Here is a 72,089-nt window from a genome sequence, read left to right on the forward strand (position 1 = left end):
GATGGACAGGGAGGCCTGGCATGCTGTGATTCATGGGGTTGCAAAGAGTCAGACACGACTGAGCAACTGAACTGAACTGAACTGAACTGACATGTAAACATATTACGTATTGCAATTGTTGCAATATATAACAATTTAGGTGAGCAATATTATAATTAGATACTTGTATATGTTGCAAAATGTTTGTCACAAAGTCTGATTAGCACCTGTCATCATACATCGTTGCAATTTTTTTCTGTAATGAAAACTTATAAGATCTACTGTCTTGCTGTTTTGGGGGTGAAATTCTAATGGTGTAAGATTGCCCTTCATTGTGATTTAGATATGCATTTCATTAATGATTAGTGATGCTGAGCTTCCTTTTATGTGTGTATTGGCCATTTGAGTGTCTCCTTTAGAGAACTATCTATTCAAGTCCTTTGAAGATATTATTTATATATTCTAGATATTGCCTGCTTATCAGATATATGATTTGCAGATCTTCTCCCAGGTTATGGGTTGCATTTTCAGTCTGTTGACTGTGTACTTTGATGTATAGAAGTTTAAATTTTCCTCTTTTTCTTTTTTATTGAAGCATGGTTGATTTATAATGTGATAATAGTTTCAGGTGTATAACATATTGATTCACTATTTTATAGACTATAATCTAAAGTTGTTATATTTATTGGCTGCATTCCCTGTGCTGTACATTACATATTTATATAAATTGTATTATACATAGCAGTTTGTACCTCTTGAATTCCTTTGCCTATTTTGTCCCTCCCCCTCCCCTTCTCCCAGGGCTTCCCTGATAGCTCAATTGGTAAAGAATCCACCTGCAATGCAGGAGACCCGGGTTAGATTCCTGGGTCGAGAAGATCTCCTGGAGAAGGGATAGGCTACCCACTCCAGTATTGTTGGGCTTCCCTTGTGGCTCAGCTGGTAAAGAATCTGCCTGCAATGTGGGAAACCTGGGTTCAATCCCTGGGCTGGGAAGATCCCCTGAAGAAGGGAAAGGCTACCCACTCCAGTATTCTGGCCTGGAGAATTCCATGGGCTGTATAGTCCATGGGATCGCAAAGAGTCGGACACGACTGAGTGACTTTCACTTTCACCTCCCCTTCTCCCTACTGGTAATCACTAGACTGTGCTTTGTATCTGTGAATGTGTTTTTGTTTTGTTATATTCCTTAGCTGGCTTCATTTTTAGATTACACAGCTAAGTGAAAACATAGAGTGCTCAGCTTTCACTGTCTAACTTATTCACTAAGAATAGTACACTCCAGGTCCATTGATGTTGTTGCAAATGGGAAATTTTCATTTTTATGGCTGAATAATATTACACTGTGTGTGTGTGTGTGTGTGTGTGTGTGTGTGTGTGTATCACATCTTCTTATCAATATATATTCCTTATCAAGTTTTCTGTTCATGGGACCTTAAGTTGCTTCCATATACTGGCAATTCTAAATAATGCTGCTGTTGTTCAGTTGCTAAGTTGTTTCCAGTTCTTTGCCATTCCATGGGCTGCAGCATGCCAGGCTTCCCTATTCTTCACTATTTCCCAGAGTTTTCTCAAACTCATGTCCATTGAGTTGGTGACGCCATCCAATCATGTCATTCTCTGGTGCCCCCTTCTCCTCCTGCCATTAATCTTTCCCAGCATCATGGCCTTTTCCAATGAATCAGCTCTTCGCATTAGGTGGCCAAAGTATTGGAGCTTCTGCACCAGGCCTTCCAATGTGAATATTGGGGTGCATGTATCTTTTCAGGTTATGGTTTTCATGTTCTGTAGATATATCCCCAGGAATGAAATTGCTGGAGCATGTGGTAGTTCTATTTTTATGTTTTTGAGGAATCTCTATCTGGTTTTCCATAGTGGCTGCACCAATTTACATTCCCATCGACAGTGTACTAAGGTTCCCTTTTGTCCACATCTTAATCAGTATGTGTTATTTATCGTCTTTTTTACAATACCCATTCTTACAGTTGTGAAATGATATCTCTTCATGGTTTTGCAGTTCTTTGATGATTAGTAATGTTGAGCACCTTTACACATTATGTCCCTTTTGGAAATCTGTATGTGTTCTTTGGAAAAATGTCTATTCAGATCTTCTGCTCATTTTTAAATACCAGGTTGTTTGCTTCTTTGATATTGAATTTTATGATCTCTTTATAACTTTTGGATATTAATCCTTTATCAGTTGTATCATTTACAGATATCCTCTCCCATTCACTAGGCTGTCTTTTTTTGTTGATGATTTCCTTTTCTGTGCAAAAGTTTTAAAGTTTAATTTAGCCATTTTGTTTATTTTTGTTTTTCTTTCCCTTTCCTAAGGAGGCAGATTCAAAAAGAAAAATTAAGACTTATGTCAAAGAGTGTATAGCCTGTGCTTTATTTTACAAGTTTTATAGTTCCCAGTGTGGCATTTAGACCTTTAAATCATTGGGGTTTGTTTTCATACATAGCCTGAGAAAATGTTCTAATTCATTCCTTGACGCGTAGCTGTCCAGTTTTCCCAAGACAAGTTGTTTAAGAGATTATCTTTATCCTATTTTATATATTTACCTGCTTTATCATAGATTAATTGACCATATGTGCATGGGTTAGTTTCTGGTATATCTATTCTCTTCCATTGATCTATATGTCTGTTTTTGTACCACTACCATAATGTTTTGATTACTGTAATTGGTAGTATAGTCTGAAGATGTGGACTGTGGTATCTCCAGGTCTGTTCTTTTCTTCTCAAGATTGCCTTGGCTATTTGGAATCTTTTGTGATTCCATAAAAATGTTAGGATAGCTTGTTCAAGTTCTGTGAAAAATGCTCTAAGTATTTTAGTAGGGATTGTACTAAATCTGAGATTTCTTTGGGTAATATGGACATTTTAACAGTAATCCAGTCCATGAACATGTTATCATTCAATTTACTTGTATCATCTTTAGTTTCCTTCATCTGTATCTTCTAATTTTCAGCATACAGTTCTATCACCTCCTTGGTTTAGTTTATTCCCAAGTATTTTATTCTTTTGCATGTGATTGTAAATGTAATCATTTGCTTGATCTTTCTATCTTATATTCACTAGTTTATTATTAGTGTATAGAAAAGCAACTGATTTCTGTATATTAGTCTTGCATCTTGCAAAATTTCTGAATTCATTTAGTAGTTCTTATGTTTTTTGGCAGAGACTTTAGGGTTCTCTATATATAGTGTCATGTCATCTGCAAATAGTGACACTTTTACTACTTCTTTTCCAATTTGGAAGCTTTTTCTTTCTTTTTCTTATAGGATTGCTGTGGCTAGGACTTCTAATACTGTTAAATAGAAAGGAGAGAATGGACATCCTTGTGTAGTTCCTGACTTGAGGAAAATCTTCCAGTTTTTCACCACTGAGTATGATGCTAGTTGTGGATTTGTCATATATTGTCTTTATTATGCTGAGATATGTTCCCTCTACACCAAAATTCTTCTGAGATTCTTTTCAAGAGTAGATGCTTAGTTGTGTCAAATTCTTTTTCTGTATCTATTGAGATGATCATGTGATATTTATTAGTTTTGTTAATGTAGTTCCTCACATTGATTAATTTGTGGATATTGAGCAATCCTTGCATCCCTAGAACAAATCTCACTTGATTATAGCACATGATCTTTCCTATATATTGGTGAATTTTGTTTGCTCATATTTTGTTGAGGATTCTTCGTCTAAATTCATCAGAGATGTTGGATTATAGTTTTCTTTTTTGTAGTGTCTCTGTCTGGTTTTGGTATTAGTGAGAGTAGCCACTGAATGAATTTGGGAATGTTCACCCCTCGTTAGCATAGAAACTTGTTAAGGAGGCTTCCATTATGTTAGTCTTTATTATTTTAGCCCATTCAGCCATAATTTCACATATATTTCTTATTTAATCACATTTGAAAAATGATTGCTTTCTAATTAGAGTGCCGGAGCCTGCCGGCAAATGAACTGGTCGAGAACGCAATTACCAGAGTACCTAGGAAAATAAGACTCAGAAAGATGGGGTTGAGAGGGACGGAGTCCGCTTGCGTCTGACTCCGACAACTTTATTGAAGAATACCACGCCTATATATATGCTAACAGGAGTTACTAAGAATAGATCGGGGGTTTGCATACGTGCAGAGCTACAGATGTTTTAAATTCCCACACTTAAGATCAGTAAAGCATTAATTACCCTAGCGCCCAACATGATTAAGATCAATAGAACTAGATGGAAAACAGGCTTCATCAATAGAACATTAACTAGATAGAAAACAGGTTCAGGCATGACGAGTTTATCAGCACCAGGAAAACAGGCAAAAGGTCACCGGGGTGTTTTTTCCCTGAAGGAGACAAATGCCAGTCTATACTTTAACAAGAAGGGGTGGCAGGACAAAGAGAGACCTTTTGTTCTCTCTTAGGGCTGTAAGGGGCCTGTACATTCAGGCTGGCTCCCTGCATTAGAGTTTTACTATGCACTTGGTGTTTGCTTCTCAGAGGAAACACTCCCTAATACTTCCTTCCTCTGTGAGTATACTTCATCCAGAAATGACACAGTGTGATAACCTCAAGGGTGACTAGAAACCTCCCAGGACTGCCTGACGTCAACTTTGACAACTTTGAAATTTTCCTGGAGGAAAGAAGAATGCAAGCTTGCCCTAATCTTTATCTGTGGCACTTCCTTCCACTCTTTAACTATAAAGTCCCTTCCTATTTTTCTCCCAAAGGAGGGCACAGTCTTTGAGGGTGGTAGTCCACTGTGGGATTCTTTGCCTGGCAAACCAATAAAGGCTGTTATTTTCTACCTCACCCAAAAATTGTCTCCATTCTTCTATTCTGCACCAGTGAACAGAGGTCAAGTTTTGCCAATACTCTTCAGTGGTTTTCAATAATGTATTAAGGATAGGTTTTAAATATTCTTTATATGTTTGGTAGAATTAATTTGTGAAGTTCAGTTCTGAACTATTCTTAAAAATTTTTGGCTAATGATATCATTTTAACACTTGTAATAATTTTATATAGATGATCTATTTCTTCTTGATTCAGTATGGGAAGATTATATGTTAATAATAATTTATCCATTTCTTATAGTTTTCCAGTTTGTTGACATGTAACTATTTGTAGTATGCTTTTGTGATTGTATTTCTATTATATGGACCATAATCTCTTCTGTTTTATTACCTAATTTGTTTATTTGAGTCTCTGTTCTTTATTAATGAGCTTCATTAAAATAAATTTTGCTTATATTAAAAAAATTTCTCGTGGTTTTATTGACCTTTTCTATTGTTTTCTGTGAGAAGTTTCTTTATCTCTTATTTATTTCTGTTCTGATCTTATTATTCCAGTCCTTCTGCTGACTTTGAGCTTGTTTGTTCTTTTTCTAATTCTATTAAATGGTTGACTAGGCTGTTTTTTGATATTTTTTTTCTTGCTTCTTGAGGTAGGCTTGTGATGCTATAAACTTCCTTCTTCGATCTGGTTTGCTGCATCTTAAAAAAAATTTGGAAAATTTATGTTTTAATTTTCATTTGTCTCAAGTTATTTCCTGATTTTTCTTTTGATTTCTTGTATGACCTCTTGGTTTTTCAGTAGCATGTTGTTTTGTCTCCTGTCTTTGTTTTTCCCTTTTTTCATTCTGTAACTGATACTGTTTTGTACACTTCTGGTTGAAAAAAAAAATGTTTGATATAATTTCTATCCTCATAAACTTGATGTGGCTTATTTTGAGGTCTAATAAGTGATCAATTCTGCAGATTGTTCCTTGTGTACTTTAAGAAAAAGTATATTCTACTGGGTTTGAATTGGATGTTTTGTAGATATCTAATAAGTCATCTGTTCTAATGTGTCATTTGAGGCCACTGAGTCCTCATTTATTTTCAGCCTGAATAATTTGTCCATTGATCTAAGGAGAGGTGTTAAAATCCCTATTATGATTTTATTATTGTCAATGTCTATTTTTGTCTTGATATTGGCTTTATATATTTAGGTACCCTATTTTAGGTGTATACATGTTTACAAATATATGCCCTTCTTGAATTGCTTCCTTTATAATTATGTAATGGCCTTCTTTGTCTTTTTTTAATGCTCTTTGTTTTAAAATCTCCATTGTTTGCTATGAGTATTGCTGCTTAAGCTTTATTTTCTTTTAAATATACAATCACTGTCTGTGTGTCTTTAGCTCTGAAGTGAGTCTCTCATAGGCAGCATGTAGATGGGTCTTTTATTTTAATCCAATAAGGTAACATGTCTATTGATTAGAGCATTAGTCTTCTTGTTGTTGCCCAGCCACTAACTTGCGTCTGCCTCTTTGTGACCTCGTGGACTTCAGCCTGCTAGGCTCCTCTGTTCTCCATTATCTCCAAGAGTTTGCTCAAATTCATGTCTATTGAGTCAGTGATGCTATCTAACCATCTCTTCCTCTGCCTCCCCCTTCTACTTTTGCTTTCAATCTTTCCCAGTATTGGAGTCTTTTCCAATGAGTTGGCTCTTCCCATCAGGTGGCCAAAGTATTGGAGCTTCAACTTCAGCATCAGTCCTTCCAATGAATACTCAGGGTTGATTTCCTTTAGGATTCACTGGTTTGATCTCCTTACAGTATAAGGGACTCTCAAGAGTCTTCTCCAACACCACGGTTCAAAAGCATCAATTCTTCAGCATTCAGCTTTCTTTATGATCCAACTCTCACATCTGTACATGAATAGTGGAAAAACCATAGCTTTGACTATATGGACCATTGTCAGCAAAGTAATTTGTCTGCTTTTTAATAATTAGTCTTTGGCATTTAAAGTATTTATGGTTATATACTTAATACCATTTTGTTACTTGTTTTCCAGTTGTTTTTGTAGTTCTCCTCTGTTCTTTTTTTCTTCGTCTCTTCCCCTGTAGTTTGATGATCATGTTTCAGTTCCTTTCTCTGAAGTTTTTGTGTATTTGTTAGGAGTTTTGATTTATGGTTACCATGGAGCTCATATATTCAAACCTATCTCTAATATCTATCTGTTTTAAACTGAAAGTCATTTAGATTCAAACACATTTTGAACACTACATTTTTACCCATCACACACAGGTTTTGTGTTGCTAATGTCATACTTTTGATCTTCTTATCTACCCCTTGACTGCTTATAGCTATACTTGATTTTATAATTTATGTCTTTAACCATCCTACTAGCTTATTTAAGTGGTTGACCCACAGTCATTACTATATATTTCCTGTTAGTATTGGTGTGTTTTCCTTTGTGTAATTTGTTTATTTCTTTTTTGTAGCCACTTTTTCACTTAAACAGGCCTCCCAGTTGGCGCTAGTGGTAAATAATCTGGCTGCCAATGCAGGAGACACAGGAAATGTGGGTTCAATCTCTGGGTCAGGAAGATCCCCTGGAGTAGGAAATGGCATCCCACTCCAGTATTCTTTCCTTGAAAATTCTGTGAGCAGTGGAGCCAGCAGGCTATAGTCCATGGGGCCGCAAAGAGTCAGAGAAAACTGAGTGACTGAGCACACATACACATAAACCCTTTAATACTTCTTATAAAATCAGTTTAGTATTGATAAACTCTCTTAGTTTTTGTGTGTCTGATAAAAATCTTTCTTTCTTCTTCAATTCTGAGTGACAACTTTGCTGGGTATAGTATCCTAGGTTGTAGGTTTTTTTTTTTTTTCTTTTAGTACTTTAAATATGTTATGACACTACCTTCTTGCCTGCAAAATTTGCGCTGAAAAGTCAACTGATGGCCTTATGGGGGTTCACTTGAATGTGACTGTTTTTCTCTTGCTGCTTTACAATATTCTCTTTATCATTATCTTTTCCCATTTTATTTATATGTCAGTGTAACTCTCTTGAGTTCATCTTGTTTGAGACCCTGTGCTTTCTTTCCCTGAGTATCTGTTTCCTTCTTAATTTTGGTAGGGTTCAGTCAAAATTTCATCCAATACATTTCTGACCCACTTTTCTTTCTCTTCTCCTTCTAGGACCCATATATTGTGAATGTTAGTATGATTGGTGTCCCAGAGGCCCATTAAACTATACTGGTTTTTTAAAATAATTTGTTGGTGTTTTTGTGTTTTGCTTTTGTTTGGGTTTTTTGTAGTTCTGTTTGGGTGATATCCATAATTCTATCTTCTAGCTTGCTTATGGATAAGAAAAGGTACAGAAGATTAAATTAATTAATCTGCTATTTATTCCCTTTAGTGCATTTTTCATTTCAGTTATTGTATACTTCACTTCTGATTGGTTCCTTTTACATTTTCTGGGTCCTTGTTAAAATTCTTACTGTGTTCTCTTCTTATTACATTTTCAGTAAACTTTCTTATTAATATTGATTTGAATTCTTTATCAAGAAAGTTATTTATCTGTTTCATTGGAGTTTTTCTCCCCACAGGTTTTTTTGTTGTTGTTATTCCATTAGAAATATATTCTCCTCCCTTTTCCTTTTACTTAACTGTCTGTCTCTATGAAATTAGGTGAAACAGTTACCTATCCTGGTCTTACATGTGTCCATCTGTTGGAACATCCCTAAACAGTTTGTATGTGTTCAGTGGCTTTGATAGAATAGCTTGAATATGATGTGAACAAGGGCTAAATCTTCCCCCAGGGTGTGTTGGTAGCCAGTGCCTTGGTGGGAGCTAGTGTTGGAGTTGAACGGGCTAGAGAAAAGGTCAGGTGCAAGCTGGTGCTCCTGCTCTGTTAATAGTTATCACTGCCCTACTGGGGTAGAGGGAAGGTCCTGAGGGGCTGCATCAGGAGTTCTGAGGGACTTGGGTTTCTCCCAGACTTGATAGCAGTCTCTGCTTTGGTTGGGGACATACCTGGAGCTTGAGAGCTTGTGACTTCACTTCTGTGGTGATTTCACACTCCTTCATCCCCACCCTTACATGGTGTGCATGTCTTGGTTAGAGGCTGGGTTTGGGGGTTGAGGGATTGTTGCCAGAAGTTTTTAATTTTAATTAAGTTAAATCTATCATTTTTTAAAGTGTTGCTGTGATTTTGTATCATATTCATTAAGTCATGTCTGCCAAATGCAATGTCTAAAGCTTCTCCCCTATGTTTTCTTCTAAGAGTTATACTTTTCCCTTTTGCATTAAGGTCTTTGATCCATTGTGAATTAAATTCTGTATATCATGTAAGACAGGGGTCCAAATTCACTGTTTTGCATTTAAATATTCAGTTTTCACAACAATATTTTTTGAAATTTATTTAATTGGAGGCTAATTACTTTACAATGTTGTAGTGGTTTTTGCCATACATTGACATGTGTCAGCCATGGATTTACATGTGTTCCCCATCCTGAACCCACCTCCCACCTCCCTCCCCATCCCATCCCTCAGGATCATCCCAGTGCACCAGCCCTGAGCACCGTGTCTCATGCATCAAACCTTGACTGGCGATCTGTTTCACATATGATAATATTTTTTTAAAAAACTGTCCTCTTCTTTTATGAAAATCATTTCACCATATAGTTCAGGGTTTATCTCTCACCTCCATATTCCATTCTATTCCATTGGTATATACTTATGCTTTTATATGACAGTACTACACTGTTTTGATTACTCTAGCTTGATAAGCAGTTTTGAAATCAGGAAGCATGAAAGCACCAACTTTTTTTCTTTTCAACTTTGTTTTGGCTATTCAGAATTCCTTGTCATTCCATATGAATTTAAGGATGGGTATTTCTGTTTTGGTAAAAAAAAATGCTATCAGGATTTTGATAGGGATTACACGAAATCTGTATATTGCTTTGTATTTTATTGATATCTTTACAACATTACATCTTCCAATTCATGAGCATGAGATTTTTTTTCATTTATTTATGCTTTCTTTACTTTCTATCAGCAATGTTTTGTTTTCAGTTTGCCACTTTCACTTTCTTTGTTAAATTTATTCCTAAATAGTTTTTACATTATTGTAAATAGAATTGCTTTCTGAATTTCCTTTTTGGATTAATCATTGTTAGTGTATAGAAATATGACTTAAATTTTTTATGCATTAACTTAGTATTAGGAGAAGGCAATGGCAGCCCAAGCAGCAGTACTCTTGCCTGGAAAATCCCATGGACCGAGAAGCCTGGTAGGCTGCAGTCCATGGGGTTGCGAAGAGTGGGACACGACTGAGCAACTTCACTTTCACTTTTCACGTTCATGCCTTGGAGAAGGAAATGGCAATCCACTCCAGTGTTCTTGCCTGGAGAATCCCGGGGACGGGGGACCGTGGAGGGCTGCCATCTATGGGGTCACACAGAGTTGGACACGACTGAGACGACTTAGTAGCAGCAGCAGCAGCAGCAACTTAGTATTAATTTTTGCAACTCTGCTGAATTTTTTTCAGTGTGTGAGCATGTGTGTGTGTGTAATCTCTAAGGCTTTCTACATATATGTTTTTGTCAGTGAACAGAGATACTTTTACTTCTTCCTTTCCAATTTGGATGCTTTTTTTTTTTCTTGGATGCTTTTTTTTCCTCTTTTTCTTTGGATGCTTTTTTTCTTTTTTTTTCTCTTTTTCTTTTTCTCTTTCTAGGACTTCCATTGCAATGTTAAATAAAAGTGGCAAGATGAGGGATCTTTGTCATATTTTTGATCTTAGGGGAAATATTTTCAGCCTTTCACAATTGCATGCAATGCTATGTATAGGCTTTGTGACATGGACTTTTGAATGTTGATGTAATATCCCTTTATTCTTAGTATGTTAATTGTGTTTTTCATGAAAATTTGTAGAATTTTATCAAGTATTCTTCTACATCAATTAAAATGATCATGGGGATTTTTTTCTTTTGTTCTGTTCATGTGCTGTAGTTTTGATTGATTTTCCTATGTTGAACCATCTTTGCATTGCAGGAATTAATACCACTTGGTCATGGTGTACAATCAAAATATGCTCTTCCAATCTGTTTGCTACTATTTTGTTGAAGAGTTTTGCATTGGCATTAACAAAGGATATTTTTCTGTAGTATCTTTGGTTTGCATATCAGGGAAATGCTGGGCTCAAAGAATAAGTTCAGATTGGCTACTTCCTGTTTGGAAAGAGGTTATTTTGGAAGAGTTTGTGAAGGATTCATGTGAATTTTTCTTTGAATGTTTGTCAGAATTCACAAATTAAGTAATTTAATTATGGGTTTTCCCTTTATGGGAGGTTTTCAATTGCTGATTCAGGCTATTTATGATCAATCTTAGTAAGTTATGTGTTTCTAAGAATTTATTCATCTCATCAAGGTTATACAATTTGTTAGCAGACAGATGTTCATGCTACTCTTTGCTGAGCAAAAAATGTACAATGTAAGAATTGTGAGTTAATCTTTATTGGGGGCAAAATGAGGACTGTAGCTCAGTAAGCATATTTATTTACTATAGCAAGTAAATAATTGGAATATCTAAGCTAGAAACTTGATGGGAAAGAGAGCAAAATGTTGGTTAAAGGGAAAACTGAAGACTTCAGGCCAAAACGTGGTTCTGGGACTCTGGATGCTATTGGATGGCAGGCATGATTCTGGGTTGAATGGAAGTCACTGGGTTCTTATTTGTCTGCAACTCAGAAGTCACCTCCACTGGAAGCCTTCTTTAGACCCAGCCAAGGGCATCACTATTTTTTCTATATCATCTTGTTCCTTTGTGTATTTTCACCATTACACATTTTGCAGTGAATTGTTGTTTCTCTATTTATATGCCGAATCTCCTGCATTGCAGGCAGATTTCTTACCATCTGAGCCACCAGAGAAGCCCAGTAATCTTGCATGGAGAATTTCATGGACAAAGGACCCTGGGGGGTTGCAGTTCATGGGGTCAAAAAGAGTTGTACATGACTGAATGACTATGGACAGCACAGCACATGCACTCCAATGTTTACAACAGCATTGTTTTAATAGCCATGATATAGAATCAACCTAAGTATCCATCAACAGATGAATGGATCAAGAAAGTATAGCATATATTCATAAACTAATCATAAATACTAATTGGCCATGAAAAGAAACAAAAATTTGCCATTGGTAAAGCATGGATGGAACTGGAGAGTAGTGTGCTTAATGAAAAAAGTAAGACAAAGACAAGTAGTTATGTTTTCATCTATGAAAGTGAAAGTGAAAGTTGCTCAGTTGTGTCCGACTCTTTGCAACCCGTATGGAATTCTCCAGGCCAGAATACTGGAGTGGGTAGCATTTACCTTATTCAGGGGATCTTCCTAACCCAGGGATCGAACCCAGGTCTCCTGCATTGCAGGTGGATTCTTTACCAACTGAGCCACAAGGGAAGCCCATTTTCATCTGTATGTGGAATCTAAAAATTAAAACATCAGATTAATATACCAAAACAGAAACAGACTCACAGATACAGAGTACAAAGCAGTGATTACCAATGAAGAGAGGGAAGATGGGAAGGAGCAATATACCGGTAAGGGATCAAAAGGTATGAACCACTATATATAAAATATATAAGCTACAAGTGTATATTGTACAAAACAGGGAATATAGCCAATGTTTCAAAATAACATTAAATGGAATATACTCTATAAAAAGTTTGGATTAAAAAAATCTTTAAAAGTGCTACACTAATCAAGACATTGTAGTTTTAGAATCAAAATATGTAGATCCATGAAACAAAAGAGAGGGGTAAAAAAATAAACCTCCACATATATATAAACTGATTTTTAACAAAGGTGCAAAGGAAGTTAAGTGCAAAAAGTGTAGACTTTTCAACAAATGGTCATAGAATAATTAGATATCTTTTTTGCAAAGAAAGAAGAAAAGAAAAAGAGTATTAATTTGCATTGTATAAAAGGATAATTCAAAGTGGATCTTACAAACCTGAGGATAGAATGCAAAATTCTAAATCTTATAAAAGAAAACATACAAGAAAAGGTTCCTGTTTTTTATTACTAATAGCATGAATTGAAAAGTTTCTATTTAAATGACCTAAAATTACAATGATTTTTTAAACTATATTATTGATTTTTTTCTTGCCTTCACGAATGAGATAGAGAGTCTTATATGTTTTATATAACTCTGCCTGACAGAATACATTTTAGTGAACTAAAACATTATAAGACCAACTCATTTATATGATTATTTCATATGACACATTATTTTAATAATTTTAGATAGCAGTTAAATTTCCTATTATGGTCCTTTTCACTTGATTTGACATTCCTTATTGACCCAACTAGTTTGTTCACTAGTCTTGTCAATAAATTGACAAGTGATATCTACATTTTGAATAAAATAAAATCACTAAAAATAAACAGATAAAATTAAAGTCAAGAATAGGAAAGGTTTAGTGTTCCCTTACCTGTTGGAATGGGAGGTGCAGATGATTTAAGATGAAATTCATACAGAGATAAACAAACATAAATTGGCACTTCTAAAGCAAAATCAAACAGGTATTTTTGAAACTGATTCATTGTTGTAGATAAGTTCTCAATAAACTGGTTCCTTGTACCACATCAATAAATCAAGAGAGGATTGGTCCTCTCTTTGGCAAAATTTCTTGAAAATTTACTCCGTCATCTCATCTGGGAGTGGGAGTTGGCTACCAGAATAAGCCTCTAGTGAAGAAAATGCAGAAACTGACAAGACTGCCACAGCATGGATTTTCCCTCTTTGGCTCTGTGAGGAACACCATCTCTAGAATTGGAAGTGCCTATATGCAGGTCAGGAAGCAACAGTTAGAACTGAACATAGAACAACAGACTGGTTCCAAATAGGAAAAGAAGTACGTCAAGGCTGTACATTGTCACCTTGCTTATTTAACTAATATGCAGAGTACATCATGAGAAATGCTGGGCTGGATGAAGCACAAGCTGAAATCAAGATTGCCAGGAGAAATATCAATAACCTCAGATATGCAGATGACACCACCCTTATGGCAGAAAGTGAAGAAGAACTAAAGAGCCTCTTGATGAAAGTGAAAGAGGAGAGTGAAAAAGTTGGCTTAAAGATCAACATTCAGAAAACTAAGATCATGGCATCTGGTCCCATCACTTCATGGGAAATAGATGGGGAAACAGTGGAATCAGTGGCTGACTTCTTTTGGGGGGGGGTGCTCCAAAATCACTGCAGATGGTGATTGCAGCCAAGAAATTAAGAGACGCTTACTCCTTGGAAGGAAAGTTATGACCAACCTAGACAGCATATTAAAAAGCAGAGACATTACTTTACCTAACAAAGGCCCATCTAGCCAAAACTATGTTTTTTCCAGTAGTCATGTATGGATGTGAGAGTTGGACTAAAAGAAAGCTGAGCACTGAAGAACTGATGCTTTTGAACTGTGGTGTTGGAGAAGACTCTTGAGAGTCCCTTGGACTGCAAGGAGATCCAAAGAGTCCATCCTAAAGGAAATCAGTCCTGGGCATTCATTGGAAAGGCTGATGTTGAAGCTGAAACTCCAATATTTTGGCCACCTGATACGAAGAGCTGACTCTTTTGAAAAGACCCTGATGTTGGGAAAGACTGAAGGCAGGAGGAGAAGGGGATGACAGAGGATGAGATTGTTAGATGCCATCACCCACTCAATGGACGTGAGTTTGGGTAAACTCTGGGAGTTGGTGATGGACAGGGAGGCCTGGTATGTTGTGGTTCATGGGTCTCAAAGAGTCAGACACGACTGAGTGACTGAACTGATACTGATAGGTGAAAGAAATCTCTTTAGTCTAGGCTTCCCAAAGGCTGTTTCCCGTCATATCCTTCTGCCACTCAATATCTTACTCTTCAGCTGGTTCCTACCAGCTAGCCTAAGCTCCAGGTACAGCACTGAAACACACAAAGTGGCCTTACCACCCTCTTTGGAGGCCTTACTGTGCTCAAGACCTGATAGTTCTCATCTGCCTTTGAGATCTTCTTCAAAGGAAAGTCTTTAAAGTGGAGGGAAGGAACTCCTTGCTGGGCAAACAAGTTACCTTATTTTAGCCTTGAGTGAGAAAGTAGAAGGAGGAGCCAATTCAGCTTTTTTCTCCAAAGTCACAGTGGACATAGGATTGGATCTGATGCCCTGTCCTCACTTTCCTACTGATTATCTTCCTCTAGCCTCACTCAGAAGACTCTGCCTCTGCCTCAGTGGGCAAGGACTCTTTAGCTGTAGGCCACCAGGGGGCAACAACCTAATGGATGATACTACCGTTGGCTTTTAGTTTCTCCTTGGCATATGGCTTAGCACTTATCCCAAAGTATTACCATGAACACCCCAAAATTCCATTATCTTAATCCTTTGCCTTGGAAGGCAAGGGCAGTCACAGTGCTGGATCTGTGGCAATGCCTCATTTCACAGCAGTCTTAGGCACCTAGGATCTTGGTGCTGGACTATTCAACAACAAAACTGAATAGATCATGAAGGGGTGTAGTAAAGAGCCTTAATTTGGTGGAAACACTGGACAACTACAACTAACAACAGCTACACCACTAGCAGAAACACTAAACCCAGTAATATGGGAGTGATGTGGGATGTGAGGTGAAAGATGAAATAGTCAAAAAGAAAAAAGAAGCAGCCTGGTGAGCAGAAACAAAGGTGGAACAATGAGACATGCTGAAAAAAAGGTGCAAGTAGGGTGAAAGTGAAAGCTTTAGTCACTCGATCATGGCCAACTCTTTGCAATCCCATGGACTATGGCCCTCAGGCTCCTCTGTCCATGGAATTCTCTAGGCAAGAATACTGGAGTAGGTTGCCATTTCCTTCTCCAGGGGATCTTTCCAGCCCAGGGATTGAACTCAGGTCTCCTGCATTGGAGGGAGATTCTTTACAATCTGAGCCTCCAGGAAAGCCCAAGTGGGGTAAAATGAACTAATGAGCCAAGGAGGGTAAAATTAACTAATAAAATAACAATAGATCTATAAGTGCATTTTGCATGTGAGCTGAAAATTTTTGTTGCTAGTAAGATGCTGTAACTGAGAGTTGAATAAATCTTTCCACTATTCTATAAGGCCAACTGCTTCTTAATGAGAATATATGGTAAAATCAGATTATTATCTCAAGGCAAGATGTATGGTAAAATTTTTAATAAGAAATAATAATTTCCAACATAATGTTACATATAATAGATTAGTAATCTAGAATAGTAATAGACTAATGATTCAAGGAATTAGAGGAGGTAGACAGAGTTCCTGAGGACCTATGGACAGAGGTTTGTAACACTGTTCAGGAGGCAGTGACCAAAACCATCCCAAAGAAAAAGAAATGCAAGAAGGCAAAGTAGTTGTCTGAGGTAGCTTTACAAATAGGTAAGGAAAAAGCGCAAGCAAAAGGCAAGGGAGAAGGTGAAAGATATACCCAACAGAATGCAGAGATCCAGAAAATAGCAAGGAGAGATAAGGCCTTCTTAAATGAACAATGCAAAGAAATAGAAGAAAACTAGACAATGTAAAAGACTAGAGATCTCTTCAAGAAAGTTGGAGATATCAAGGGAAACTTCCATGCAAGGACGGGCTTGATAAAGGATAGAAATGGTAAGGACCTAACAGAAGTGGAAGAGAATAACAAGAGGTGGCACGGATCCACAGAAAAATTAAAAAAGAAATGTCTTAATGCCCCCAGAAGCTTTCCTGGTAGCTTAGAAGGTGAAAAATTTTCCTGCAATGCAGGAGACCCAGATTTGATTTCTGGGTCAGGAAGAGCCCCCGAAGAAGGGAAAGGCAACCCACTTCAGTATTCTTGGCTGGAGAATTCCATGGATAGAGGAGCCTGGCAGGTTACAGTCTGTGGGATCACAAAGAGTTGGACCTGACTGAGTGACTTGCCCACACAATGACCCAGATAATCACGATGGTGTCACTCATCTACAGCCAGACATCTTGAAGTGTGAAGACAAGTGGACCTCAGGAAATGTTACTATTAACAAAGCTAGTGAAAGTGATGGAATAGCAGCTGTGCTATTTCAAATCCTAAAAGATGATGCTGTTCAAGTGCTGCACTCAATTTGGAAAACTTTGCAGTGGCCACAGGACTGGAAAAGGTCAGTTTTCATTCCAATCCCAAAGAAGAGCAATGCAAAAGAGTGTTCAAACTACCATACAATTGCTCTCAATTCAAATGCCAGCAAGGTTATGCTCAAAATCCCTCAAGATAGGCTTCAGCAGTACATGAACTGAGAACTTCCAGATGTAAAAGTGGGGTTTGAAGAAGCAGAGGTATGACAGATCAAATCGCCAACATCTTTTGGATAATGGAGAAAGTAAGGGAATTCCAGGAAAGCATCTACTTCTGCTTCATTGTCTACACTAAAGTTTTGATTGTAGACAGAGTTACCACATTACCTGTCTCTTGCAAAACCTGTATGCAGGTCAAGAAAGAAGAGTTAGAACAGGACATTGAACAATGCACTGGTTCAAAATTGAGAAAGGAATACTACAAGGCTGTATGTTGTCACCCTGCTTATTTAACTTACATGCAGAAGCACCATGTGAAATGCCAGCTGGATGAATCACAAGCTGGAATCAAGATTTCTGGGAGAAATATCAAAAACCTCACATATGCAGATGATGCCACTCTAATGTCAGAAAGTGGAGAGGAACGAAAAAGCCTCTTGATGGTGGTGAAAGAAGAAAGTTAAAAAGCTCAGTATTCAGTATTCAAAAAGCTCAGTAATACTCAGTATTCAAAAAAAATGAAGACCATGGGATCCAGTCCTATTCAGTTCAGTTCAGTTGTTCAGTCGTGTCTGACTCTTTGCAACCCCATGGACTGCAGCATGCCAGGCCTTGCTGTCCATCACCAACACTCAGAGTTGACTCAAACTCATGTCCATTGAGTCAGTGATGCCATCCAACCACCTCATCCTCTGTTGTTCCCTTCTCCTCCTGCCCTCAATCTTTCCCAGCATCAGGGTCTTTTCAAATGAGTCAGCTCTTCGCATCAGGTGGCCAAAGTATTGGAGTTTCAGCTTCAACATCAGTCCTTCCAATGAATGCCCAGGACTGATCTCCTTTAGGATGGACTGGCTGGATCTCCTTGCAGTCCAAGGGACTCTCAAGAGTCTTCTCCAACACCACAGTTCAAAGCATCAATTCTTCGGTGCTCAGCTTTCTTTATAGTCCAACTCTCATAGCAATACATGACTACTGGGAAAACCATAGCCTTGACTAGATGGACCTTTGTTGGTAATGTGATGTCTCTGCTTTTTAATATGCCGTCTAGGTTGGTCATAACTTTCCCTCCAAGGAGCGTCTTTTAATTTCATGGCTGCAATCACCATCTGCAGTGATTTTGGAGCCCCCCCCCCCCAAAAAAAAAGTTAGCCACTGTTTCCACTGTTTCCCCATCTATTTCCCATGAAGTGATGGGACCAGATGCCATGATCTTAGTTTTCTGAATGTTGATCTTTAAGCCAACTTTTTCACTCTCCTCTTTCACTTTCATCAAGAGGCTCTTTAGTTCTTCTTCACTTTCTGCCATAAGGGTGGTGTCATCTGCATATCTGAGGTTATTGATATTTCTCCTGGCAATCTTGATTTCAGCTTGTGCTTCATCCAGCCCAGCATTTCTCATGATGTACTCTGCATATTAGTTAAATAAGCAAGGTGACAATGTACAGCCTTGACGTACTTCTTTTCCTATTTGGAACCAGTCTGTTGTTCTATGTTCAGTTCTAACTGTTGCTTCCTGACCTGCATCTAGATTTCTCAGGAAGCAGGTCAGGTGGTCTGGTATTCCCATATCTTTCAGAATTTTCTACAGTTTATTTTGATCCACACAGTCTAAGGCTTTGGCATAGTCAGTAAAGCAGAAATAGATGTTTTTCTGGAATTCTCTTGCTTTTTTGATGATCCAGCGGATGTTGGCAATTTGATCTCTGGTTCCTCTGCCTTTTCTAAACCCAGCTTGAACATCTGGAAGTTCTTGGTTCACGTATTGCTGAAGCCTGGCTTGGAGAATTTTGAGCATTATTTTACTAGTGTGTGAGATGAGTGCAATTGTGCAGTAGTTTGAGCATTCTTTGGCATTTCATTTCTTTGGGATTGGGAATTACTTCATGGTAAATAGAAGGAGAAAAAGTGGAAGCAGAGACAGGTTTTATTTTCTTGGACTCCAAAATCACTGAGGATGGTGACTGCAGCTGTGAAACTAGAAGATGCTTGCTCTTTAGAAGGAGAGCTATGACAAACCTAGACAGTGTATTAAAAAACAGAGACATCATTTTGCTGACTATGGTCTGTAGTCAAAGCTATGGTTTTTCCAGTTGTCATGTACTGATGTGAGAGTTGGACCATGAAGAAGACTGAGCAGTGAAGAATTGATGCTTTCAAATTGTTGAGCTGGAGAAGACTATTGAGAGTCCCCTGAACTGCTATAAGATCAAACCAGTCTATCCTAAGGGAAATCAACCCTGAATATTTTTTGGAAGGACTGATGCTGAAGCTGAAGCGCCAATACTTTGCCACCTGATGTAGAGCCAACTCACTGTAAAAGACCCTGATGCTGGGAAAGATTGAAGGCAAAATTAGAAGAGGGTAGTGGAGGAAGAGATGTTTAGGTAGCATCACTGATTCAATAGACATGAATTTGAGCAAACTCTGTAAGTCAGTGCAGGACAGTGGAGCTTTGCATGCTCTTATTCAAGGGGTCATAAAGAGTCAGACAGTACTTAGCAACTGGACAACATCAACAAAAGAAAAGGGTAAATTGTTCCAAATGGTCTGTTCCTTCACGAGAAAAAAAGAGGAATAATGCTAATGGGGCCTTCTAATTTTAGAAGCAACATTTTTTTTCTTTGGGGCATTTTCTGAACCCATTTACCAAGTGACCCCAAAAGTTGCTTGCTTTGAGTGGCACTCAGAAAAATAGAGACTCTCCAAATGCAATTAGTGTATATATTCATATGTATATGAATATAATCATATGTATTCATATATGTGTACATGTGTGCTAAGTCACTTCAGTCATGTCAGACTCTGCGACCTTACAGACTATAACCCATCAGGCTCCTCTGTCCTTGGGATTCTCCAGGACAATCCCATGGAGTGGATTGCCATGCCCTCCTCCATGGGATCTTCCTGACCTGAGGATCAAACCTATGTCTCCCACAGCTCCTGCACTGAAGGCAGACCATTTACTGCTGAGCCACAGGGGAAGTCCATGTATTCATATGTATATGTATGTCTATTTAGAGAGGGATTAGATATAGAATATATATTTTTAATATAGAGAGGTATAGATATAGATATAAACATCAGATGATAGATAAATCATAGATAGATATTTGGTGTTTTTGTCTGGTTACTGTTTGCCCAGTTTTAAGAATCAACATGTGTCTAGAGTCACAAACATGGTGTATTTGTGTTCAGTAGGTGACCATAGATGAGAACAAAGTCAGTAACAGGGGACAGGGCACATAGTGTGACAGAAGTCAGTTTTCTGCCGAGTGAGTCAGGAATTAGTGTGTATCAGGGTTAGAGTTTAGAATGTGATGAAGGTCAGAGTTCAGTGCCTGACAAGACTGGGCTAAGCATGCAACTGTGACCAGGGATAGTGTTCAGAAGACAACTGGGAACATGATTCAGTGTGATCTTGATCAGTTTTCATAGTGTTACTGAGGTTGGTGCTCAGTGTGTGACCATAGACAGAAATTGACAGAGTTCAATGCTCAGCGTCTGAATGTTTTCAAGGCTCATAGGTTACCTAGTGCCAGTGTGCAGGATATGACCAGGTTCAGTATTTAAAGAGTGAGAAGTATCTGTGTATAACCAGGGTCAAGGCCCAGAAAATGAGTGGGATCAGGCCTCAGCAGGTCAGTGGGGCAAGACTCAGAGTTTCAGGGTCAGTGCATGGCCATACAAGAGAACAGGAACTGTCCAGTTTAGGGTCAGGAACCAATCTGTGACCAAAATCAGTGGTCCCTATGACCACCATTGGTGTGCAACCAGTATTAGAGTTCAGCATGTCAGTAGGGTAAGGGATCAGCATGAGAGCTGGAGTAGTAGTCAGCTTGTGACCAGAGTTTGTGTTCAGCATGTGTTTAGGGTTTGATCTTAGTTTATCACCCAGATTGCAGCGCAGTGTGTGATCAAGATCTGGCCTCACAGTTATACTATGATCATGCCTTAGCATGCGTATGGATTCTGGGGTCACAATGTTTTTGTGATTTGAGTTCAGCATGTGGCAAGGATCAGGGCTCAGAGCATGACCGAGATCAGACCTAACAGTGTGATTAAGATAAGGGCTCAATGTTTGGACTGAATCAGCCCAGTGTGTTTCTGGGCTCACTAGGCAACAAGGGTCAGGGCACAAGGAATGATTGAGTCCAAATTCTGTGTGATACCAGCATCAGGACTCATTGTATAAACAGGGTAATGCTCAACATGTAACCACATTCAGGACTTACTATGTTACCAGGATCACAGCTCTGTAAATGATCTGCATCAAATTTCAGAAATTTATTAAGGTCAGAATCATTATAACAGTGTCAGGGATTGTTGGATGATTGGGTTTTGTAATCAGAGTGTGAGCAGGGATAGGCTGAGTATGTACTAAGTTCAGTTCTGAACATCTAACTAGAGTAATGGCTCAGTGTGTGACAAGGTTCATGGATCAGCTTGTGACCAGTTCAGGGCTCACAGTATAGTCAGGGTTGAGTTTACTGTGTGACCAGTATCTTTGATCAGAGTAACCAGGCTAAGGGCTCATCTTGTGATCTGAGTCAAGACTCAGTGGGAGACCAGAGTAAGGGCATATTCTGTGACCAGGAGTAGAGCTTAGTATATGAACAGTCAGGCATCAGCATCAAACTAGAGTCAGTGCTCAGAGTGTGACCAGTGACAGGGCTCTGTGTGTTTATAGGATTAGCTCTCAGTTGGTGAGAGGGTCAGAGTTTAGCATGTGATTAGAGTCAGGGCTTAACAGACTATTAGGATCAGATATCACAGTGTGACAAGGATCTGTGGTCAGCAGGTGACCAGAAACAAGGTGCATCATAAGGTCAGAATCAGAGTTGAATGACTGATGGAGCTAGGGCTGAGTGACAAGATTCATTGCTCAACATTTGACTAGGATCAGGGCTCTAACCATGATCAGAGCACAGCAGTAGGTGACAGAAGTCAGGGCTCAGCATGTGATTGGGTCAGAGCTCAGCAGCTGACTAGGGTCCTGGATCGGTTGCAACCAGGGTTCCAGTTCATTAGTCAGTAAATGGCTGAAAATTTGACTAACAATTAGGGTTCAGAGTATGACCAGTTTTGGGGTTCATCAACTATCAAAGGTCAATGCTCAGCTTGAGAGCAAAGCCAGGGCTGAGCATATGACCTGGGTTAGGGCTTAAATTAGGACCAGGGTCAGAATCAATTGTGTGATTAGGATAAAACTCAATGTGTGATTGCTGTCATGGTTCTTTATGTGATATGCATAAGGCTAAAGGACTTATCATTGTATGGGTTCAGTGTATGGATAGGCTAAGGGCTCAGGATGTGCCTGGGGTGACTTCTGTCAAGTTGTTATCAAGCAAAGAATCAGTATGATAAAAGAGTCAGGTTTTGTTATGTAACTTGAGTCACTGCTCAATGTGTGACAGAGTCAGGGCTCAACACGTAACAAGAGTGAAGGCTCATCACCTGATCAGGATCAGGGCTAACAGGGAGATCAGGGTCATAACTCAGTGTGTGACCAGATTCAGGACTCATGATGTTATTAGGCTTATGGCTCATCAGCTGACCACTATAAGGACACATCCAGTGACTCAGCTCAATATCCACTGTGTGACCTGTCAAATCTCCACTGCAACCTGAGTCAAGACTATTACCAAGTTAAAGGCTTGGCATGTAATCTGGGCCCCTGATAGGAGTGTGATCAGGGTCAGTGCACAAGTGTAATAACTGGGTCAAGGCTTAGTGTGTTAACATAGTCAGGACTCAGTATGGAACTGGGGTCGTAGCTCAATGTGTGGCAAAATTTAAGGCTCAGTATATGACCAGGTTCACGGCTTGTATGTGACCAAATCAGGGCCCAGAGAGTTTATGGGGTCAGGGCTAAGAATGTGTGTGACTGGCATTGGGAGTAATGTGGGACCCAAGTCAGGCATCAGCATGTGATTAGGGTCAGGGCTCAATGCATGTCTAGGGTCAGGACTCAGCATGTGACCAGTAGTAGTCTCAAGGTGTGAGGTTTTACCAGGCTTAGGCTCTGACCAAATAGGGCTCAGTGTGTGACATGACTCAGGACTTGATGGGTGACCAGAGTAAAGATCACTGTATGAATATAGCCATCATGCAGTGTGTTACCAGGATCAGAACTTAGTGTATTTCAAGCTCAGAGCTTGGTATGTGATCAAGATCAAGTTAATGGTTGACCAAGGTCAGAGCTTATTATTTGACAAGAGTCAGGGATCAGATACAACCAATTCAGAATCTGAGTGGGTGACTAGGGTTCAGTGTGTATGTTTACAGTTGTTTTATTTCCTTAGTTATACTGTAATAGAGTGGGAATTCATAGGTCACTCTAGAGAATGTTGGAAATAATGTTTCACAGTCACAAATTCTAAGTGAAACCATCCAACTATGTTTTAAGTTTGGCTGAGTATTTCTCAGCTTCTTGCATACAAATAGGAAGATAAACTACAGTTTATCAAGGTGTTGCCACATGAGCAAAATGGCATAAGACAAGAGAAACAGCCTTTAAAGTCTAGGAGGTGGCTTCAAATAACAGGTAAATGAGATAAGAAGGGAAAAAGAACATGAAGTCCCAATAAATAGTGACAAACATGTGTGGTTAGTAGATTAGAGGCCTTCATGAGGTTGACAGCTGTCAGCACAGGGACATTAGAGGAAGGGATCTAGAACTGGATAGTGTTGATGGTGATGAGAGAGGGGGATGTATAGGATGGCATTCAATGGCTATGTTTTATTCCTGATGATAAGGGCATGACTGTGGCCATGAGACAATCAGGTGAAATGGAACATAATATTCCTGAGGAGACAGGCTCCAGGTTGGCCAAGTCAGCCTGTGAATGTTTGGGCTTTCATGAAGGATAATAGGAGTAAGGGAGCAGTGAAAGTCAGTGAGTATAGCGTGTGACAATTATGTTCAGTGGGTGGGTCAAGATAAATTAGATTGATAGACAGCAGCGATATGGGTGGTAGGAATGGCTGTGTCATTCTCAAGGTACAAAACAGACATTACCAAACTAGTCCCTTACCAAACTACACACAAAACTGCCAAAACAGTAAAGTCAAAGTGAAATCTATAAGTTCTTCGGTTGTAAAGTTTCTAAATTTTCTGGCATTCTGTATGCAGAATGACATTGTCACACCCAAAATATAAGAAAGGAAGTGACTGTGGCCTTGGCTTGACTTACCAGTTTGATCAGTGTCCAAAGATGCAGTGAGAAATTGGTCTGACATAATTGTGAATTTGTTCACACTAAATCCCTGTGAGTCTGGATCCTTTGCCTACTAATATTATATTTATGTGATCTTTATCCCTCCTCTGCACTTAGGGTCACCTCACTCTCCATATGGTACAGGGCTTCTTTGATGTCTGTTTTGGGGATTTCATTGAGCTTTGTTTATCCTGTAACTCCTGAAACCAACCAAATTCTCAGTTCCAACTTATCACAGGATGAATGAGGTCCTTCTATATCCTGCTTTCAGATGTTAAATTTCACCTCAGCATATAATCAAAATGACAAGAAATAACAAGTGTTGGCCTAAAGTGGAGAAAAGAGAACACTTGTGCCCTGTTGGTGGGAATGTAAATTGGTACAGCCACTATGGGAAATAGTATGGAGATTCCTTAAAAAATGAATAATAGAAACAATAATAGAAACACCATATGATTCAGCAGTCTACTTCTGTGTATTTATCCAAAGATAATAAAAATAGTAAGTTGAAAAGAAATATGCACTCCAATGTTCATTGCATCATTATTTACAATAGCTAAGGTGTGGAAACAATGTATGCATTCATTGATGGATGAATGAATAAAGAAATTGTAAGGCCCACTGATATCCCCACATCTAGGAATTGCAGATTTTGAAGCTTGAAAAACATGATTGCAAAATTTAGACTAGAGTTTTTTTGTGTCCTTCAGATTCTGCATGAGTCATAATCAGTAAAATGGGGTCATTGCCCATATTGGAAAGTATCTGCACATCTTAGCAAGACAGGTAAATGGCAAATTTCCCAGCCATTCATCATCAGAAAATTTCTGATCACCTGCTATGTGTCTTATTAGTGTGTTGTAGGTACAAATCTCTGACTTCATAGAATATTCCATCAGTTCAGTTCAATTCAGTCCTGTCTGACTCTTTGTGATCCAATGGACTGCAGCATGCCTGGCTTCCCTGTCCATCACCAACTCCCAGAGCTTGCTCAAACTCATGTCCATAGAGTTGGTGATGCCATCCAACCATCTCATCCTCTGTCATCCCCTTGTCCTACTGCCTTCAATCTTTCTCGGCATCAGGGTCTTTTCCAATGAGTCAGTTCTTCACATCAGGTGGCCAAAGTATTGGAGCTTCAGCTTTAGCATCAGTCTTTGCAACAAATATTCAGGACTGATTTCCTTTAGGACTGACTGGTTTGATTTCCTTGTAGTCCAAGGGACTCTCAAAAGTCTTCTCCAACACCACAATTAAAAAGCATCAATTCTTCAGTGCTCAACTTTCTTTGTGGTTCAACTCACACTTCATACATGACTGCTCAAAAAACCATAGCTTTGACTATATGGATCTTTGTCAGCAAAGTAATGTCTCTGCTTTTTAATACACTGTCTAGGTTGGTTATAGCTTTTCTTCTACGGAGCAAGTGTCTTTTAATTTCATGGCTGCAATCAACATCTGCAGTGATTTTGGCATATGAATGAAGTCAAACTAAGCTCATGGCATGTGGTCCCATCACTTCATGGCAAATAGATGGGGAAACAGTGGAAACAGTGGCTGACTTTATTTTTCTGGGCTCCAAAATCACTATGGATGGTGATTGTAGCCATGAAATTAAATAAGAGTAAAGACTTTGTTTTCCCTCTCCATCTTTCTTTCTGTCATGTGAGGTTACAACAAGAAAGTGGTCATCTGTAAACCAGGAAGAGGTCCTTTACCATAAGCTCAATTATACTGGCACCTTATTTAAAATATATCAAATAGTTCTGAAAAATTGTTTTTAGACATATTTATGATTAGATATATATGTGTGTGTGTGGTGTGGGCTTCCCAGGTGGAGCAAATGGTAAAGAACCCACCTGCCAATGCAGGTAGATGTAAGAGACAGGGGTTGGACCCCTAGGTTGGGAAGCTTCCCTGGAGGAGGGCATGGCAACCCACTGAAGTATTCTTGCCTGGAGAGTCCCAAAGACAGAGGAGCCTGGCAGGTTGCAATTCACTGGGGTCGCACAGAGACATGACTGAAGTGACTTAGCACACATGTGTCGTGTATATTTACATTCATACTTCATTTGCGCTCAGTCACTAAGTAGTGTCAGTTTCTTTAGGACTCCATGGATTGTAGCCCTCTAGGCTCCTCTGTCCATGTTATTTCTCAGGCCAGAATACTGGAGTGGGTTGCCATTTCCTCTTCCATGGGATCTTCCTGATCCAGGGCAACTCCTGCATTGGCAGGTGGATTCTTTACCAGCAAGCCACCTGGGAAGCCCCAATATTTATATTACTGACTTTTTATTTTCATACCCGTTCACACCCAGAAGCCCAACTGAAAGTCATGATATTACACCTGGTCAGGAGAGAGATGATGAATGACCACCTGTGGTTGAAGGTAGAACAATGCATATGAGTAGAGGAAATGTATTTGTGCATCATGCATTATGACAGCAGTAAAAGGAGGAAAGTAAATAACTGAAAGAGATCTCAAACATTGCCTGAAAATTTGTGGGAAAAGTGAAGAGTTTACAGCCAAGTGTTGTACCTTACTACAATGAGTTTTATCTATTTCTTGAAGATTTATTTTTTATCCTTAGAAAATATAATTCTTCCTCTCTTTCTCTCTCTCAATGATACATAGATAGATGATAAATAGATACATAGATGCCTTGTAATATATTAGGTGCTTTGGGTCTAAGTACTGAAGAGAAACATGATTTCAGCCTTGGGCTCACAGTCTAGTCACATTAACAAATCAGTTAATGTGATTAGTATAATAATAATAAATACTATCACTGATTTCATATGATAATTATAGTAACAGATAAGTACAGGGGTTAACTAAGTTGTCTGTGAGGCAGTCTTTGACAAGAAAAGTGCTAAGATCCATAAACCTCTGCTTCCTTTATTTATGGCAACAGACTCCTGACATAATGTTGTTGGGATTCACACAAATCACATTTATTAGGATACTAGCCCACAGGCTCTTATTACATGGCACCTGTGGTAAAGATCCAGCCTGCCATTGCAGGAGACATAAGAAATGAGGGTTCAATCTCTGGGTCAGGAAGATCTCCGGTAGGAGGAAATGACAACCCACTCCAGTATTCTGGCCTGCGAAATCCCATGGACAGAGTGCTCTGGAGGGTATAGTCCAAGGGGTTGTGAGGAATTAGACACAACTGAAGCAACTGAGCATGCGTGCACACAAGGGAATGAATATTATCATTTACTTGTTTATATTACATGCTATGCTTAAAGTGATAAACTTTTTAAGGCCCAGACATGGAACTGACCAGTAGGAACAGGCTCTGCAAAAGACTGGGTAATTGTGGAGATCATCTTGATATCAAGAGGAAATTCCTAACAAATCTAGAACACATTAAAAGGTAAAAAGCAGATATGTCATTAATTTAAAAATACAAGTATAGGGTTTATACTTGTTAGAACATAAGAGATAGAAACAAATATGAAATAATTTTATGTTTTAGAATAAACCCACCATAATGGGAAAGACTAGAGCTCTCTTGAAGAAAGTTAGAGATACCAAGGGAACATTTCATGAAAAGATGAGCACAATGAAGGACAGAAACAGTATGGACCAAAAAGAAGCAGAAGATATTAAGAAGAGGTGGCAAGAAAACACAGAAGAACTGTACAAAAAAGATCTTAATGACCCAGATATCTATGATGGTGTGGTCACTCATCTAGAGCCAGACATCCTGGAGAGTGAATTCAAGTGGGCCTTAGGAAGCATCACTATGGACAAAGCTAGTGGAGGTGATGGAATTCCTGCTGACCTATTTAAAATCTTAAAATGATGCTATTAAGTGCTACACTCAATATGCCAGCAAATTTGGAAAAAGTAGCAGTAGCCAGAGGACTGGAAAAGATCAGTTTCAATTCCAATCCCAAAGAAGGCAATGCCAAAGAATGTTCAAACTACTGTACATTGCCTCTCATCTCACATCCTAGCAAGGTAATGCTCAAAATCCTTCAAGCTAGGCTTCACCAGTATATGAACCAAGAACTTCTAGATGTACAAGGTAGATTTAGAAAAGGCAGAGGAACCAGAGATCAAATCACCAATATCTGTTGGACCATCGAAAAAGCAAGAGAATTCCAGATAAATATCAACTTCTGCTTCATTAACTATGTAAAACCCTTTGACTGCATGGATCATAAAAAACAGAAAATTCTTGAAGATATGGGAACACCAGGCCACCTTCCCTGTCTCCTGAAAAACCTGTAAGCAGGTCAAGAAGCAGCAGGCAGAACTGGACAGGGACTAACAGACTGATTCAAAATTGGGAAAGGAGTACGTCAAGGGTGTATATTGTCACTCTGCTTATTTTGTTTATATGAAGAGTATATCACGCAAAATGCCAGGCTGGATGAACTTCAAGCTGGAATCAAACTGCCTGAAGAAATATCAATAACCTCAGATATGCAGATGACACCATCCTAATGGCAGAAAGCAAAGAGGAACTAAAGAGCCTCTTGATGATGGTGAAAGTGGAGAGTGAAAAAGATGGCTTAAAACTCAGATGGGATGCAGAAGAAGGTGGGAGTTGGGACAGGATGGGGAACACATGTACACCCATGGCTGATTCATGTCAATGTATGGCTAAAATCACTATAATATTGTAAAGTAATTAGCCTCCAATTAAATTAAATAAATTAATTAAAAAAACTCAGCATTCAAAAAGCTAAACTCCTAGCATCCAGCCACATCAGTTAGTTCAGTCACTCATTCATGTCTGACTCTTTGTGACCCTGTGGACTGCAGCACGCCAGGCTTCCCTGTCCATCACCAACTCCCAGAGCTTGCTCAAACTCGTGTCCATCAAGTCGGTGGTGCCATCGAACCATTTCATCCTCTGTCGTACACTTCTCCCCCTGCCTTCAATCTTTCCAAGCATCAGGGCCTTTTCCAATGAGTCAGTTCCTTGCATCAGGTGGCCGAAATATCGGAGCTTCAGCATCAGTTCTTCCAATGAATATTCAGGGTTGATTTCCCTTAGTATTGACTGGGTTGATCTCCCTGCTGTCTAAGGGACAGGCAAGAATCCTCTCCAATACCGAAGTTCAAAAGCATCAATTCTTCAGCGTTCAGCTTTCTTTATGGTCCAACTCTCACATCCATACATGACTACTGGAAAAACCATAGCTTTAACTATACAGACCTTTGTTGATAAAGTAATGTCTCTGCTTTTTAATATGCTGCCTAGGTTTGTCACGCCTTTTCTTCCAAGAAGCAAGTGTCTTTTAATTTCATGGCTGCAGTCACCATCTACAGTGATTTTGGAGCCCAAGAAAATAAAGTCTGTCACTGTTTCCATTGTTTCCCCATCTATTTGCCATGAAGTGAGGGGCTGCTGGCCATTGGTAGGACAACTCAGGTCACAAAGGAGCTGGCTGTGGAGCCCTGAGAGACTCCAGGGCTAGTGCTGGCCCACTGGTGAGAAGAGCTGGCTTCTGAGTTGGGTGGTTGTGGCACCAGGGGTCCTGAGACTAGGGTTGGTCTGTTAGTGGGTGGATCTGCTTTCTGACATCACTGGCTGCATGATCTGGTATGTCCCCAAACTGATAACAGTTCATGAGTGGGTAGGTCTTGATCTCTATGTGTCTGAATTGGTCCACGGTATCTGGGAGCTAGTGTCAGCCTAATGGTGGACAGGGACTAGGGGTTCCTAGGGGTAGTATTCACTTACTGGTAGACTGAACCACGTCCCATGGTCTCTGTCTAAAGGACTCTGGAGTCCCAAAGCTGGTATTATCATGCTTGTTGGTGGAGCCAGTTGTTGACACAGCTGGCTGAGGGCCCTGGGATGTTCCAAAGCTTGTATCAGTTCCCTGATGGGTGGAACAAGATGCCAAGACAGTTGCCTAAGGGACCCAAGAGTTGGTATTGGCCTGTTGTTGGATTGGGCCTTGGCCTAGGGAATCCTGGGTCTGGTACTTGCTAACTAACAGGTGAGGCTGGTCTCAGGGCTAGTGCTGGCCCACTGGTGTGCAGGGCTAGGTTCTGGGCTCTCTGATGGAAAGGACTATGTCTCATTAAGCTGAGGGATCAGGGGATCTTAAAGCAGTGGTCCTGCTGATGAGTAAGGCTGTGTTACCTCCTAGCTAGTTGCTTGGTTTGAGGCATTCCAGTACTGATGCAAACAAGCTTGTGGGTGGGGTCAGGTTCCAGTGCTGATAAGTTGAAGGAAGGATTCCAAAATGGCCCTTGCTAGTCTCAACATCCATTTGGTACAACAAGCTCCCAAAATCAGCTGCCACCAGTGTCTATGTCCCTACCAGTGTCTATGTTGAGTTGTATGCTGCCTCTAGGCGAGGCTCTCCAAAAACAGCAGGTGGGCCTAAACTATGATCTTTCCAAATTATTGCTTCTTTCCTGGCTCCTAAAGCATGTGAGATATTGCATATGTCCTTTAATAGTGGAATCTCTATTATCTATGGAGCCCTATATGTGCATGCTCAGTCACTCAGAAATGTTTGATTCTTTGAGACCCCATGGACTGTAGTCCACCAGGCTCTTCTGTCCATGGGATTCTCCACGCAAGAATACTGGAGTGGGTTGCCATTTCCTCTTCCAGGGGATCTTCCTGACCCAGGGATTGAACCCACTTCTGTGGCTCCTGCATTGGCAAGCAGATTCTTTACCACTGAGTCACCTGAGAAGCCCCTCCACAACTCTGTGGGTCTTCCAAAATTAAACTCTATTGGCCTTCAAATGCAATTGTTCTGGGGGCTCATCTTTCTGGTGCAAGACCCCTGGGTTGGGGTACCCAGTGTGGGACTCAGATCCCTCTATCCTTGTGGAGAACTTCTGTCATTTTAATTATCCTGTCATTTGTGGGTCTTGATTATATCAACTTGATTATTATTAACTCCTTCCCTCCTACCTATTTCATTATGGTTCCATCTTTATAGGTTTAGTTGTAGATCTTTTCTGCTAGATTTCAGGCTTTATCATCAACCCTTGGTCTGTAAATAGTTGTTAGTGTGCCCATGGTAGAAGGTGAGCTCACGGTCTTCCAACCCACCATCTTGACTGCAAACTCTTAAAGAATAGATCTTAAGTCCCCACATCAAAAGGGAATGATGATTATATGATGGAAAAGAGGTGTTAGGTAATACTATATAATTGTAATCAAATATTGTAATATATAAATGTATATATAATATTGCAATATTTAAACATATCTAATCAAATATATTGTACACTTTAAACTTACACAATGATATATGTCAATTATATTTTAATTAAAAATGAGGACACCAAAGAAGTAATTCAGAGATTGAAAAGAGGACACAGTAGAGGACAGCAGAAAGCAATGTATGGAGGTGAAAATATTATCAACAGTGTTGAAACACCTAAATAACCAGCTACTTAAGCTAATCATCTTCTATTGCCTGACTGGCAGATGAAAATTCTGTCCACTAAATACATTAGACTCTAATTTCTGAATCTGATAGAATTGCACTTCAGTAGCCACTTAAAGTTAGGGATGGCTTCATGAAAAGATTTCCTATGAAACCTGAGCAAAAGTGATTTGTGTCACTTCTGGAGAGAAGACTTTCAGAAATGGGGCATTAGGTGCCACATTCCTTTAATGTCTGACACAATGACCTGCAAAATACACTAGTGAGGTTCTCTCAGCAAATGATCCTAACTGAAAACAGTGTTGAAAAATAGCACTCTTCCCACTAAAAGTAGACATATAACATGAGCATAAAACGTTTGTATATTGTTTAAAGATACTGACATTTGAGAAGCATTTGTTATACCATCATAACCTGCCTCATCCTGATATACCTGAACTACTACAAGAAAATCCTAATTGATATTATGTCCTATTATTAGGCAGCCCTAATCGAAAAAATTCCATGCTTGATGAACAGAGTTTGATATGATTCATTTACCTGTTTAAAACCACACTTTACATTCTTGACCAAGTTTGAAAATTTCTTGATTTCTCCTTACTGCTCTTTGCTCACTGTATAACATTTAATTGCCTATCTAATGCTTTGCTTCTCTGGTCACTGAGGGAATGGAACCACATTGGCCCTGATGCCTATATAAGTGCTATCCAGGGGTATTTCTTCACAACAATGTTTTCAGGAGCTAGAACATCAGAGATTGCATATAGCAACAAAGTCTGTGCCAAAAGAACTATACATATATATATATATATATATATATATATACCTCCATCATCAACAGAGAATATATTTTAACAAGGAAGTAAAACATTTTTATAACACCTAGGCTACTAAACTTATAAAAATCAGAAACTTTTAACTGCTGGCAACAGTGAAATAGATGAAACTGGCCTGCAGATAAGACCCAGCCTAAGATTTGTCCAGAATTCTGAGCACTCTGAGGTAAGGAGTGAGGTTATGCTTACCTGGGATTCCCTCAGTTGCCTGTTACCATCCAATCCTTGACACAACCAGCCCTTGATCCTTTAGACTGCTCCCATGCCTCAGTCCTAGTACTGTGATAAGGGTTTGGTCTGTAATATCAGACAAACCTGGGCTCAAACCCAGACGAGACAATTTAACTCTGATGTTGAGTAAGTCGTATACTCTTGTTATGTCTAGCATGCCTCATCTGCAGAATAATGGGCATAATAGTAACTACCTTATAGGGCTACTGTTGGTATTAAGTAAAATAATGTATGCTAAATGGTTGGCACAGAGAAGCTATTCAGGAAATGATCACAATTATTAAAGATACTTTACTCCATTCCTCCTCTGTATCCATGCCTCTTACCTATGTAAGAAGTCAGGCTTCCACATCTATAAGACATAAATGACAGTGCTCAACTTTAAATAAAGTTCTGGGGATTAAATGAGACAATGTATGTCAAGTCCTGACCAGATAGGTACTAAGTTGATGACTTAAACCAGAGGGACCAATCTTGGAAACTACACAGAAATGGAAACGACATGGCGAGTGTGCATCTGTAAATGATGGATAACTACAGGCCTTTGTGCACACAGGTGTGCATACACACTGGAGGCTGAGTCCACAAGGTCTCCCCCTCCCTGGCCAGGACAAGCCCAAGATCTAGGCAATCTGGGATCCGAATGTCAAACACAGTATGGCTCCAGCTAGTGATGCTGAGGTAGGAAGGCAAGTTACCTCATTTATACATTCTTTCATTCATTCATTCGGTACATCAAGTCTCACTTTTTGAGGACTTTCTATGGACTACCAGGCCCCATTGAGGTAGCAAGAAGTCAGATGCAACATCTGAAGAGTTTAGTCTGGTGGTGAAAAATGAGTAGGGACTCACCCTTCAGAGGAATTTCCTATGTCTACATGCAAGATAAAGTTGGATAAGGAGAAGGGAGGTGGCATAAAGTCAGAGAAAGCAGCATTCTCTTTCTACATAAATCTCAATAAGAAACCCTGTAAGGGTGTGGTAACAGAAACAACCTCATTTAATGACTCTGAAGATAAAATGAAAATATCAGTGGGATCAGGGAAATGGGTCAAAAGTCCTGACTCCATCACCTGTCAGGGATTTGATATCAGGCCTCAGATACCTCAGATGCCTCATATCTACATCGAGCATCTTAATGCAGCACTCCTCAACCTTTCTGGCACAAAGAACCAGTTTCATGGAAGACAAATTTTCCATGGACTGTGGGGGCAAGGGTGTTGCATTTAGGTAATTCAAGCACATTACATTTATTGTGCACTTTATTTCTATTATTATCACATCAATTCCACCTCAGGTCATTAGGCATTAGATCCTGGAATCTGGAAACCCCTGTCCTAATGAGACTGAATGATTAATTTTAATTTTGAGATAATGCACAATAAAAATAGCAGAAGGAAGTTATTTGTAATTGTGCTCAGTCACTCAGTCATGTATGACTCTTTGTGACTCCTTGGACTGCCAGGCTCCTCTGTCCTTAGGATTTCCCAGGCAAGAATACTGTATCTTAGATCCAGCATATTATTATTCACAATGTCAATAATAATATGCTGGATCTAGGATATATCTTGAGAAAATAAATGCAACAGTTGTCAATTGCCTAAGAATAGTGACATTTCAGTTAACATCTGAGGGAATTTTAATGTGACTGCATGCTTAGGTTATTTTCCAGAGGCAGATATTCCACCTATCCCTCAGAGTCATTCCCACCCTTAAACAGAAAGCACAAAGGGGGGAATTCCCAATAGGAAAATGTTTGGTATGTCTAGGAGTAGCCAAGGAAGCACCCTAAAGTCTACCAGTGGCATTCACCTAGGGCTCACAAGAGCACACAGACTGATTTCATGGGTGTGATACTTGGCATCTTTTGTTCAGACTACCACTGATGTCACTTGAGGTGAGTAGGCACACTGTAGACCTCACAGAATCTCAGGAAGAATTTTAGGCAGCACCATCACTCCTGTGATGATATAGAGTCAACTAACAGATGCACTTTGGGTTTTGGGGCAGGGGGAATTGTGATTCTGAGAAAAGTGTAGGAAAGACAGTATGGACTTATCCTTGCTTAAAGTGAAGTGAAAGTTGTTCAGTCATGTCTGACTCTTTGCGACTCCGTGGACTATACAGTCCATGGAATTCACTAGGTCAGAATACTGGAGTGAGTAGCCTTTCTCTTCTCCAGTGGATCTTCCTGACCTAGGAATTGAACCAGAGTCTCCTGCATTGCAGGTGGATTCTTTACCAACTGAGCTATCAGGGAAGCCATGTATGAAGTGAAAGTCACTCAGTTGTGTCTGACTCTTTGAGACCCCATGGACTAAACAGTCATGGAATTCTCCAAGCCAAAATACCAGAGTAGGTAGCTATTCCCTTCTCTGGGGGATTTTCCCAACCCAAGGATCAAACCCAGGTCTCCCACATTGCAGGTGGATTCTTCACCAGGTGATCCACCAGGGAAAACCAAGAGAATTTCCTCCAAGGCACAAATGCCATGGATGATATCTAGTCTTCCCACAATTACCACTGTGCTGGGAGAGGCTGAACAATAGTGAAGTTTCTGCAGCCATCTGAAATCCAATGATCCTACTAAACCTAACAAAGCCCTTCCACTCTTCTCCTAAAAGGTCAAGGCACCTAAGAGAAGAGCAAGACAACCAATCTGCTTCTCCTCCTGCATCCCTAATATCATCACTTACCCAAACCAGAAGACTGGGAGGCCCCCTTAACCTGTTTATTCCCCTCACTAACCAGATCCAAGCAATCTCCAAGACTTGCTGATTTGGTCTTCAAATCACTCTGGTATCCATTCCCTTCTCTCCATCTTCACTGCCAACCCTCTTTTTCAAGTACCAACATCATTAGCTGAGATGAAAGCAACAGCCTCTAATGTGGTTTTCCATCCACCACTCCCACCTCCCTCAGAGTCTATTCTCTACACTGCAGCCAAAGAAGCTTTGCTAAATCACTGATATGACCTGATCAGTCCCTCACTGGAAATAATTAAGTTCTATCCCATTTTAGTGGCTTTGGGATAATACTCAACCACCCTTATACATCATAGAATTATTTAATCAGACACATCTTCGTTTCCTATTTAAGATTCAGAGTCTGTGGGAGAAGGCGAGGGTGGGATGTTTCGAGAGAACAGCATCAAAATATGTACATTATCTATAGTGAAACAGATCACCATCCCAGGTTGGATGCATGAGACAAGTGCTCGGGCCTGGTGCACTGGGAAGACCCAGAGGGAGCGGGTAGAGAGGGAGGTGGGAGGGGGGATCGGGATGGGGAATACATGTAAATCCATGGCTGATTCATGTCAATGTATGACAAAACCCACTACAATATTGTAAAGTAATTAGCCTCCAACTAATAAAAATAAATGAAAAAAAAAGATTCAGAGAAAGTGGTAAACCACCTTGATTTCAACTGAAGTAGAAGTAAGATTTTAATCATTTATCAAAAATCCTGAACATAAACTTGGCTCTCATACTCCATTGGATATACCACTCTTTTAAACAAAATCCCAGTACACAAGTGATTCAATTGTTATTGCAGTATTGCTTGCAGAGGGGGCAAATAACTAGGAGACACAGTGTACCAGGCCAACAGATGGATGACTGAAGAGATTATGGTAAAATTACTGCAAGGGACGTCATTCAGTCATTATAATGAAAGAATTACAGATATGAGTCAAGTATATATTATTGCTGATTAGGAAAAAGAATGAAGTGAAAATTGTATATAGAAGCATCTATTTATTTTTAATAAATGAAATGGAGCAGAAAACCTTGTGGTCTATCTAAATACATCCATGCAGATACACCCAGTAAGTCCACTCTTAAATGGTGACCCTAGAGATCTGTGCTGTGTTCTTAGAGGACGGGTACAGAAAGACTGATAAGAGCTCTGCTTTTTTTGTTTGTTTTTATTTTTCTGGAAAAAAACAAGGAAACTGCAAAAGTCTGGATCATCAGGAGAAAGATAAATTGCAAATACTGACAGAAATAGTATGCAACATGAAAAGGACCTCGAGCTACATTTGCCAACTTGCAAAAACATTCTAAAAATTCCTATATAATGTATACTAACACAGAAATAGGTAGCAAATATGTACAAATCGACTTGGATATAATAGTTACTGAATTCATGATAGCAAACCCCACTAAAGAAGGAGAGAGTGGTGTTGGTTTCAGAAGAGGTAAAATGAAGGCTTAGGGCTTTTTCCTGGTGGCACCAGTGGTGAAGAACTCGCCTGCCAAAGCAGGAGACATAAGAGACACTGGTTCGATCCCTAGGTCGGGAGGATCCAAGGAGGAGCGATGTCAATCCACCCCAGTATTCCTGTCTGGGGAATCCCATGGACAGAGGAGCCTTGTGGGCTACAGTCCATTGGGTCCCAAAGATTCAGACACAACTGAAGCAACTTAGCATGCATGCAATGTAAAAATGAGACCAAGGGAGGGCCTAATTTTTAAATCTGACATAGCAGGGCATTGGTTATGCAGATGTTCGCAATATTAAACTTATTCTTATCCTTATGTTTGTGATTAATTTGCAGTAAAACGTTCTATCCTCAAACCCAGCAAATAATCCTCAAAAGTAACTACATGGCTTTTGTTTCATGATAGTAGGATTCACAGGCTATAGACTTCCTGACAAACCCTAATTCTGGGAAATTGTAAAATAAGTCCAGGCTTGCACTGTGAAATGATTCAGAGAAATTTTTCTTCAACAGACTAGAAATAGTGCGGAGTCCTTGAAAGAGAGCCATCAGATGGGGTCAGACTCACTTGTTCAAGTAGTAGTGGCCTGTAGTCTGTTCAAGGGTTGTTGTAAATGAAGTAACTGGCCCAAGTGCCCTCTCTGCCCTTGGGAGGCACTTGCAAAAATCAGAGCAGGGCCTACAGGCAACTGAAAGATGATTAGTTAGAGCTTAGGAGTGGTGTGGGTGACCCCTGAATTTCCATCTCTATCCTACCACCAGCACTTACAACCAGGTCGTGACTATGGCAATGTCTACCCAGGTGAGAGCAATGCCTAAGGAAACTTAGACTATAGCCAGGACAATGTCTGGAATAGGATGGTTACTAGACAACCCCAGGGAAGAACAGGGTGTGTTGAAACCCACAAGAATTACTGCCAAGGTATCCAGTCCAGTGTCGTAACCCTCTCTAGTCCCTCCCAATACTTTCACTGAAAATATGGCAATAATATAAATTCACCTGAACAGTAATCATAGTTCTTATTCATTAGGCACTCCTGAGGAGTGAGGTACACATATGCCTTATGCATTAGTTTACTTTTGCTGATGTAACAAAGTACTACAACTTTAATGGCTTAAGGCAATCAAATTTATTATTTTAGAGTTCTGGGAGTCAGAAGTCTAAAATGTGCCTGCAGGTCTATGTCCCTTCTGGAGGCTCTAGGGGAGAATCCATTTCCTTGTCTGCTCCAGCTTCTAGAGGCCTCCTACATTCCTAAGCTCATACACTCTTCCTCCATCTACAAGGCCAGGAATGTAGCATCTTCTCTCCTCTTTGATCTCTGCTTCCACCCTTATGTCTTTTACTGAATCTAACCCTGCTATCCTCCTTCTGTAAGGACTCTGTATTTACCTTGGGTCCCGGATAAACCTTCTCTAAAGATCCTGAACTTAATCACACCCGCAAAATTCCCTTTTGCCATATAAAGTAGCATATTCACAGATTCTGGGGATAGGGATGTGGACATCTTTGAGAACTAGGGGGAAATTACCAACCTACCTCATCTTGCATGAGCTATTTCCCTTTAATCTTCACAATACCACTGTGATATGCTTGTTCACAGATGGAGAAACTGAGGCCTATGAAGGTTAAATAATGTGCTGGACTTGACACAGCTTGGAAGAGGTGAAGCCAAGTATAGAAAACCTAGCAACGTGTGTAAGGAGCCTTGCCTTCACCTTCCACACATCTGTCCCTTTTCTCATCTCTTTCCCTTCTGTTCCTATCCCAAGGGATCAACAACACTTCCTTTCGTGTTAACCCTCCTTGCACCACCAAATGTGCACTCAACTGGAGCAGTTGTGAGGTATGCTATTGGCAGCAGGTGGAACTTAGAAATCTGAAAGTGTGAGCCCCAATACTGACATTCAACAGGAGAATTAATCTCTCTCTAGGTTCACTGGTATTTGAAAGTTGCTATAAAGATTCCAGTTTGGAGATAGTTTAGGCACATAGCTTACCACAGCAATGTTAGTCTCCCTCCTCTCTTTGTACTTCTCAGGCCCTCACAAGTCACTGCGCTTCTTTTGTCATGTGCTACTTACTCCAGACAGACCTGTGGTCCACAATGTCCCAAGGCATGGTTTTATGATTTCCTCCTGTTAATATCATGCCTGGCAATATTCTTGCTATTGAAAACACTGTGCTTCTTGACTAATAACCTCTGTGGCCTGTCTTACATAAATGTGATTTCTGTTAAGCTTTTGGGAACACTGAGAGTAGCTCACAACTTAAAGCCTGTTCCTTTTAGGAAAGCTGTTAAGAGCTGCAGCCCGAGGTTGTGCTCTGCTTAAGCATAGGCTCTGATCTGCCCAGGAGCTGTGCAGAGTTGCCTTGTCATTGTTGCAGGTTGGAGCAAAGGTTCACTAAGCTGAATGGAGTGTCAGGGAAATGGTACCCCCACCTCAGTCAGCTGGTTAGTGAGCAGACAAGAATACACTGCCTCAAGTTGGTTTATGGAGAGCATTCACCAAGAGGAGGTCTTGGTAGGCTCTGGGTATAAAGAAAACTTGAGTTAGAAAGTGACTCTTGGAAGAAAATAAGTTTGCTGGTTTGCATTTCCATCAGAAAGGAGAAATATGAGTCACCTCAGATATGCATATGACATCACCCTAAAGGCAGAAAGCAAAGAGGAGCTAAAGAGCCTCTTGATGAAGGTGAAAGAGGAGAGTGGGAGGGGACATGGGTAAACCTATGGCTGATTTGTGTTGATGTTTGGTAGAAACCAAGGCAATTCTGTAAAGTAATTATTCTTCAATTAAAAATAAATAAAAATTTGAAAAGCTGGCTTAAAATTCAACATTCAAAAAACTAAGATCATGGCATCTGGTTCCATCACTTCATGGCAAATAGAGGGGGAAAAATGGAAACAGTTATATACTTTATTTTCTTGAGCTCCAAAATCACTGCGGACTGTGATTTTAAAAGTTGCTTGCTCCTTCAACTAAAAGCTATGACAAACATAGACAGTGTATTAAAAGCAAAGACATCACTTTGCAGACAATGTCCGTATAGTCAAAGCTGTGTTTCTTCCAGTAGTGATGTAGGAATGTGAGAGTTGGACCATAAAGAAGGGTGAGCACCAAAGAATGGATGATTTTGAACTGTGGTATTGGAGCAGACTCTTGAGAGTCCCTTGGACTACAAGGAGATCCAACCAGTCCATACTAAATGAAATCAACCCTGAATATTCATTATAAGGACTGATGCTGAAGCTCCAATATTTTGGCCATTTGATGTGAAGAGCTGACTCATTGGAAAAGACCCTGATGCTGTGAAAGACTGAGGGCAGGAGAAGTGGACAACAGAGGAAGAAATGGTTGGATGGTATCATCAACTCAATGGACATGAATTTGAGCAAACTCTGGGAATTAGTAAAGGTCAGGGAAGCCTTGCGTGCTGCAGTCCATGGGGTAGCAAAGAGTTAGACATGACTGAGTGACTGAACAACAAGAACATCAGAATGGAGAGGCTATTTGAAACAATATGGGTGGTTTTGTAATACTCTGGTCACACAGATTCACAAATTGCAAACACAAAACAAATGAATAAAAAACATACAAAGAAGAAACAACCAAACTCAGAGGAAACTGCTCTAACTCAGGGTCGCCCATATATGCTCTTGGATTTGCAGAGAACCTGAGAAGAAGCCTCACATCCAAAGCCAGAGCAATTACCTTTCCTGCTTGTTCAGAGGACAAGTCACAGAACACAGATGTTAGGTAAACTCATGAAGCTTGTAAGTGACAGGTGCTGGGCCAGAACTTACGTTCCCATGTCTGGGTTCAATGTTTGTTCTTCAATACCAGGCATTCCCTTTCTACACATGTATAGAGGACCTTGCTGGGTGAGATGCAGTTGGCAATTCTGCTTTCTTAAAGGGACACACTTCCCCAGTCATGAACTTATTCACTGGGTGAAGTCATATCCTATTCCACCAACTCTATCAAGGGTTAGGGCATATCAGGGGGAGAGTTAGGGTCCCTTCCTGCTTTGCGATTACAATCTGAAATCTTGTCAAGCAAACATTTAATCTCTTCCAGCCAAATATCTTCCAGTTATAAATATTCATTTCCTTTTAAAAAGTTCAGGTGAAAACATGGGCAAAATCTTCCTTGTCATGTATTCTTTCAACGTTCATTTGTTTATTAAATTCTGCTCTCACACACTGCTTGAAACACCAGAGAGACAAAGGCTGTGCTTTTTGTGTGATAAGTGCTTTGTGTTTATTATCTCATTTAATTCCCACAACCCTATGAAACCACTGGTACTTTAATTAACCCAATTTATAGGTGAGGAAATGGAGGCTCAGAGAAGTCAAGTGACTTGTGCCAAATAATATCCTTAGAAAGACATAAGTAAGGTACAGAGTGCTTGCTATAGAGAGCAAAAACGGGTTCATTCCTCTTTTGCACAGATGAAGAGGAGCTTCATGGAGGAAGAGCCCTCTGAGCAAGCAGTTAGAATTTAGGTAGTTAGAGATGAGAGAAAAGGCAATTCATACAGAGGAAACAGTGAGCCACTGTTTCACTGACCTGAAATGGATAAAATTCAGAGTATGCTTTGAATTGTATTTGGATAACAGAATGAAAGAAAGAAGAAAAATAAGTCAGGTATTCAGGTAGACGGGAGCAGAGAAACCTTGGAGCCACCCTGAACTCCACCACCCACTCCGTATTCACCACTTTCATCCAATCAGTCTCTAAAGCCTGTCAATGATCACCTTTAAAACGTCTTTCTGTCTTTCCATCCCCATGGCAACCGCCTTACGGCTCACTTTCATTCTCTCCTGCTTCTTATTCTAAATACTTCCTGCCAGACAATTGTCTGTTCCTTTGTGGCTGTACAAATGCAAGTCTGATTCTGTCAGTACCCTGCTTAATAATCTTGTGAATATATAACACTTTAAAGGCTCTGAACCTGGAATTATAGACACTTTCCAAGACAGGGAAGGAGGGCTGGGACTAGCTGATTCCTTCCAAGAATACACTCATGCGCCTCCCACACTGTCTCATATACACCCTGCCAACCAATCTCGTACAAGACTGAAAAATGAAGGAAGACTAATATATTTATTTCTCGTTGCATACACCAGCCCTCGCCAATCCCAAACCACCTTTTCTGCCTTAGTCCCACCCCTGCCTTGGCTTGTCCGTTCTTCTATCTGACAGCGGAAGTCTGCCTGAACGAACCGCCCACTTCCTTTTCGAGTTTGGAGATTGCGTGGCAGGTTAGGCGGAGTCAATTCAGCTTTGCATTCTCGCGCTTTGCTGCTGGGGCGAGCGCTGGGGGCGGTTACTCCGGCAAGTCGGCTTACGTGGGTGTTAGCTTGTTTGCTGAGAAGGTCTCGCTTGTTACAAAGACTCTACTGATGTTGGTGGCTTTAGCGGCGGGCCCCCTTTAAAGTAGAGATAGCTGCTTTCTGCAGGCATCTTACTCTAGGATTTCTATAGCCTCCGTGCCCTTAGTAGAAGACATGCCACGGGGACGAAAGAGCCGGCGTCGCCGTAACGCAAGGGCCGCAGAGGAGAACCGCAACAGTCGTAAGATTCAGGCCTCCGAAACCTCTGAGACCCCGATGGCCGCCTCTGTGGTCTCAAGCACCCCGGAGGACGACCTGAGCTGCCCAGAGGACGACCCAAGCACTCCAGAGGAGACCTCCACTACTCCTGAGGAATCCTTGAGCACTGCTCAAGCGCAGAAGCCCTCGGTAGCCCGGAGCAACTTTCAAGGCACCAAGAAAAGCCTCCTGATGTCTATATTAGCCCTCATCTTCATCATGGGCAACAGCGCCAAGGAGGCCCTGGTCTGGAAAGTGCTAGGAAAGTTGGGGATGCAGCCTGGCCAGCAGCACAGCATCTTTGGAGATCCAAAGAAGGTCGTTACAGAAGAGTTTGTGCGCAGAGGGTACCTGATTTATAAGCCGGTGCCCCGTAGCAGCCCCGTGGAGTACGAGTTCTTCTGGGGACCTAGAGCACACGTGGAATCAAGCAAGCTGAAAGTCATGCACTTTGTGGCAAGGGTGCGTAACCGATGCTCCAAGGACTGGCCGTGTAATTACGATTGGGATTCTGATGATGATGCAGAAGTTGAGGCTATCCTCAATTCAGGTGCGAGAGGTTATTCTGCTCCTTAGGGAAATATGCAGCACACCCATGAGGGGGGTTGGAAAGAGCTTCTAAGGTACTCCCCAAGAGGTAGATCATTTGGGTCCTGAGTTGAATATAATGGGGAGGGGGCCACTGTATTTCGTACTTGTGATCATCAAATTGTTTGAGAAATAGAACGTTTCCTTTAAACATTGTAAGTTTTATTCAGTTTAATACAGTGTTGATTAAGATCACAATATGTTTTAAAATATGATTGAAGAAAAGATATTTTCCTTTATTTTCTGTCATTGAGATTTAGTATAACAGTTTTGCTAACGTTTTAAAATGAAGCCTATCCATTATATTCTATGATCGGGCACATATTTTCTATCATTAAAATAGGCTGCTTTTAAAAGTGATGGTATAACCGGTAAATTGTGAGAGAAGAATGAGAGAATTATTTTATGTCCTACCTTTCTGAAACCTCTGTGTCTCCTATTGTGTAAAGAATACAGACAACCATCTCAATTTTGTATAGTTACTGCAGAATATAGAAAAAAAATAAAAGCTTAGTGATGAGGACACTTTGTCCATTTATTGGCCACGAGTTATGGGTGAGGCACCAATGTAGGTTTTGGGGTTACTCATGAGGCACAGCTCTCAGTTGTAAAGAATGTTCTAGATTATGTGAGAGAGACAAATATGTAAACTGGCAGTGTGGTAAACACTGTAATAGGGAGTGAGCCTTGGGTACCATGAAAATGTATAAAAGTTTATGTGACCTCTATTGGACGATGGGACAGGAAAGAGGACATCATAAGGTGCTATGAAAATCCAAGAGATGCTTAAATAAGCTTGGGGGAGTCTGAAAGGGGCATTAGAGCATACTATGAAAAGATTGTGTATTAGGTATTTTTTTGAAACTTAACCCAACTTGGGGGAAGGGGTAATGGCAAAGGGGAGGACACATCACAGGGTGCTGTGGAAATAGAAAATGCATTTAAATCAGTTTGAGAGGAGGGCAGAGGGGAAAGGGGTGGTTGTAGGCAAAAGGACATTGTATGGTACTACAGAAACTAAAAAGATGGGACTGTCAGAAAATTCTTGGTTAGTGAAAACCTGAGGTCTGAAAGTAATATTGGAGATGAGGAAAGGAGTAAATATTGAGGCACTAAAGGCAGCATGAACATTGGGGAAGAAAGAAATTCTTTCCCCAGTGGCTCAGACCACAAAGAATCTGCTGGCAATGCAGGAGACCTGGGTTCGTTCGGTCCATGGGTGGAGAAGATCCCCTGGAGAAGGGAATGGCTACCCACTCCAGTATTCTTGCCTAGAAAATCCCATGGACAGAGGAGCCTGGCAGGCTACAGTCCATGGGGTCGCCAAGACTCAGATACGACTGAGCAACTGAGCACAAATTCTTATTAGGGTCATGTCATGGGGAAAGTGGAGAAAAAGGAATGAGATGGGGAAGAGAGGAGGAGGGGCTAGATTCCCAAAGGGTAGGAGTTGTGACTAATTTTAATGAGGCCAAAAATGGTTAATAATAACACTAATCCTGGAATAATGAAAAGAAAAAGGCTTCTTAAAAGCAGAGCTTCTAAAAACCAAAGAAAGGAGTCAATCTGTGGGCTCTCTGAAAGGTAAACTGGTACCTCTCTGAGGAGCTGTCTTGTTAAGGTGTACAGGTTGTTTTAAAGGGGTGTGTGTGTGTGTGTGTGTGTGTGTGTGTGTGTGCCTGTGTGTGTTGGCAGGGGAGGGGAGCAGTAGGGCAGAGTTAACACTTTGATTCTCTCCTTCACCAGTGTATTAAGTCCAGAGGGCTACCTGGCATGGTGGCCCATGGTGTAGGAAGTCTTGTGGTATCAGGCTTCTTTCCACCTCCGGAGCTTTCACACTTTCTTTCCTCCCTGTGCTAAGGAGTTCAATGCTGTTCCCATCCATTCTATCACCAGGGGCTTCTGAATCCTCTGCCTTGCCCTGCAGCACATCTGGAGAGGTGGCAGTCATCCCTCATATTCAAATCAGCTACATGCATAAGAAGGTCTGGCCACTCCCAAGGACAACCATACTGCCCAGAGAGCTAAACACAGTAAGAACTAAGTCCCCTAATAGGGAGCACTAAGAAAGAGTGCCTCACCTAGCCTCCTGGGTCTCAGAGGGAGCAGCTGTCATACACAAAAGAGTGGCCAGGGCACATCTTCTTTCTTTGCCTCAGGCAGACTTACCCTGCTTCCACCTGTGTGCAAGGTAAAGTCACTGGGGCCAGGGTAAGCTAGCAAATGACTTTCTGGCAAAGGCCTAGGGACCCACAGACATCAGCCTGCTGGCAAAGACAAGAGTAGGAAGCATGACCCCTCAGCAGCTCCAAATTCATTTAGCAAACGAGAAAATAGTGGGAACCTCTTGGGCTGCAGAAGATCAAAAGGCATGTTTGGGGGCCTGGAGGGGCCATGTTTGTCCATAGTGGCTCCAGAGGTAGACAAGGTGTAAATCTGAGGTTCAGATTGCTGAATGACTTTCCGGTCTAGAACCACAGAGGTAGCAAGTGACAGATGCTAGACAAGACCCCCTGTCCACTCCCAGCAAATCCAGAGTGTTTCCCTATAGGTCACCCTGCTGTCTTTCTCGGCCTGGCAATGTACTCACAAAGTCACTGTCATCAAAAGAAACATGTGAACTCAGTGGGACAGTCCTCAGTAACCCCAACTGTAGCCTCAAATGTTTTGGGCAGCAAGGCTGACGTAAACCTTTCCTCTTTTACAGGAAGGGACCCACAGAAGTCAGTCAGCTCCAGGTTAGTCAACTAGTAAGTGGGAAAACCTGCAGGGCAAAGATTTGTTGAGCATCTCCTTTGTACTGGGGGCTTGCCACACATTATTTCTGTCAGGTCAGTGACACCAGCAGCATCCCTATTTTGCAGGAAGTGCCAGCTCACTCAGGGAAAGAAATAGTGTCCTTCCAAAACCTGTCTGAGTCCAGGTTTTCTTTGGCCCTGGTGGGAATAATCACCGAGTTGTCTAAAATGACTATTTGCAAGTATGGGCCAAGAAGTTGAATTCAGTCAGGGAATCAGCAGTGCCCAGGATAAAGGGAGAAAAGAGTGGGAGTACGCCACAAGCTGTACTATAAGAGATATGATTGCTGGAATCCTGAAAGGTCTTGGGTAGGAGGCTCCCTGGGGCTGCACCAAGGAATGGGTGACCTTCCCCAGCCCAGGAAGGGAGCAACAAATGGCCCATGGCTCAGTCCCCGCCTTGGCCTGGAAGTTTAGTGAGTCTCCCACCCCTCCCCATTCCCAACACACTACATTGGTACTGCAAAGAGTTAATCTGCATTTGCTCAGGTGAACACTGAACAAGGGCACGATTTCTGTTGGCTGTGAAATGAATGACAGGGCTGAGGGAGAGGCAGGGAAAGGGGCCTCTGGAAGGTGGTGAGCAAAAGAGAAAACTCATTGTTTCAGTTCTGTGACTTCTTTCAGCTTTGAGCAGTATCCAGATAGGACACAGGCTGGGAGCCTCTTGCTTTGTGTTCATAAATCAGCAACCTAAGCCTACCCCACCGCAACGGAGTCTCCACAAAGTGAGTGGAGAAGCTGCACTTTCAGCTGGCAAGATGCGTCTGAAGTGGATTGAATTTCTGGGTCCTAGGAAAATCTAGCTGTTTAGGGAACTCTCGGGTAAAGAGCCCCAAAGTCCCCCATGCATGGCAAGAGGGGCAGCTGCCATTTCCTGAGTGCCTAAATTGTGCCAGGAACTCTGATTGCTGTTTTCATACATTGTCTCTAACTTTTGCAACAGTCTGGCAAGGTAGGTGCCACTAGGACAAGTGTATGGAGGAAGAAACTTGGGACCAGTTACCAGAAGCAAGTTGCTAGGGAAACCTGGTTGGTCAGTGACTGCCCGGCAAATGACCCAGCATGGACCAAGTCTAAAGCCCAGACTGTTACATGAAAATGGCAGACAGGCTGCATCATCACCAGGACACCTGGGGCTCCACCCAGCCTTGGGGAAGTCTTTTGTCTTCAGACTTCACCACAACCCAGGGTAAAAGTGAGAAGGAGCCTGCTGGAGTAGAGTGAGGAGGCGCAGGAAAGTAAGTATAAGAAGCCATTTGGGGAGTAGCTGTGAGTGCCCATTTATTCTCATTTGTCGTGGCCCCAACTGCCAGGTATCTTTGAGGCATTGCTATGTGTAGAATGAGTATTTTCATCCAAAACAATTGTGTCTTCCCTGGCACAACGCATTGCTCATAAACTTCGCCACACTGAACACTCCATAAATCCTCGAATCCTAGGTCCTGGCTGTCACACAGTGGACCAACCAAGCAGCATCCTTTCTTGGCCTGCAACATTGCTCACTGATGCTGTTTCCAACCTGAAAGGGAAAATAGACCAGGAGGACTTCTTAACTTGAGCAGAATAGAGTGCCCGGAGTAGACACAGCAAGCAGTGAGTACCTGCCCGTGCAAAAACAGACAAACAAACAAACAAACAAAAACAGGCTGTCTTTGAAGGACATTCTCCTCGGGCCCAGTATTGTGGTCCTGGCCTCATCAGTCAGGTGCACAGCAGACCACGGTCATGGTGAAAGACAGGTGCAGATTCTGCCAGGGCTCACATTCACCCTCGTGAGATGGGAAGCAGTCAGGATCCCTCTTGTCTCCTTCATTTGGCAGAATAGAAATCCAGCTTTCTGAAGGAAATGATTTTGGAATCAGGGAGGCAGTGGAGAAAGATGATTTGTATGAGGATGTACTGAGACTGGTTCACAGGTTACTCTAGGCCTTGCAGGTCATGAAACGGGTAAACTTCAAAGAGCTAATGGAATTTCTTTGAAAATCTGTGTGAGGACACTTGCACAAAAGAGAGTCTCAGCTCAGGTAACACTATAAGAATAACTCTGGAGCAATCCAGGGTTTGGTAACAGGTTTGGGGAGGAAAAGTGGACTCTGGGCTTGTACTGCTCATCACCCAATAGGCATAAAGCTCACATAAGGTGACTTGGGGGAGAAGGTAGAGTCCACCAATAGCTGGTGAAAATCAGGCCCGCTTCTTGACTGGTCAGCTCGTGCCTCAGTTCCTGTGCCAATGTGTTATAGGACCTGTAACATAGTGTGTTAGTTGTTCAGTCATGTCCAACTCTTTGGGACCCCATGGACTGTAGACCAGCAGGCTCCTCTGTCCATGGAATTCTCCAGGCAAGAATACTGGAGTGGGTTGCCACTGCCTTCTCCAAGGCATCTTTCCGACCCAGGGATTGAACTGGAGTCTCTTGTATTTCAGGCAGATTCTTTACTGTCTGAGCCACCAGGGAAGCCCTGCAAATGTTATCTCAAAATGGGCAACACATGAGAAGTGCCTGAAACCCCTCCCGTAACTCTGATCAAAGTTTATTCGATGATCATTCTGATTCATTCTCAACCTGTGAATTCTCAAAAATAGCTGGGTTTACGTTATTTTGGACGTTGTGATTATCTAACAATTCATCTATTCACTCACTCTACATATATTTACAAAGGTCCACTTGTGCCAGTCGCCTGAGAAACATATACGAACAAATCATGAGCTCTCTTGCACAAAAACAGAAAATAGAACGTAAACCTTCAAAATTACAGATTATACTGGACATCGATGGTGGTAAGTTCTGTGGTTGGTGGGGGCAGGAGTAGTGGTAAGCTGATCAGAACAGGGTAAAGCAAAGGGGACATGCCAGGAAAGGAAGGGCGGATTCAGTTCAATACCAGTGGGTGAGCAGGGTGGTCCTCATTGGTGGGGTGACATTTGACCAAAGAAATGAAGAAGGCGAGGGGGTTTGCCTTGCTGATACATAAAGGAAGTATTGTTCAAGCAGAAGGACCAGTTGGCACAGGTCCTGGGAGCGCCTAGCATATTTGGGGAAGGATGGAGAGGCCAGTGTGGTTGGTGTGGAGTGAGCATAAAGGACAAGAATTGGAGATAAGGTCAGAGAGATGAACCAAATCCCATATTATGTAAGGCCTAGTAGGCCATTGTAAGGAACTAGGCTCTTGTTTGCAGTGAAATGTGAAGGGGACAGAAGGAGGGAGGCAGTAAGGGATTGAGCAGAGGAGTACCACAGTCTGAATCACCTTCTGAAAGGATCAGTTTGGTTACTTACTATGTTGAAGATAGAGAGAAAACAGGCAAGAGTGGGAGCAGGAAGACCAGGTAGGAAGCTATTGCTATAAGTCAGACTGGAGATGATGGTGGTGGTTTGGATCATCCTGGTAACAGTAGACATGATAACCATTCACTTTCTGGGTACATTATGAGACCGATCTAACAGAACTCCTGATGGTTTAGATGTAGAGTGTCAGAGAGGAGTTGAGGCTGACTCGAGAGTTTTTGCCCAGGCAGCTAGTAGAATGGTGTGGCAGCCAACTGATACAAGGGATGCTCTAGTTGGAACAGGCTTTATAGGAGAGGGAGGATACCAAGAATTCAGTTCTGGACATATTGAATTAAGATGTCTGTTTGACACTCATATGGGTTGAGTAGGAAGTTGCACAGAATTCAGTTCACAGAAGTCAGGAGTGTGTCTGAAAGGTCGTGCATAAGCTGTATATATCGTATTAGAAAGCCATGAGACTGTTTGAGGTTGGCTAAGGGGTGAGAGTATGTACAGAAGAGAAGAAGATCATGGACAGAGATCTGTGGCATAAAGGGATCAGGGAGAAGAGGAGGCAAGGAGGCACCAGCTGAGGAGTCTGAGTGAGAAGTGGCCAGCTGCACTACACACTAAGAGTGTAGAGTCCCAGGAGCCATGTGAAGCAAAGTGTATCGAGGGAGAGCCGGTGGTCAACTATGCTCAAAATGCTGATGCCAGGTGAAATAAGAGGAAAATTGACCACTGAAATTAGCAATTCAGAAGTCCCTAGTAACCTTGATGAGGGCAGCTTCAGGGAGGAGTGGATGATAAAACCTGCTTTGGGCAGGCTTGAGAGAATGGAAGGTGGGGGAGTCAGTGAGTATAGACAAGTCTTGAAAGGAGTTTTGCTGCAAAGGGGAGCAAAGAAATTGGGCAGCATCTGGTGGAGTAAGAGAGAGTCATGAGAAGATTTCCTTCAGATGGAAGAAGTAGCATTGCAGAGAGGAGTGAAATCAACAGCACAGGGAAGGCAGAGAGGATTGTTGGAGCAGTAACTTGGAACAGGAAGGGGATTACATGGCCCTTGCCTAAAGAGGAGGGCTAGAACATGCACAAGGAGTTGGGAATGATATTGTTACTGGGTCAGGTAGAGGTCAGCGAGGCTTTTTGGCCTGCCTGAACTCCTCTAGCTCAGGTCAGGTACCTGCCAATTTGTTGAACCTCCATGTGTGTTGAGCATCTATTATGTGCCAGATGCACTTCGGAGCACCTCGATAATTTCTAATACTCCAAACAATTCACTAATGGAGGTTATATCGTGATCCCCATTTTACAAGTTAGAGATGTGCTATGTACGTTGGTCAGGTGGACTGGCCAAGAGCAGTTAGCAAATGATGGGAAGAGTAAAGTTTTGAGCCCAAACAGTCTGACTCTCAAGACAGTCTTATAACCATAGGTTCAGACCTACTGACAAGTCTCAGTGTGGAGTTACTCTTGCTGCCCCTTACACTGGTAACAAGCCTCCCCAGTGAGCCACCGCAGCTTCAAATGACCACACAGTAACCACATATCAGAGCATCAGCCAGCCTTAGTTTCTTGTATGACACTGCTACTTCAGCAATGGAGCTCTGTTCCAAGTCTGAGGCTGAGTGGCAGAACCCCTGTGATCTTGACTTGCTTAAAACAGACCCCTCCTCTGAAGGCTGGTCCAGTTTTAAGTGGAACAGACATCCCAGAACCTCAGAGCTGCCCTCTCCTTCACTCGTAGTGCATCCTTACTCCCTGAAGGCTGTGGCCAGTCCAAGCCAGGACAGTAACTTCCTGGGGACATTAACAACTCTGATCATACTCTGTCCACTGTGCCATTTGGGACCCTATACTTTAGACTCTTGGACAAGTAGACACACACACGCACACACACACACACGGATGCAACACGAACACACACGTGTGCAGGCTCACGGTCTCTTTGTTCTCCATGGGGCTTCCTCTAGTCAGCTTCATTCTGATGTCCACTGCCTACAAAATCCATCTGGCAAAAGAGCCCATATGATATGACCCCAGGGAATGAGCTTCTCTGTGCGGCGGAGCCCCATCTGCAGGGTAAACCTGAGGCTAGATAAAGCTTTCACAGGACTGGGTCTCAGGTCACAGGGTCCAGGCCTATCCCAGGAAGAGAATACTCTTATGACTAATCTGAGCCAGTGAGAATGAGCTCAGATTCCATGAGAAGAAAGGAACAAAGGGAGAAGAGAGGGCACTGGGGCCACAGGGGACACAGATGTGGAGGGAGGCTTATTTTATAGAGGTACTCCACTAAGACACAGACCCACTTTCTACCCTCTCCAGTAGCCCTGACCCAGAAAAGGTGATCAAGGCCTTTAGGTGCCCACTCCTCTGCAAATGGACATTTAGTATCCTTCTACTCTGTTTTCCCTTCAAACAGTGCTTTACTTTGCATGCTTGAAACTATGTCCCACTTTGCAGAGGCTAGCTCCTCCAAGATGATCCCAGGCCTGCTGCAGCGACTGTAATAAAGGGTGACGTGGAGCTGGCCCTGAAGCAGCATTGTCCATAAGATGCTCTGAGGTGGAGGGTAGCTGCCAGGATTGTGTAATCAGTACTTCTGAAGTCCGGATAAGATAAACAACTGCCAGGCACCAATGGAGCAGCAGCAGTTGAGATAATCTATGCAAGTTGAGTGAGAACATGCTGGTCCCAAACCCATGGTGTCTAAGACGATAGCTTGGGGACCTAGCTGAAGTCATCTAACTTGTGTCCACCTCCATGTACACCACCATACCAGGCCTAATGCCTCCTGCTTCATAGACATGTTGTGGAAAATAAATCAGCTGATCTTCACAAAGTCCCCAGACTGCTGCTTCTCAAACTGTCTGTGAGGCAGGGCGAGTATTTGTCTTTTCCCAAGTCAGTAACTCTCGGATCAATACATTTGTATAACACAAGGAAAATGAATTAATAGAAAGAAGGAAAATGGCCAAGACACACAAAAAACCAAACCCCACTTATTTTTTTTTTAATTTATTTTTTTCCCTTTATTTATTTATTTTTTTTCAGTGGGTTTTAGTCATACATTGATATGAATCAGCCATAGATTTACACGTATTCCCCATCCCGATCCCCCCTCCCACCTCCCTCTCCACCCGATTCCTCTGGGTCTTCCCAGTGCACCAGGCCCGAGCACTTGTCTCATGCATCCCACCTGGGCTGGTGATCTGTTTCACCATAGATAATATACCTGCTGTTCTTTCAGAACATCCCACCCTCACCTTCTCCCACAGAGTTCAAAAGTCTGTTCTGTACTTCTGTGTCTCTTTTTCTGTTTTGCATATAGGGTTGTCGTTACCATCTTTCTAAATTCCATATATATGTGTTAGTATGCTGTAATGTTCTTTATCTTTCTGGCTTACTTCACTCTGTATAATGGGCTCCAGCTTCATCCATCTCATTAGAACTGGTTCAAATGAATTCTTTTTAACAGCTGAGTAATATTCCATAGTGTATATGTACCACAGCTTCCTTATCCATTCATCTGCTGATGGGCATCTAGGTTGCTTCCATGTCCTGGCTATTATAAACAGTGCTGCGATGAACATTGGCGTGCACGTGTCTCTTTCAGATCTGGTTTCCTCAGTGTGTATGCCCAGAAGTGGGATTGCTGGGTCATATGGCAGTTCTATTTCCAGTTTTTTAAGAAATCTCCACACTGTTTTCCATAGCGGCTGTACTAGTTTGCATTCCCACCAACAGTGTAAGAGGGTTCCCTTTTCTCCACACCCTCCCACTTATTTTAAACATCAAAGAGACTGTCAATATATGCTATAGAACTTTCTAAACACGTTCGGGCAAATTACGTACTTACTGAAAGTCATTAACACACTTTGACAAAGCAACAAATGTCCACGGCTATGGTTTCATCCTTTCTGCTCCGGCACAGTGCCTGGCCCATCTGAGGCATTCAATCAGTGGTTTCTACTGCAAAAGAATTATTAATACAAATACAGTTCTTGTCATGAGAAAGATTAAATAACAAGCTGCAAGTAAAAAGAAGAAAAAAATCAAATGATTTGATTGCTCGTGGAAGTGTCAGGAGCGTAGTGTGCACAAGAAGCAGCACAGGAGTTCAAAATGAAGACAACACAGTGGGCAAGACTTCTGATGGGCCTTGATGGTCAAGGAAGGATCAAACTTACTTTGTAGCCTTTTGCATTTTATGATTGTGGGAAAGCTTTATGCTCATGGCACACATTTCCACAAGCCGTAAAATTATGAAGCTTTGGGGAAATATTTAGCCTTAATCCTACCATCCAGACATTGCCTGTGCTAACATTTGTGAGTATCCTTTCAGTGCATTAGTTAGGAAGCTGATAATGAGAGCGAATATGATAAAAATTATAGTAACAGCTATATATAGGTATACATTATTAATGCTACACACACACACACATACACACACACATATTTATAAACATGAAGTTTTATTTATAAACATGAAGTTCTCTGTGTATCGATACAAACAACTCCTGTGACTCAGAGCCCCCACTATTATCACTAGTGACCTCATCAGCCACGATGGCAAAGATTCCCACAGTTGTTGTATTGGGAGTTTGAAAGGGTGATGCAAGATGCTATCAAGACCTATATGTTCACTATAGTCTCCAATGAGCAATCTTGAAGTTCACTGGGAGAGCTTCATAGTAGCCTCCCAGTAAGATGATGATCCTCAATAATGATCCTTGAGATTTTCCTCAAGCAGTTCACACAGTTGCCAGGACCCAGGTGCCAGGGCCAAGCTGTATTCTGAGTGGGGATGTCCTGAGCCCCAGCCCTGCACGTGAATGTGGACTCTGAACCAGCTCTGCCAAACCCACACTGCCCCTCTCAGAATACCAGTCTCCCTCACCTCTTCCTTGCCAATCAAGCAAGGTTATCTGCAAACAAGCCTCCAGTCTCTAAAACAATGCACCAGGCAGTTGCAAGCTCTAAAACCCTCATCTGGGCAGTTTTCAGTGTGTGTGTGTGCGCGCATGCACACACACACACATACACACACACACACACACACGACTTGTATTCTCATGAATATACATATTCAGCATTGCTGAAGAGGAAGTGCCTAGTTCGAGGGAGGACATTGATCACAGCTGCCGCTCACTGTGCACCCAGGGCAGTTCAGAGGAGCTGGCTGTTTCTGAACTCTGGTCTCCCCACCCTTGTTGCAGAGGAATCACCTCGCTTCTCAGGTCATATGGGACAAAGTTATTATTTGCCTCCTTTTGCCTTGCCTTGTACTAAGGAGCAAAAGGAAAGACAAAACAATAAGCAAAATAAGACCCTACAAACATTAGATAGATAGAACTGCTCTTTGTCCCAAGGCTGATCATCAAAGTTGATACACATATCACCATTGGCTAGCGAACCTCTCGGTCACACAAACTCCAGGGCTTGGCTTAGGCTAGTCCATGAAGGTTTGACCCTCAGGTTGAGGTAAGTGGAAGGTGGCAGAAGAGCCCAGCCTTTTGGGGGTGGACGGGGGGAGGCGGGGGCGGGGAGAGGTTGGATTGTTCTCCTTATCCTCAGAAACTGTTTCATTTTCTGCTCTCTGTTAGGGCCTACTCTCCCACCATGCTCCTCTGTACCTTGGCTTCAGAACATCTTCCTGTTGTCCACTGCCCATGTCTGATATTTCGCCTGGGCTGTCCCTCTCACCTCATTCCCCGAGGCAGCTCACAGAAGCCAGCATACCATGGGCTGTTCTAGTACCCTCAAGTTTGCTCCTGACACGTTTGCTCTGTGCTCCTAGTACTGGTAGCCTCTCTGACTACTCCTATTTTATATGTTCCTCTGGGCCTCCTGATCTTTCTGCTATCTTTTCCTGTTTCAGCAGACCCAGGTCACATTCTCTGCTCATTGACCAGGTTCTGATAGGCATGCTCTGGGCCCCAAAATTGATCAAGTAAATATTTCTTCCCTCCAGCAGGTGACAACTCCACATTGCCTCCCAACTCATAGATAAGAACATCAACCACACCTGAAAAGTGCACACACATACCCCCATACACACAGCCAGCGGCCTCACACGTGTCCACACTCTCCTCGATGGGATGTCAACCCAATCATCACTTCTGAGAGTGCGCTTACATTCCCAGGCAGGCAAACACACACCCATGTGTACACACTGGTACACATGGCCCACTCACCATATGTACAGTCCAGAAGCACACCACATACACTTCAATGCCCACAAGTTTATCTAAAAATACATAGGCAACTTGTAGTCCCAATCTCCCTCCCTTGCATGTATATATCCACACAAGGAGAGAGAAAATCTCTGGTCAGGGGGATATGACACCCAGAAATGTACACATGTGCAGATACCTAGCAACTAGCACAAAAGAAAGTATACTCAGTAAGACAAACACACACATATGTGGGCACATGAACACACACACACACACACACACACACACACACACACACGAAGCAGAATCAAGTTATATATACCATATACCCAAATTTTGAGAAAGAAGAAAGGTTAAAGATGCATTTCTAAGTCTGGTTCTTCAGTCTCCCCAGGCCTAGAGTACATAGATGTGAAGCTAATGATCCAACAGGTTTTCAGTTTCTGTGTGGGTGGGGAAGATCCCCTGGAGGAGGGCATGGCAACCCACTCCAGTATGTTTGCCTGGAGAATCCCCATGGACAGAGGAGTCTGGCAGGCTACAGTTTATAAGGTCCCAGAGTCAGACACAACTGAAGTGACTTAGCATGCACGTGAGTGTGTGTGTGTGTGCCTCTTTCTCTCTCTGTGTGTCTCTCTTTTTATCTCGCAAACACACACAAGCAGACACACTGTTGCTGTTTCAGTCGCTCAGTCGTGTCTGACACTTTGCAACCCCATGGACTTCAGCACTTCCAAGTCCTTCACTGTCTCCCGGAGTTTGCTCAAACTCACGTCCTGTGAGTCGATGATGCCATCCAACCATCTCATCTTCTGTCACACACACAGGCATATGTCCTTCACACACACAAACACCTTTATGCACACAAACATTCTCTCTCTCTGTCTTACACACACACACACACATATCATCATCATCATCATCCACAAAAATGTCAAGGTGGGAAAGCTTAGGGTGGGAGAAACTTTTCCATTACCATGGAATGGAGCAGCCATTACCATGAGGGGATGGCACTTACACCCTCCCTGGAACCCTGGGGCACAGAAAAATCCAGATCCTGATACCCAGCCTGGATAGCTTCAAAGGCCAGAAACATGGTAGCCTGTTTCTCAGCTCCTTACGTTCACTTTTCCCTGCCTCCTTCCTCTCCCTGCTCTGAGGCTGCCCTCCCCTCTGGCATGACCCTCTAGGAATGCAGCTGTGAGCAGAAAGCAGGTATATCTGCTGTTCTCTTCAAATATTCATCTCAAGAATCCCACCCCCTAAAAGAAGACAGAGTGTGTTGTGCAAGTAGTGCTGAAGGAGAACAAACGACCCATATGTCAGATCAGGGAATGGGAGATCATCATGCAATGCAAAAGATAGTTATCTGGGAGGAAAAAGGAGAGTGATGAGGGAAGGCTGGCCAATCTTACCCTGTGACCCCGAGCTCCCAACACAGTGAAGTTTTCCTCAGAACCCCCAAGGGATCACCTGCACCCCCTTTCCTCCCTCTAGCTCCCTAAAATCAGACTGAGTCCCTGAGAAAACCTCAGTCATGGGCTGAGGCATGCTGACCTTTGGTATGAAGCTTCGGATCTACAGCTAAGAAATCAGTTAGTTCAGTCACTCAGTCATGTCCAACTTTTTGCAACCCCATGGACTGCAGCATGCCAGGCTTCCCTGTCCATCACCAGCTGCCATATGTCCTTCAAGTCAGTGATACCATCCAACCATCTCTTCCTCTGCCATGCCCTTCTCTTCCTGCCTTCAATCTTTCCCGGAATCAGGGTCTTCTCCAATGAGTAAGTCCTTCACATCCAGTGGCCAAACTATTGGCGCATCAGCTTCAGCATCAGTCTTTCCAGTGAACATTCATGGTTGATTTCCTTTTCGATTGACTGGTTTGATCTCCTTGCAGTCCAAGGGACTCTCAAGAGTCTTCTCCAACACCACGGTTCAAAATCATCAGTTTTGTGGTGCTCAGCTTTCTTTATGATCCAACTCTCGCATACATACATGTCCACTGGAAAAACTATAGCTTTGATAAGACGGACCTTTGTCAACAAAATAATGTCTCTACTTTTATAAATATACTGTCTGGGTTGGTCATGGCTTTTCTTCCAAGGAGCAAGTGTCTTTTAATTTCATGGCTGCAGTCACCATCTGCAGTGATGTTGGAGCCCCAAATAATAAAGTCTCTCACTGTTTCCATTGTTTCCCCATCTGTTTGCCATGAAGTGATGGGACCGGATGCCATGGTCTTAGTTTTTTGAATGTCGAGTTTTAAGCCAGCTTTTTCACTCTCTTCTTTCACTTTCATCAAGAGGCTCTTTAGCGCCTCTTCGCTTTCTGCCATAAGGGTGATGTCATCTGCCTATCTGAGGTTATTGATAGTTCTCCTGGCCATCGTGATCCCAGCTTGTGCTTCCTATAGCTAAGAAATACAATGTGTGAAAAATTCGGAAGATCATCAACAGCAGAGGAGCTCAACACAGGGCCCTGGTCATCTAGCTTATACTGCCTCCTTCTCCTCACCACGTGGATGATACCCTCAAAGCCCACTGCCACCTCTTGGAAGAATCTCACAGGGCAAGGTACAGAACTCCAGCAGCTGGGAGTGAGGTTGTCCAGGCCAGATCCTCGCGCCAGGTCCCAAGCACTAGGAAAACCATGATGCCAAAAATTCTTCAGCCAGGCTTCCAATCAGAACCTTCTCTTCTCATTCTGAGGCCAAAAAAAATGCCTCTGAATTATCAGTTTTAAGAAAATTGCCAGAAGTGGACATGCCAGAGAGTGAAAGAAGCTGTACCTAGGGCAGGGCCCCAATTAGACTGCTGTGCTAGAGTTTTTGTCAACGTAGCCCACAGTCTATCCACATCAGCTTCTGTGCTTCCACGTGCAGGCTGGACACAGTTCCATAAGTGCAGTTGGCACCAAAGTGGAGATGAGAAAGCCATGGGAGAACTGGTGGGATGCATCGTTTTTACCACTCCAGGTAACTTTCCCATTCCACTGTACTGCCATTGTGTACTGCTTTATTGTAAAGAGGAATCAGCAGCCAAAAATCATGTTTGTGGCTTTTGGACACCAAATGGTGGATGCAAAGCCAGCTGCTGTGCTGTTGTTTCTCTCCTGAGGCAGAGAAGTGAAGTCTGGACTGGCTGTGCCAGCTGAGCTCCTTCTCCATATCTACGCCCAACCCCACCCCAGCTCTGGAAGACTGTAGAGGGTGTTCATCTCTTAATAAGGATATAGGTAGGAAATGGCTATCTTTTTCTGTCCCACGTGATCAAGAGTGTGCGCCTTGCTGCCACTGAGATCTCGGGACAGTGAGAGTAAGCCTCAGGTGGGTCAGACATTGTGGTGGAGAACTTGAGAGTCAACCAGCAGGCCATCAGGTTTGGTACTAGTTGCTTGGCTGTGGGTAGCAACCCACAGGGCTGCAGAAACATCACTAATTGCACTAAGGCAATTGCCTTTCATCCCTTGATAAACACTGTCTTCTGGTGAAAACACACACACACACACGCACACACACATTGCCCTGTGCATTCCAGTTTATGATCATCCACTTTCTCAATCCTTATGGGTTGGGGCTGCTTGTATTACTTCCACCCACGGGAGAAGAATGGGATTTGGAATCAGAAGGATCGGCTTCCTCACTTTCACTGAGCTGTGTAACTGTGCACAAAGCCTTTCATTTCTTTGAGTCTCAACATCATCAACTGCAGCCACTGTAATATGGATGTAACAAAGATAATACCTACTCAACAAAATGAGGTATAATAAATGAGGTGCAGTGTGTGCAACTGCTCTGTAAAGTGTGGGGTGAGGGGGAGCTGAGCAGATTTTATTATTCTTATCATTGCTAAATATAAGAATAGATAAGAAAGTGTACTAGGAAGCTGGTCACATTCTCACCAAGGAGGGGAAAAATGCTTGTCTTTCTGCAAGGGTTAATAATCAGCCGCCTGTTGCTCTGGCTAAGCCGTGAGAAAAACACCATGGGAAAAGAATAAAGGCAAAATATAGCAATACAGTATAATCTTAACAAAAGTACACCGGGTTGATTAGTTGGGATCATCATGCCCTGCTAAGCTAAGGAAAAGCATAGTGTGGACCTTGGAACGGCAGGTCAGCACAAGTTCAGAACTGCTTGTTCACACACCACGATGTTTTCCCAAAGTGTATGCGGGTCTATGACCTCCAGCTGGGTGATACTCCTTGTACAAGAAAATAACAAAGATAGCTCCAAGTAATCAATAAAATGGGAGACGTGACCAGGGACACAGGAGGCTGATTTTATCATAGCACAACAGATACTTTCCGCGTGCTGAGACACTAAATAAAAGTGATGTGGCTCCAAGGAACAGGGCTCTTGATCCAAGAAGTCTTGAGTCCCCCGGTCCCATTTTTAAAACTTTAATTCTGTCTTTAGTTCCTTTTTCCCAAACTGTGCATTAACCACTTTCCATCCCTACCTGCTGTGCTGGTCGCAGCAAGTGGTGCCCAAAGTGGGGCTTGAGAGTGAAGGATCGCCGGGAGAGTGAAGCTAAAGTTGAAATATTGGCACAGGGTCCTGAGGAAGAGTGCAGTGAGGCCTCTGAAAATCCCCCTTTGCGGTAAGAAACACTCTCTCAGGCATTGAAACCGGAGTTAAGCAAGGGAAATTCAGAAAGCTCGGAACAATACCGGCCATATATATGCCTCTTAAGGCAGCTTTTAAAAGCGAGGGCAACAAATATAAGTGAGGGCCAGCTATTGGAGCTTTTACAAGCCGTTGAGAAACGTTGCTCGTGGTTCCCTTCTCTTGGTACTTTAGGAACATGGGAGAAGGTAGGTAGTGAATTAGAGAAACTTCTCTGCCTGTATCTCTCGGGTCAACTTGGGCACTGATAAAATCTGTTTTAGAACCTCTTCAGACCTGGGAAAGCTCAGAAGGGAGTGAACATGCATGTGAAACCCCATCAAAGGGAGGACTTGACTATGCACAGCCCCAAGGGATAGAGCAAAAAATGCAGGAGGCTCTTAAAGCTGCTGTTCCTTCTGCATCTTTGTTTAGAGAAGGCGGAATTTCCTCTGCCTCCTCTCCCTCCCCCTCCTGTCTTAACCACTGGAGCAGCTCAAGCTCTTCCTTCCTTATGACAGACATCAGTTCTTTCACCCCTCCAGAAAGGTGTTTGGCGGGCTGGACAGGAGGGTGACTTGGAGGCTATGACTATGGCATTGCCAATAACAATACATGAACGGATAGCTCCTGGGACAGATCCTAATAATCTTAATGGGATGTATGAGGCTGTACACAAACAGATTTGATAGGGCCTACATGGGGTCTCATTGTTAAGATGGCTCATTATATTCACCTAGCAAACAAAGAATAAAATCACAGTGATCCTTGAGACTGACCAAATTGTCCAAATGACATTCTGTTTTCTCACTGGTACCCTATCTTCTCAAAGCTGCGAGACCACCAGATTTCAGACCTCCGGCTATGTGACCACAGGACTCAACTACAGGATAAAAATTAACTATTCCTTCAGAGAATTTTTCATTGGTGGGGTATAAGAAAGACCCTGTCAGAAAGGGAGGACACTGGTTCTCCTTAAGGGCCAGACATCTTCTCTTTTCCCTCTAATAAATTTCCCTTTTCTTGCCTGACTGCCCGGCTTGCTCTCTTTTTCTCTGCACTCACCTTACATTCTGGTGCTGAAACCTGGGAGAGAAGATCCACCGCAACTGGGTGGGCTCCTCTCACGGAGCCCACTTCCAGTGGTCCCTTCCCTTGGATCTTGCTGAGAAACTGAAGCAAGCTCGGGGATGGGACTCTCCAATTGCCTTACTGGACTGACATCCACACACTGGCCCACATTTTATCCATTGATTACAAGGATGAGAGAAATCCCATTCCCTCGGATCCTCTCTCTCTCTCTCTCTCTCTCTTTCTCTCTCTCTTTCACCTAGTTTCCAAGTCCTAGCGCTAGGCAGGAAGATCCCCATGTCCCAGTGGCCCTTGGGCCCTCAGACTTGTGCCCCATCTGACTTTGAAATAGGGGATGCCCATTTCAAAGCAGACTATTATTACTCTCTGAGAAAGCCCTGAGACCGGGGATGCCTTTTCTCTTGGACTTTTCTCCTCACTTTCTCTCACCCTTGTCTAACGTCTCTATTTGGCCACAATGGGAAATTCTCAATCCCAGGCCTCAAAATCTACTCCTCTAAGATGCCTTCTCTGAAACCTAAAAGACTTGAGCTTCCAAGGGGAGATAAGACCAAAAACACTTATTTACTATTCTAACACTGTCTGGCCCCAATACAGACTTGATAATAGGTCCCAATGGCCAGAAAACAGAACTCTTGATTATAATACTCTATGGGACCTCTGTAACTTCTGCTGCCTAAATGGCAAGTGGCTAGAAATCCCTTAAGTTCAGGCTTTCTTTGCTCTTTGCTCTCGACCCTCCCTCTGTGAATCTTGTTCTACTTCTCAAATACTCTTAGCCCCCTCTGGGCCATATCCTCCTAAAACAATGTCTCCTGATCCCTGTTCCGATTTTTCTTCTTCCTTTGACCCTTCTGACCACAGCCCAACCCCTATCGCTCCCAATCCCATTGCAGCCTCTCCAGATCCAGTTCCACAACCTCCACCTTATGTCCCCTCCTCCCTCCCCCTCTTCTCAAGTGCAGGCCGCTGCCACCCACGCAGCTCCCAACCCCCTCCCCTGCCTGTGCTGGAGCCAAGATCTGAGACCTCAGACCCACCCTCTACCCCGAGGGTCCCAAGGCTTTACCCCGACCTCCCTAGATCCCCTCCCCATATCCAGTCCTGAACAACTTTAAAACAGGAAACTTCACCGCAGGACTCTGCTCCTTTCCCTGCTCCACCCCTCCCTTTATGGGAAGTAGCTGGAGCAGAAGGCATTATTCAGGTTCATGTCCCATTCTCCATCACGGATCTATCTCAGGCTGAAAAGCATCTTGGCTCCTTCTCCTCAGACCCTGATAATTATCTAAAAGAATTCAAGTACCTTACCCAGTCTTATGATTTAACCTGGCATGATATTTACATCATACTTTCCTTCACTCGAGTATGGCAAGCCTCTCAGGTGCCTGCTGATGAGATACACAGGACAGAGAACACTAAGCCTGTAGGGGCAATGGCTGTCCCCCTAGGTGATCCCAGCTGGGATTATCAGGCAGAGAGACCTGAACAAGCAGCCTGTAATCATATGGTTGCTTGAATCATTGTGAGCCTTCAAAAGGCAGGGCATAAATCTGTCAACTTTGATGCACTCTGGGAAATAACTCAAAGACTAGACAAAAACCTGGCACGATTTCTAGACAGGTTAACGGAAGCCCTACAAAAATATACAAAATTAGACCCCACTTCAGCAGAGGGCACCGTTGTCCTTAACACCCATTTTATCTCCCAGTCATCCCCAGATATCTGAAAGAAACTAAAAAAGGCAGAAGAAGGCCCTCAAACCCCTCAATGAGACCTTTTACATATATCTTTTAAGATTTTCAAGAATCGGGAAGAAGAGGCAAAGCTAGAGAAGGCCCAACGAGATCATGCCAAATACCACCTTTTAGCCACCGCCTTACATGGCTCCAAGCCTCCATCAACCAACAAAGAAAGGAAGCCACCTGGGCCCTGCTTCAAATGCAGCAAAGAAGGCCACTGGGCCTGCTCATGCCTAAAGTCAAGGCCCCCTCCAGATCCATGTCCCACCTGTGGCATAAAGGGACATTGGAAGGTCGACTGCCCAAATCCCCTCTAGGGATCTGGACATCCCCTCCTGGTCCTGAGCAGGAGTCCTCTGACCCAGCTCTGCCCAGCCTCCTCGGACACGCTGCTGAAGACTGAAGGTGCCCAAGGCCTCAGGCCCCCACTCTCATCACCTCTACAGAGACTAGGCTAACTTAGCTCTTACAGTGGCAGGTAAGCCGATCTCCTTTCTCATTGACATGGGAGCCACTTACTCTGCTATGCCTGCCTACTCTGGAAAAACCAAGGTCTCTCAGGTCACTGTTATGGGGGTTGATGGTTTAATATCTACACCACGAATAACCGAGCCTCTGCCTTGCACACTTCAAAATACCCCATTTTCCCATTCTTTCTTCATACTCCCCAAATGCCCCACTCCTATCCTTGGGAGAGACCCTCTCTCAAAATTCGAAGCCTCTGTTACTATCCCAAGCCCACCCTCTGATCTAGCCTGGCTACCGCTCCTCAACCCCACTTCCTCTTCCCCTGCCCCATTGCCCTCCTCGTCCATAAACCCCATAGTTTGGGATACAGATAACCCACCTGTTGCCTCTCACCATGCTCCAATTCATATCCGTCTCAAAGGCCCCTCTAAATTCCCCAATCAACCACAATACCCCAGCTCCCAAAAACATCAACAAAGGTTAAAGCCTATCGTCACTAAACTCCTACATCAGGGCCTCTTGCACCCAACTCATTCTCCCTGTCCTAACTGTCAAAAACCCAAATGGCTCCTATCATCTGGTCCAGGTCCTGAGACTTATCAATGCGGCTGTTATCCCCATACACCCAGTAGTTCCAAATCCCTATACTCTTCTCTCTCTCTTTCCTTCTTCCACTACCCACTTCACTGCTCTAGACCTCAAAAATGCCTCCTTTGCTATCCTTTACACCCAGACTCTCAAGACCTCTTTGCCTTTACCTGGACTGATACAGACAATCATCACTCCCAACAGCAGACATGGACAGTCCTCCCACACAGCTTTCATGATAGCCGTCATTTCTTTGGCCAAGCTCTAACATCAGACCTAACCTCTCTTGACCTTACTCTGAGTACTGTCCTCCAATATGTGGATGATCTCCTCCTTTGTGTAGTCCTTCGCTTACACACTCTCAACAGCACACTAAACAAGTCCTCAATTTTCTAGCTGATCGAGGCTATCAAGTATCTCCCACCAACGTTCGGCTCTCTCTTCCTAGAGTCACCTATCTTGGAGTCCTTTTAACACCAACAAAAAGATATATTACTACTGGTGGAAAGTCCTTTATATCCACCCTACCACACCCTACATCAAAAACAGAGATCCTGTCCTTCTTGGGGTTAGCTGGACATCCAAGCCTCTGGATTCCTAATTTTGCTCTCTTGGTGCAACCCCTATATCAAGCCACCCGAGGAGATCTTTCAGAACCCCTAGAGCTAAAATTAAATATCTGTTCAGCCTTTAACACCCTTAAGTAAGCCATTCTCTCAGCCCCAGCTCTAGCACTTCTGGACCTTTCTCCCTGCTTTGTACTGTACGTTACTGAGAGACATAAAATTGCCCTAGGAGTTTTGGGACAAAATCAGGGCCCCTCCTTCACCCCTGTCACTTATCTATCAAAGCAATTAGATACCACAGTTTAAGGATGGCCCGCCTGCCTACGTGCTCTGGCAACAGCTGCACTCCTCGCTCAGGAAAGTGAAAAACTCCCCTTTGGAGCACCCACTGTCATTTGTTCACTACACGACTTTAAGGACTCACTTTCTCACAAATCCATGACCCTTCTATCTCCTTCACGCAACCAACTAATTCATGTCACCCTTCTCGAATCTCCCGAGTTCTCCTTTGAATGCTGTCCTACTCTCAACCCTGCCACACTATCCCTAATTCTTCTGAGCCCCCTATCCATACTTGCAAAGAGGCATTAGAAGACCTGATGCCCCATTTCTCCCACATTTCCTCAACCTCTTTAAATAATTCTGACTTTACTTGGTATATTGATGGCAGCTCCTCCATGACATCAGAAGGAAAAAACGTAGCTGGATATGCAATTGTCTCTGACACCAAAATTATTAAGTCCCAAGCTCTCCCCTCGGGAACCTCTTCCCCAAAGGCAGAACTTATTGCACTAACCAGAGCCCTTACCCTCGCAGCTAACAAGAGAGCAAACATATACACTGATTCTAAATATACTTTTCACATCATCCACTCACATGCTGCCATTTGCAAGGAACAAAGGCTCCTATCTACTAAAGGCTCCCCCATAACAAATGCCCTGCTTATACTCAAACTTTTAAAAGCAGCTAACATGCCAATTGAAGTAGGCATCATACATTGCTGAGGTCACCAGGTGGCCTCAGACCCCTTTTCATGGGGCAACGATGCCGCAGATAGAGAAGCAAAACAAGCCTCACTCTGATCACCAGCTCAACAACTTATAGTAATCCCCAACATAAAGCCGCTTTACCTCCCCAAAGAAAAAAACACGATTGTTACAAGAGGGAGCACAACCACAAGGAGACTGGGTTACAAAAACAAGGCCATTATGTCCTTCCCCAATCTCAGGCCACACAGATTCTTACAGACATTCACTAGGCCCTACACATAGGCACTAAACCTCCTTATCATCTCTTAAGATATCTTATTACCTATCCTAACCTTCTTTCGCTCCTACAACAAATCACTCACTCTTGCAATATCTGCTCCTCAGGCTCACCACAGGGAGCCCTAAAGCCTATCCCCTCATTCCCAACACATCAGGCTCGAGGACATATCCCAGGAGAGTACTGGCAAATTGACTTCACTCACATGCCTCCAACCTGAAAAATAAAACTCTTTTTCAGGGTGGATTGAGGCTTTCCCTATGAGATCAGAAATTGCCTCAGAGGTAACACAGTTTCTTGTAGGAGAAATCATCCCTCACTTTGGCCTCCCACTCTCTCTCCAATCTGATAATGGACAGTGGGCCAGCGTTTATCTCCCAAATCACTCACAGGTAGCCCATACCTTGGCATAACCTGGAAACTACATATTCCATACAGACCCCAATCCTTGGGAAAAGTAAAAAAAGGCAAACTCTGTTCTCAAAACACACCTAACCAAACTCTCTCTAGAACTACAAGGGCCATGGACCGAACTCCTTCCCATGGCTTTGGCTCGCATTAGGGCTACTCCAGGGACCCCGTCTTTCCTCAGTCCTTTTGAACATTTCCCTGGTGGCTCAGACGGTAAAGTGTCTGCCTACCATGCAGGAGACCTGGGTTCGATCCCTGGGTCAGGAAGATCCCCTGGAGAAGGAAATGGCAACCCATTCCAGCATTCTTGCCTCGAAAATCCCACGGACGGAGGAGCCTAGTAGGCTACAGTCGAAAAGAGTCAGACACGACTGAGTGACTTCACTTTCACTTTTAAGCTCATGTAAACTGAAGATAGTAGGGACAACCACTAGACCATTCAGGTATGACCTAAATCAAGTCCCTTATGAATATACAGTGGAAGTGAGAAATAGATTTAAGGGACTAGGTCTGATACAGAGCCTGATGAACTATGGACAGAGGTTTGTGACATTGTACAGGAGACAGGGATCAAGACCATCACCATGGTAAGAAATGCAAAAAGGCAAAATGGTTGTCTAAGGAGGCATTACAAATAGCTGTGAAGCGAAGAGAAGCTAAAAGCAAAGGAGAAAAGTAAAGATATTCCCATTTGAAAGCAGAGTTCCAAAGAATAGCCAGGAGAGATAAGAAAGCCTTCCTCAGCGATCAATGCAAAGAAATAGAGGAAAAAATCAAAATGGGAAAGACTAGAGATGTCTTCAAGAAAATTAGAGATACCAAGGGAACATTTCATGCAAAGATGGGTTCGATAAAGGACAGAAATGGTAGGGACCTAACAGAAGTAGAAGATATTAAGAAGAGGTGGCAAGAATACACAGAAGAACTGTACAAAAAAGATCTTCATGACCCAGATAATCACAATGGTGTGATCACTCACCTAGAGCCAGACATCCTGGAATGTAAAGTCAAGTGGGCCTTAGCAAGCATTACTATGAACAAAGCTAGAGGATGTGGTGGAATTCCAGTTGAGCTATTTCAAATCCTGAAAGATGATGCTGTGAAGGTGCTGCACTCAATATGCCAGCAAATTTGGAAAACTCAGCAGTGGCCACAGGACTGGAAAAGGTCCGTTTTCATTCCAATCCCTAAGAAAGGCAACGCCAAAGAATGCTCAAACTACCACCCAATTGCTCTCATCTCCCACGCTAGTAAAGTAATGCTCAAAATTCTCCAAGCCAGGCTTCAGCAATATGTGAACTGAGAACTTCTAGATGTTCAAGCTGGTTTTAGAAAAGGCAGAGGAACCAGAGATCAAATTGCCAATATCTGCTGGATCATCGAAAAAGCAAGAGAGTTCTGGAAAAACATCTATTTCTGCTTTATTGACTACGCCAAAGCCTTTGACTGTGTGGATCACAATAAAGTGTGGAAAATCCTGAAAGAGATGGGAATACCAGACCACCTGACCTGCCCCTTGAGAAACCTGTATGTAGGCCAGGAAGCAGCAGTTAGAACTGGACATGGAACAACAGACTGGTTCCAAATAGGAAAAGGAGTACGTCAAGGCTGTATATTGTCACTCTGCTTATTTAACTTATATGCAGACTACATCATGAGAAACACTGGACTGGAAGAAGCACAAGCTGGAATCAAGATTGCCGGTAGAAACATCAATAACCTCAGATATGCAGATGACACCACCCTTATGGCAGAAAGTAAAGAGGAACTAAAAAGTCTCTTGATGAAAGTGAAAGAGGAGAATGAAAACGTTGGCTTAAAGCTTAACATTCAGAAAACTAAGACCATGGCATCTCGTCCCATCACCTCATGGGAAATAGATGGGGAGACAGTGGAAACAGTGTCAGGCTTTATTTTTTGGGGCTCCAAACTCACTGCAGATGGTGACTGCAGCCATGAAATTAAAAGATGCTTACTCATTGGAAGGAAAGTTATGACCAACCTAGATAGCATATTATAAAGCAGAGATATTACTTTGCTGACAAAGGTCCGTCTGGTCAAGGCTATGGTTTTTCCAGTGGTCATGTATGGATGTGAGAGTTAGACTGTGAAGAAAGCTGAGTGCCAAAAAATTGATGATTTTGAACTATGGTGTTGGAGAAGAATCTTGAGAGTCACTTGGACGGCAAGGAGATCCAACCAGTCCATCCCAAAGGAGATCAGTCCTGGGTGTTCATTGGAAGGACTGATGCTGAAGCTGAAACTCCAATACTTTGGCCACCTCATGTGAAGAGATGACTCATTGGAAAAGACCCTGATGCTGGGAGGGATTGGGGGCAGGAGGAGAAGGGGACGATAGAGGATGAGATGGCTGGATGGCATCACCAACTCAATGGGCATGGGTTTGAGTAGACTCCAGGAGTTTGTGATGGACAGGGAGGCCTGATGTGCTGCGATTCACAGGGTCGCAAAGAGTCGGACACGACTGGGTGACTGACCTGAACTGAACTGATGGACTACCTTTTCTCTTTGGTCAGTTCCCTACTGCCAGCCCCTTGCTGGGAGATTATCTTCCCACCCTTAACCGTATTAGATACCTCATGAGAGAACATGCAGATCTCTCTCTCTCCCAAAGCCTCATCAAATGAATTCAGCTGACATAACACTCATAACCCGGGGATCGAGTCCTGCTTAAAACGTTACACCGTAAGGAACTTCAACCTCAGTGGACTGGTCCGTTTGAGGTCATTCTACCCATAGCAACAGGTGCTAAACTAGCAGGTCATTCCTCTTGGTTTCATATCTCTAGATTAAAGTGGGCCCAAGGAGACTCGTCATCTCTGCCAAGAAACGTTTCCCACTCAGATGCTCCTTGCTACACCAGCACTGTTCTGGGACCCTCCAGGCTTTGACTGGATTGAATTCCTGAAGAAACAGAACAGCCAAAAACAGAATATCGATAAGTAAAACAAAAACAGATGTATTGATTACTAATTGGACTGGGATTTCCCCTACTTACCCTATTCAAAATAGGACTTTACTCTGTATCTCCCCCTGAGTGGACTATCATTCAAAAGCTTTCCCTCTGTTTAACCTACTTCTCTATAGTTCTTGTTTTGGGGGGCGTGGCCGTCCTCATACTGTGATCAGCCTAGATGAATTCATTACCTGCTTACCTTCACATAGTAACACAATCCCTTACCTTTCCTGGAAACACCACTGTGACTGATCTCCCTTTACTCCCTTGACTATTTATAACTGATCTTTGACTCCAGGGAAATTTCATAGATTTCAGTTCGAACCTATCTTTGCGTGAAATGTTCACAACAACCCACATTGATTTCTACTCCTGGATTCTTATTTTTATCATTTTCTCCCCTTAGACATGAGGCATCACATTGTGATTGTACTCTTACTTCCTTTTCTTTTACAGTCCAAGCTTCACATCAATATTCTGCCTATAACTCACCCTGCTGCAAACCTTGCCTACCTATTCAGAACTCTAAATTTGACCCATCATTTACTCAATACCTCAAACCCGACTCTGGCCAATGATTGTTGAATTTGCTTATCCATCTCCTTGCCTGGAGGATTGGCACTCCCCATTTCCACAGATAAATGAACTCACATAAACAGTTCTCTTTATCACACATATAGAAGAAAATCTCTCTTTTTATCATACATACCTTATTTGTATTCAATTGATCAAATTCACAATCCTGACAAGATACTGACCTACCTCCTTACAGATCTCACTTCTACTCATAAAGGGCCAACTATAGGAGGACCCACCACCTCTGACATTCGTCTACAACAACAGGCTCCTTTCTGTTTTTCCAGACAAAACTCTACGAGCAATTCTTACCCCCAACTAGGAACTATACCACCATACCTGGCCCCATATATTTCTGGCCCCAGGTATGTCTGCCCCCAGATATCTGGCCCCAGATTTTTCCATTGCTCCTAACAATCAGACCCTTCCTATCCCACTAACTCATAACCGACCCAGACAGGCAATTCAATTCATTCCTCTATTAATCAGTTTAGAAATAGTGGCTGGGATTAGGACAGGGACTGCAGGACTCACAACCTCTTTAAATTACCATCAAAGCCTTTCTAAAGACCTCACTGACAGCCTAGAAGAAATAGCTAACAGCCTTATCACTACCCAAAACCAGCTAGGTTCCCTGGCAGCCGTGGTCCTCCAAAACAGAAGAGGACTAGGCCTCCTCACAGCAGAAAAAGGAGGCCTATCCCTATTTTTGGAGGAAGCCTGCTGCTTCTACAGCAATAAATCAGGCGTTGTAAAGGAAGCAGCGAGAAATCTGACAGACAGGGCCTCGAGACTATGTCAACACCTCAGTAATTCATGGGAAAACTGGTTAAGCAGTTGGAATTGGATGCCCTGGGTGCTATCTTTTCTAGGCCCTCTCCTTCTGCTTAGCCTCATTCTAACTTTCGGCCCATGTTTAACGCGTCTTTTTTCAAAATTTCTTCGGGACCCCTTACAAGCCTTCACCAACCGAACTATCCATGAGCTACTTCTAACTCGCTCAGTTTATCAAAAACTTCGACACCACACACATCCCCTTGACCCACATTTTAGACTTTTCTTATCTTACTCCCACAATGCCCCTGTCCCACAAGAAGCAGTTACAGAAGATTGACCTTCAGCACTTATCCTAAATCAAAAAGGTTGGAATGATAGGGCCTGCATGGGGTCTCATTGTTAAGATGGCTCATTATGTTGACCTCGCAAACAACGAATAAGATCACAGTGATCCTTGAGACTGACCAAATTGCCCAAATGACATTCTGTTTTCTTACTAGCACCTATCTTCTCAAAGCTGCGAGACCACTAGATTCCAGACCTCCAGCTATATGACCACAGGACTCAACTACAGGATAAAATTTAACCATCCCTTCAGAGAATCTTTCATTGGTGGGGTATAAGAAAGACCCCATCAGAAGGGGAGGGAACTGGTTCTCCTTAAGGGCCAGACACCTTCTCTTTTCCCTCTAATAAATTTCCCTTTTCTTGCCTGACTGCCCAGCTTGCTCTCTTTTGCTCTGCACTCGCCTTACAAGATTCCCTTCAAAATACTAAAGGAACTTAAGCAAGCTGTTCAGAACTATGGAGTAAGTTCTCCTTTTAACTTGGAAATAGTGCAGGGACTAGCTGAGGGCTCCCATTTGGTTTTGGTGGCTCATAACCAAGCCAGGCAGATCCCCATCTCTTTAGGTCAATTGAGAGGCAGTGGAAATTGGGGGAGAATTCAAGATCGAGTGCTTATGGAAGATTAAGCTATAAAACAGGTGAGGCGATACTGCGTAAGAGCCTGGGAGAAAATAGAGGTTAAAGGACAGGCTTTCTTTACTTCAAGAGAAGACCTCAGCTCCACAGAGAGGCAATCCCTGCTGGGACAACATCTGAGCAGTCAGGCTACCCCAGTCCTCAGAGCCAATTAGAACATTTCCTGGTTTAATTTTTAGCTATGCTATGAAACTATGACTACAAAAAACAGAGATGACATTTTTGACACTGAATGGCCATGATATTCTCTAGACTGCAGAGAAAACTGGTTAAAATAAAATCGTTTTTCAAATCGCAAAACCGGTTCTTCTTGCACATGCAATTAAGAAAAAGTTGGCTTGTTAAAACACTTTCTGGGAGCTCCAATTCTGCCTGAGAAACCAAAACAGGCCTGGGAAAAAAACCTGAGGTTAACTCTTATCATGTCCTTGGAATACACAGTCCACTCTATCTGGGACTCCAGCCATGAACAAATTGGTAGAACTCAAACCAAGACAAAAAAAAAAGAAGAAGAAGAAGAAGGGGCAAAAAGCGATCTTAAATTTCAAGTGGAAAACTGTCCAAATTTATCTGTGTCTCAGTGTGTGTCTTTGTTTTTGGATACTATGAGGTTAATTTATAAATGAGCTCTGTTTAATTTCAGGTTCACATGAACTGAAAAATATCCAACATT

The 72,089-nt window shown here is 42.4% G+C and overlaps 1 protein-coding gene and 1 long non-coding RNA gene across 2 annotated transcripts; both read left to right on the top strand.

Moving 5' to 3' along the window:
• The first annotated feature begins 17,884 nt into the window (after positions 1-17,884).
• On the top strand, positions 17,885-29,437 carry LOC122690806. Its single transcript, XR_006340109.1, has 3 exons — positions 17,885-17,948; positions 18,939-18,944; positions 29,351-29,437. It is a non-coding gene; the product is annotated as an uncharacterized LOC122690806 (long non-coding RNA).
• A 12,728-nt stretch (positions 29,438-42,165) lies between these two features.
• Positions 42,166-43,629, top strand: MAGEH1 (MAGE family member H1). The gene has a single exon (XM_043897355.1). The coding sequence runs from the start codon at positions 42,435-42,437 to the stop codon at positions 43,092-43,094; it is 660 nt and encodes a 219-aa protein (XP_043753290.1). The 5' UTR covers positions 42,166-42,434; the 3' UTR covers positions 43,095-43,629.
• Positions 43,630-72,089: the final 28,460 nt, after the last annotated feature.

This window comes from Cervus elaphus, chromosome X (genome assembly GCF_910594005.1).
Source record: "Cervus elaphus chromosome X, mCerEla1.1, whole genome shotgun sequence".
Lineage (NCBI taxonomy): Eukaryota > Metazoa > Chordata > Mammalia > Artiodactyla > Cervidae > Cervus > Cervus elaphus.

Excerpts from the sequence above, each read along its gene's own strand:
- MAGEH1 (XM_043897355.1), top strand. The coding sequence starts at position 42,435 with ATGCCACGGGGACGAAAGAGCCGGCGTCGCCGTAACGCAAGGGCCGCA.